Below are 72089 nucleotides of genomic sequence, written 5' to 3'. Positions count from 1 at the left end.
ACATTTTTTAACTAAATTAACCATCCTAACCAAAAAATAATTTAGAACTCCAATTGTCATTATGGGGAACTTTTGACCTCACTTGTCTTTCTCAGAACTAAATTAGAAAGCTGCAGCTCCAAACTTTGCTTAATTCTAAAGTTGTCTCTTTACAAAATGCCATTTCTAAACTAAACAATTGAAAAAAATAAGAAAGCTTCTGAGGCCCCTTTCTCCTCTCCTTTATCCTCTATGTCTCAGTGCCATCTTGCTTGTCTTTTGTTTCTGTTTTGTCTCTATTGTCTCCAGGTGTGTGGCAGCCATTTTATGCCAAGGCTTCACCACTGGCACCATCTTCCCCTTTGCCTTCTATGTTGATCCACTTCCTCTATAACCTCTGCTTCCTCATTCTAACCCTCATTAAATCCCCCATTTTCTCTGAATTTCTCCCTACTCTCTCTTCCCTTGAACCTCTTAAAATCTGCCTCTTTAAAGTCAGACCCTTTGAGGATCCTAATGTTAATCCCCTAATTTCTTATATGTCCTGGACGAAAGCTGAACCAGGATCTATAGGTAAATATTTTTCCAAATAATCAAAGATTCCCTACAGATTTGCTGAGGAATTTAATATAGCCATTAAAACTTAGCCTGGTTTCTCTGACATATCAGCTAGTTCATATATTTTAGTGAAGATTAGGCCCAGCACTGAATGAATGAAGGCTGCCGATTGGGATAATCCTAAAAAATCTCTAGAGCTATGTTTAGACCCAGATAGACTTAATGACATTCTAAACTTCCCCAAACCCAAAACTAAATGTCAGTTATAAGGTTTTTTCAGACCAGCAGATACTGCTGAAATTAGATTCCAGACTTCTCTTATGGCCCGACACCTATATGTTTTACTTAAAAAACTGACTTTATATTTGGGAAGATCAGGATGACCTAGCCTTTAAGGCCTTAAATGAAAACTTAAGAAATCTCCCTGCCCTTGGAAATTCCAATAATCAACTTCTCATTTTCCTTTTTGTATATGAGAAAGGATATGCCCTTGTAGTACTCATCAAAAAACATGGGGACTATCATCACCTCCATAGGGTATTATAGCCAAAAGCTAGACCCTGTGGCACAAAGATACCTCCCTTGCCTCAGAACCATTCTTTCCACTGTCCTTTTGGTTAAGGCCACCAAGAGAGTAGTCATTGGATCTCTTTGAACAATCATTGTTCCTCATACAGAAGCTCTACTGAATTCTTGTCATACTCAACATCTTTTAGACAGCCACCTCATCTCCTATTAAATGCTTCTGGTAACTGTCTCTCATATAACTCTTTCTCACTGTGATAATCTTAACCATGCCATACTTCTTCCTTCCTTTATAGGTGACACCCCTTATGCCTGTTGACTTTGACAGTTCACCTTTTGGCTAACTCCCCATGATGACTTACAGGAAACTCACTTGGATAATACTGACTTCACATGGCTTACTAATGGTTCTTATTTAAGGGGTGAAAGTGGTAACTATCATGCCAGGTATGCTATGCTATTGTAACTCCTCATGACATTGTTGAGGTTGTACCTTTGTCTTTGGCTGACTCAGTCCAACATACTGTTATATGCACTCACTCAGCTTGTACTCTAGCTAAGGACAAAATCACAAACATTTATACTAAGACTTTGAAGTAGCTCATGACTTTAGAATACTATATAAATATCAACGCTTCTTTACTTCCACTGGGGGGAAGGTGACTAAAAATGGCTCTTACCTGCAAAATTTATTAGATGTCATACTCCTACCAGCCACTTTGGCTATTTTTAAGGTTCCTGGAAATTCCAAGCTTGACTCCCTAAAGACTGAAGGTAACCAAACTTACTGATATTTTTGCCAAGAATGATGCTTTGAAAGAAACCAAGACCAAATTTCTGTCATAGTCCATAGGGATTTTCCCCCAAATGATAATCTAGAAATACTGACTATAAATGCCCAACAATTGGCCACAGAAAAGGAAAAACATTAAAAATGTAATAATTGTCAGTATGATCAAAAGAGAGAACTCTGGTTTGGGCCAAATAACAATCCAGTCCTGCCAGATTTTGAAATTCCCATTAATGATTCCCATATATGCATTGAATCATTGGCCTATTCACAAAATAAGCTTTATGAATCAATACTGGTGGTTAAATATCAATAGGACCACAAAGAGTGTCTACTTTGCTTGCTCTATCTGCCGAAAATAAAATTCAGTAAAACTTGTCTGTACTATTCCAAATTACTTTAAATTGCCCAATGGAACATTTGAGGTTTGAGAAATGGATTCCATACAGCAACCCCCATCTCATGGATATAAACATGTTTTGGTGATGGTTTACATGTTTTCTCATTGTACTGGATCTTTCCCTTGTAGACAAGTTGCTGTCTCTTCTGTAGCAAAAATTCTGTTAGAAAAAACTATCCCTACCTGGGTAAACCCCTTTAAATTTCATAGTGACTGGGAAATTCACTTCACTAGTCATGTGCTTTGATATATATGTGCTGTTGGTTCTACAACACTTTCATTATGCTTAGTACCTACCCTCAATTCTAAGGGGTGGTCAAATTCACTAATAATATCATTAAGATTCAATTGGTGGGAATGCAAACTGGGGCAGTCACTCTGGAAAACAGGATGGAGTTTCCTCAAATAATTAAAAATAGAGCTACTCTATGATCCAGCAATTGCACTACTAGATATTCATCCGTTGTATCCAAAGGATACAAAAATGCTGATTCATAGGGGCACATGCACCCCAATGTTTATAGTAGCACTATCAACAATAGCCAAAATATGAAAAGAGCCCAAATGTCCATTGGCTGATGAATATATAAAGAAGATGTGGTATATACATACAATGGAATATTACTCAGAGATAAGAATGAAATCTTGCCATTTGCAACAACGTGGATGGAAAGAGTGTATTATGCTAAGCGAAATAAGTCAGTCAAAGAAAGACAAATATCATATGATTTCATTCATGTGGAATTTAAGAAACAAAACCGATGAAAATAGGGAAAAGGAAGGAAAAATAAGACAAAAACAGAGTGAGGCAAACCATAAGAGAGTCTTAAAGACAGGGAGCAAACTGAGGGTTGCTGGGATGGGCTAAATGGATGATAGGCATTAAGGAGGGCACTTGGAATGGGTACTGGATGTTATATGTAAGTGATGAATTACTAAGTTCTCCCCCTGAAACCAATACTACACTGTATGTTAACTAACTTTAATTTAGATAAATAAATTTAAAAAGAAAAAAAAATTCAATTGTCAAAATTTGTAGAATTTTTGCCCAAACCACTGCCATTACCTCTTCTAAATCTCAGGTCTACCCATTTTGAAACCCATAAAATCTCAGCCTTTGAAGGAATTACTGGGTCTGATGCATCTAGCCCCAGCTTCTTTTGATTCACAGCTGGTAAAAGGAGATATACTTCAAATTACAAAGGTCTAATAATGTCTATTAAAAATCACCATGCTTTAGTAGAGCAATCTTTCCACAGTCTGCTCCTGAGAGATGAAGGCCTTAAGCCTCACTCCTTGCAAACCAGAGATACCAACTATTGGAAAAGACCTCTTAAAATGATTTTCTTCAACCTCACTGGAAAGGCCCCATCAGGTAGCCAATGCTTGTGTTTCCAAAATCTACAGACTATACTCCGATTTCATGTGTTACATCTAAAGAAAGCACTAGACCCTGACTGGACCTGCATCCTAACTGGTGACCTGAAAGTAAAGATTTCCAGGAGTTGAAGCAGACAACAGCTGGAGGAGACAGCTTTCCTAGGATGACTGGATCAGACCTATATGCCTTTTTCTTGCTGTTGTTTCTTACCTTATTTTCTCCCTCTTTTTCTTTTTTTTTTTTAAAATTTTTTTTTCAACGTTTATTTATTTTTGGGACAGAGAGAGACAGAGCATGAACAGGGGAGGGGCAGAGAGAGAGGGAGACACAGAATCGGAAACAGGCTCCAGGCTCCGAGCCATCAGCCCAGAGCCTGACGCGGGGCTCGAACTCACAGACCGCAAGATCGTGACCTGGCTGAAGTCGGACGCTTAACCGACTGCGCCACCCAGGCGCCCCTCTCCCTCTTTTTCTTGGAAAGACAATGTTCTTAACAAAATTTTGCAATTTATTTCAAACAGGGGAAACCTTTATAACTGCTGGGTCTGTCACCAGAAACTCTGATCTGTTCACAGTGTTGAAGACCTCTTGGTTTTACCTGTAACCAATTCTCCTTAATCCCAAATGGCACTGTTGATCATGCCTGTAAGTTGATGAATGTTACCTACTCTGTTAGGATATTATGGTAAGATGTCCTTCTACCTTGTTTTAACCTTTACCAAATCATAACCATACCAACTCAGCTAAACATTTCCAACTGTGCTAATCATACAATTTTTTCTCCCTTATGATTCTTTTCTAAATGTGATCTGTCTCCCTGCACTCAAGGAAAATACAAACGGGCTAACTCCTGTCTATAAGGTGTTTAGACAAGATCCCTTTAGAATAAGATGGTCTCTCACAGAATGGTTGAGCCCTGGCTTGAAAGGGTCATTTGGGAAATTACAGCTAATCAATCAATAACCAGAACTTAGCTGGAGTCCTCTGCTCTCCATCTGGTTTAATTTTTGTCTTCAGTATGCAGAATCTCCCATGGGCATATGAATATGAAAATGTCTGGTGAATTAGATGTTAATGTTTATTGGGACATTTACTGTCCCTGTTAACGTCCATAACAAATTAGAAGCCACCCATTGGTCTACACCATTAAACTTCCATGACCACTTGTAGAGGAATACATGATTTTGGGTTTGCCTCCACAAAGAGACTTTCTCCCGTGGGTTGTTGTAAGTGCCAATATATCTATGATCAGGAATTTCTCCCAACATTAGGAAAGCTAGCTGATACCACAGTCAAGGCATTACAACCTACAATAATCACTTGACTCATTGACTACAGTAGTTTTGGACAATTGCATAGCCTCTGGTTACCTACTTGTTGAGTAAGCAGAAATTTGTGCAATAGCCAATACCACCTCTTGAACATGGATAAATTCCTCTAGGGAAGTAGAAACCCAGTTACATAAGATTAGGGAATGAGCATATTGGCTATAACAAATTTCATCTAACAATCCATGTCCTTTGATTTCTTTAGCTGGTTACCTTCAGGTATGGGCTCTGGTTTAGAACCATTGTACAAGCTGTATTTCTTATATTGCTTTTGATTCTGCTTTGCATAATTATTTTTAAATGTTGTAGCTATTTCCTGCCAAATCTCTGCATAAGTGATGTGCCCAATAGGGAGATGCTAGCTCAGTGCTTCAAAACCTCCAATGCTTACAACTCTGTTAAGATACAGACTGTAGGTGGGAAATGCCTGGCAGTTCTCCCTCCTCCATTTCCATAACCAAATGTGGCCTCCATGGTTTCCAGTCTGTGCATTTTCCCTCTCACCTGGGACATGACAACCAGGAAAAGTCCTTCCTAACATCAAGGGACGAAACCACTAAATGTAGAAAACTTGACTTTTGATCAGTGGTGCTTTGGGGGGGAAATGTGAAAGTGAATAAAACACACCTCATTTAAAATGGAGTCAAGAAGCTCTGAAGAGGGAGCTGTCACATATTAATTACCACTCACTGTCATTTGCAGACCCTGGTAGCAAGAAGTGTACCCTGTATTTCCCAACAGGAAGAAGCTTAATTTTTGTTTTGTTTTCACCCCAGCAAGAGGAAGGTCTTTTTGTTTGTTTTTTGTTTTTTATTCTTTGCCCAGTAACAACCCAGACAATGAGAACCACTGCAATTCAGCCAATGAGAAGTTGCCACAACCCTGAACTCTTGCTCTCCTCCAATTCACTTTCTTTTGCAAGTATCCCCCAGTTCCCTTCTTTCCACTCTAAATCAAGCCCCTCTCCTTTGTTGTCCAGGCTTGTCTGTGGTTCACTGTAGTTTGCATCTCTCCAATTGCTATTCATCTGCTATTTCCAAATAAACTCATTCTGCTGATTAACTGGCTATTTTATTTTGAAGTATATAGTAACTTTGAAGGTTGTGGGATACAAAGTAAATACACAAAAATAAATATTGTTTTTGTGTATTAATTTAAATGATTGGAAACTGAAATTAAACTGAACCACTTATAACACAATGCCTGAAATGACTAAGTATAAATATAACAAGATATGTTCAAGTTCTCAATATTGAAAAATGTAACACAGTGAGAAAACAAAGCAGATAAAAATAAATGGAAAGATATACCCCGTTTGTGCTTTGGAAGATTCAGTATTATTAATTTCCCAGGTTTTTTTTTATGGATTCAATGCAATCCTAATCAGAATGTCAGCATTAATTTTGTAGATATCAATAAGCTAATTCTAAAATTTATATGGAGAAATAGAACTATTATAGCCAAAAACAATTCTGAAGAAGTAAAATGTTCAAGAAGGCACAGTGCCAATTTCAAGAATTGCTATAAATTTACAATAATCAAGATGACATGGGATTGCTGAAAGGATAGAAATAGAAAACAATAGAGAGTGCAGAAAGACCCATATAAATGTAATTAAAGTTTGATAAAGAAAAGGCAATTCAGTGTAGCAATATCTTTCAATAAATGGTGCTAAAACAATTGGATAGCTGTATGTAAAAACAAACAGAACATCTTCATAAAAAATAACTGAAATTAATAGATCTAACTGTAAAATTTAAGTTTTTAATCTCAATTACAGTATAGTTAGCATACAATGTTATATTAGTTTCAGGTGTAAAATATAGTGATTCAACAATTATGTACATTACTTAGTGCTCATCATATTAAGTGCACTCTTTAAACCCCATCATCTATTTCACTCAACCCTTTGCCACTTCTCCTCTGATAACCATCAGTTTGTTCTCTATAATTAAGAGTTTGTTTCTGGGTTTCTCTCTTTTTTTTCCCTTTGTTCATTCATTTTATTTCTTAAATTATACATGAGTGAAATAATATGATATTTGTCTTTTTCTTTCTGACCTATATCACTTAGCATTGTACTCTCTAGCTCTATCCATGATGTTGTTGCAAATGGGAAATTTCGTTCTTTTTTATGGCTGAATAATACTCCATTATACATATATATGACATCTTCTTTATATATATATGTATATATATATATATACATATATATGACATCTTCTTTATATATATGTATATATATACATATATATGACATCTTTATGTAAAGATGCATATACTACATACATATATACATAATACACACTATATCTTCTTTATCCATTCATCTATCAGTGGACACTGAGATGCTTCCATAATTTGGTTATTGTAAATAATGCTGCTATAAACAAAGGGATACATGGATCCCTTTGAATTACTGTTTTTTTTTTTATTCTTTGTAAATAGTACTGTAATTCTGGATTCTAGGGTAGTTCTATTTTTTTTTTTTTGGAAACTTCATACTGTCTTCCACAGTGGCTCCACCAGTTTGCATTCCCACCCAAAATGCATGAGATTTCCTTAATTTAAAAGCATAAAAATTCTAGAAGAAAATATAGGACAAATCTGTAGGACTTTGAGGTTGGCAATACATTTTTAAATATGACATCAAAAACATAATTGATAAAGTAAATAATAATTATAGATTGAGCTTTTTCAAAATTAAAAGGTTCTGGTCTACAAAACACACTGTTAAGAGAATAAAAAGACAAGCCACGCACTGACAAGAATATTAAGGATTTGTCTCTAGAATATATGAGGAATAATCAAATTTTAATAACAAAATGATAAAGGGAGAGAGATCTGAGCAGATACTTTAAGAAATATATATGAATGTAAAAGAAACATAAAAAGATGCTCAGTATTTAGTCATTAGGCAAATTCAAATTACAACCACAATGAGAAACCACTATGTATCTGGTAAAATAGACAGACAAAAGCTGTCAATACCAAACAGTAAGAATACACAGCAACAGGAACTCTTTTTTCATTGCTAGTGTCGAGAGAAATGGTGTAGCCACTTTGGAAAACCTTTTACCAGTTTCTTACAAGTTAAAGATACACTTACATAGGACTCAGTAATGATACCTCTAGATGTTTGCCTAAGGGAATCGAATACTTGTGCTCATGAAAAAACTTGTATGTAAATGTTTAAAGCACTTAAATTATAAACTCTCCAAACTAGAAACTGCCAAGATGTTCTTCAAAGGTGAATGGATAAACTGTGGCATATCCATAGTATAGAAAAGGGGAAACTATTGACATAGCAAACAAATCAGTAGTTGCCAAATATTAGGAAAAGTTGACTACAAAGAGGCTACACAGGAAACTTTTATAGTGATAAAAATAGTCTCTATGTTAATATGATTTGAATATATGACTATACATTTATCAAAACCCACATACCATCTACACCCCATAGAGTGAACTTTACTGTTAGAACAGCAGCCCCTAGAATGCTATGGGAATTCCAGGATGGATATGTACACTGTGACAAAATCTATCTTTATTATCAATGGATGACATAACCTAACTGAAAGGGTAAACAAAAAGGAGCTGATATTTTACTAGAAACTGGCTAGAGACCGAAATGACTGAACATATGCACATTATATCCTAATTGACAAATGTGTTTCTCACTAGGGTACAGATTAAAATATCCAAAGCTGTAGCTTTAGATATTTTAATATATAATATATTAATATATTTAATTACTTAATAATTAATATATTTAATATAATAATTAAATATAATCCATTCAATATAATATTTAATATATTGTTAATATATTTTTTATATATATATATATATATACACACACACTAATGTTGAAATATAATTAAATTACAGATGATAAGAGTCAGGGCTCTGTCAGAGAAAGAAGTTACAAATAAGCAAGGGGTAAAAAAAACAGAATGAAGTTTGCAGTGCTGGAATAGAATCAGAGACATCAGCATAAATTCATGAACACAAATACCAACACATACACACAGACAGCCACACACACATATATACAGGAAGCTGAATGAAGAGTATAGGGCAACTGTACTATCTTTGCAATTCTTTTGTAAATCTTAGTATGACAAAGAAAAGATAACAGAAAGACTGGTTGCAAATGACTTCAGCAGGAAAGAAAAAGATTCACACTCTCCAATATCTTTTATCTTGGGTGAGTTTTTGGAATAAGTACCTGTTTCTCTTTTGGTGTGTCCTTGAATATTCAGGGTGCCAGCTCTCCACTCAGGTCAGTGACTATATGTTTGAGTGGCAGAGATGTGTGTTAGAATGTCTTCTCTTAAAGTCTGTGTTAAAACTTTTTGGGTCCCTACGGTAGCGCTGCTTGTGGCAGAACTTTACAATCTTTTACAATCATAGCTATTGCTATCATCCTTCTTGCCATAAGAACTCAAAGTCACTCAGACTGAGAAGAGGAACAGATGCCACGTGTTCCTTGCCATTCTCTTTATTGTTTCTATCTCCCCTCCAAAAAGTCCACGCACTCAGCCCCTTCCATCTCCAGCCAACAGGGGAAAAGTCTCCATTTGCTTAAACTCTAGGCACCAGAAGATGCCGTAAAGTTCCAGAACTATCCAGGATATCATATCTATTTAAATTTATCTAGAGCCCCTTTACAAGAATATACAAGAACAAGGACATTTAATTAGTCAGTTACTTGTATTATTACAGGCATATGACCAGTTCAATATTTCAAGTTAAAAAGAACAAACATTGCAGCATCTTGCAGCCAATCAGAAAATTACATTTAAGAAGATAAAATTTGGGGCGCCTGGGTGGCGCAGTCGGTTAAGCGTCCGACTTCAGCCAGGTCACGATCTCACTGTGCGTGAGTTCGAGCCCCGCGTCGGGCTCTGGGCTGATGGCTCAGAGCCTGGAGCCTGTTTCAGATTCTGTGTCTCCCTCTCTCTCTGCCCCTCCCCCGTTCATGCTCTGTCTCTCTCTGTCCCAAAAATAAATAAACGTTGAAAAAAAAAATTAAAAAAAAAAAAGAAGATAAAATTTTAAGAGCAAAAGAAAGATGTGTTAACTCATCTAGTGGTTTTTCACTTCTGTATGTCATCTTCAAGTAGAATAGATAGAAGCAAAGGTATGTAGAATAAACCACTACTGTGCAAACATCAAAGAATTCCGGGAGATGAAATAGCCTCTAGTAGCATGAACAGATGAAGACAGAAGAGAAGTTTGGAAAGTTGATTTCTCAGATCTGATTTCTCAGAGCAGAATAGACACCCAAGGCTAAGACTGGGCACATCTGGAGAGAGCTTTCCAGTCAGCAGGGTTTCAAGGAAAATCTTAGAGAAGGATTAGTTGGTGAGGACAGAGCTATCAAGGAACTAGTTTTGAAGGACCTGTGACAATATAACAAAGCCTCCTTTGTGAACACCCATGCATTTTGCGATTACAAAAGTCCCCCTGGGGCTGGGAGGACTGTAAAATTGAGTGTGAAACATTGTTCTAAATGCTTTATAGATGTATCCAGTTATTCTATGATTATACTGTTGAGGAAAGGGAGGCCTTGAGAAGATACACAACTGGTAAGTGGCTAAGCCAGAATTTGAACCCAAATGGTAATACTCAGGACCCATCCCCTAGTTCTTCATGTGACCTACTTTCCAAATAGATTTTTAGATTTCCCTCACAGTCATACACAAAAGGCATTTTCTATTCTGAATCAATATTGTTCATATAAGGGTCTCAATTTTCAAATTGCTCTTTGCCTCAGTAGCTTATTGAGAAAGATGCTTTTCCTGTAATAGATACTTGCTTTGTATCATAGGGTTGAGAGAATATTAAGAGAGTAAAATTGAAACAAGATATTTCAAAGTGCTTTGTAAATTCTAAAGTCCCAAGCATTATTAAGATGTAATTTTGGTGTAACAAGGGAGCTACCTTGAACATCTAGAGGGAGGGGTTCCTTGTGAGTAATCAGGTCCCTGAGACTAAGCCAATCTTTTAGAGAAGAGCAGGGACCTTTAGACTAAAGGAATCACAATTACTTAATAAGTGAAATAAATAGGAATCCCATGACATTGGAGGAGATTGTTCCTGATACACATTAAGAGGAATTTATTCATCTGAAAAATCTAATCTACTAGGGAAAATTGCTTTGCTTCTCTTACAAAAAGTAAGTGAAGATGCTATATAATAGAAAGGTTGATTTTTATTTCTACTGAATGTGCTATTAGAAATTAGAATTCCTTTATGAGCTAGAGAAACTTTAAAAACCTTGCATTAGTACCAACTAATTAAAATATACAACTAACCCTAAATCATATGAGCCAAGAAGAATTGGAATCAATGTCTTTTTTGATTAATCAGAGCAGCTCAAGAACAATCTAATGAATACACTGACTGTAGAGTGCCACTAACAGCTGATTATAGTGATGATTTTGCAATTTAGCACTCAAAGACCTCGAATCTCAATATCCATAGGGCCAATAATTTTTGTTATTTTTCAGAAGAGTTTCTGGTCTATCTTTCTGGAGGAAATGCTTTGGAGATATAAAGTTGATAGGCAAATAAATTTCACCCATCAGCACACCTTATTAAGCCCCAAAAGGAAGAAGGAATGTTAAAAGACTGTCATCATTGATGCCACATTTTGCGGCAGAATAAAGAGAAAATATGCCTTAAGATATCTTTGAATTATTTCTTTAAAATATGCACTTGCAAATGTATTAAAATGCATGAGAGCAGCTATTTTATGAATCAACCAATCAAATGAATGGGCTTTAGTTCACTAAGAGTGGATTTTCTCTCCTAAGTAGTAACAACTGCTAATTTCTAACCATAGACTCCATCCTCTTCAGGTCAATTTTCACCCTTGGTTTCTGTATCCAGGCAATTACTGAACCTTATTAATTTTACTCCTGAAATAGCTCAAAAATATATTACCTTTGATTCCCCTATTACCATCATCTCTTACCAGTCATTTATCACTAACCTGATCTCTTCACCACCTTCTGCTCTGACAATCTCCCCTCTCATGCCACCAGTCTATTCTCTTCTGTAAAGCATTCAATGGCTCTGTTCACTGATAAAATACACACACCTTAGGAGGATATAAAGTACCTTGCCAAGAGTGGTCCTGGCTTCTCTAGCACCATGCAATACCACTACCCTTTTCCACACTCTGAATCCATTGCATTCCTGAATATCCTTTAATCCTCCAATATGCGGTGGTGATATTTTTGTATTTTATATATCTGGTTCTTACTAACTGGAATTACTTTAATCCACTTGCTAAATGTTTCAGGACTCAGATTCCATAATTTCAGCTATCAGTGTTTTGATCTTCATCTTTAGCCACTCTCTAACAATGCACACCATGAGCCAACCACTTATTCTTCTGTGACATTCACATCCTCTTTTCCATTTGTACAACTAGAAGTGATCTCTTCCTTGCTATTTCCTGTTCACAACAGTTTGTGTCTCATGGTACTTGATACATCTCCTTTCTCATTATAGTAATATTTTGTACAAGTTTTATCTCAGTTGTAAAATATTAAGAAGAACTGTGGCTCATCACTCATTGCATCTATAAAGTGACCATTCATGTCTTACAAATAGAAGATGCCCTGTAAATATGCATTGAATTGAAATGACTTCAATTGAGAAAAAAAAAAAAAAGGATGTCATCCTTTTGGCATCATTCCTTATGCTATAATAAGGATTCCTTCTGTTTACACATAAAATAGAAGACTTTAATCACCCCAGTAATCTTTAACTTGGTAATGAAGGCTGTAAATTAATTTTTAAACAAAATTAAAGAAGATGGGATGAAATATAAAACAAAAAACATCATCAGAATCTTCCCAGGAAACAATATTCTTGACAGCAAATCATGACATTATGGGGCTCAGTTGTTTATTTCTTTCTAGGGCAGCCCCTTGTTTTATGTCCCGAATAGCATTTCCCTAAATAAAACTGCATGAAACAAAATGCCATTATGATTTCTAACATTCATTTCCAGTGAAGTTCCTGTTAGGTTGCAGCTATAACTATGATGGAAGGGGTGTGAGTAAAGCCCGCTGCAGTAATAACTGTGTCTTCATACATCAAACCAAAGGATTATAGGAGAAACATCTACATAGCACAGGAAACTAACTGGAGGGGTAATACCAGGCTGGCTTTAAGATGTGACAGAAAATAATCAGAATAGGCCTGTACTGAAGTTTGAAAGTTAGGTAGAAAGCTTCTTATACATGTGAGCAATTATTCTAACTTTTTCTTCTGTATAACTGCTTCTAATAGGTACAACAGTAATCACTCTGTGTTAGCTGCTGCTAAACCCCAGAATATTAATTTACTCTAAAATAATGCAAAAATCATTAGACTCTTAAACACATATAAATATTGAGGCTTAAGGACACGATATGAAGATGTGAGAAGAGAAATCTCTAAGGGTAACTCCTAAATGGAATTCCATTGTCCCCTCTCTTTAAACTCTTATTCAATAACTAAATAATAAAAATTCAAGTTTTTAAATGGCTCTAAAGTTAGTCTCTGATTCTTCTGCCACATTGCTTCTTCTAAACTCCTTTAATCCCTTCTTATCACTTTTCTAGATTACTGCATTCACTTTCTAACTTATCTCTTTGCCTCTGATACTGATACATAAAACACAAAGATATCACTGTCATGTTTCAAAGTGCCCAGAGAAACATTTCATATCCCGACTTAAAAATCTGTATGTGATTCCCACTGCTTAAAGAAGTCCAAATTCTTTGGCACAGCACCCAAGATTCATCAAAATCAAGACTTTCAATGGTTCTTCCCTCATTGCCTTTGTCCTGTTGCCTTTGTTTTTCCACACACACCATGGGTTTTTTTCTTTTCTTCTTTTTTTTTTGTATTTCCTTGCCTAATTGAACTCTCCATTATATTTTTATCTCTGCTAAAGCCTTTACTCAGATTGACAATAAGAGAGGTCAATTTGAATATAATGCACAATATATAATCACATCTTCCCATTTATCTCACCATAGAGCCAATTTTCTTACAAAGGTCTAAACTGTGATATAAGAACTTGCCCCTGGCTGCCATCCTGGATCTCCTCTCCATTTTCCAATCATTCTCTCCTACTTATTTGCTGTTGCTTGAAAATGATTATAGTGAGGGGGATTAGGATGACAGAGTAGGAAGATCCTAAGCTTGCCTCCTCACATAGACACACCAAAATCTGCAACTACACATAGAATTAACTGTCTCTGAGAATGAAGACTTAGCAGAACCAATCTTACACAACTAAGGATATAAAAAAGCCACATCAAGATGATTAGGAGAGACAAAACACAGTCTAGTCAGGACCTACATCCAGTGTGGCAACCCATGATGGGAAGATATTATGAACATGAAGGTCCTCTCTGAGGAGCAAAGAGTTCAAGTCCCATGTTGGGCACACCCACCCTGGGGACCTGCACTGAGAAAATAAGCCTCCATAACATCTGGCTTTAAAAAGCAGTGGGGCTTAACTCCAGGAGGTACAGAGGGCTATAAGAAACTGAGAGTCTGCTCTTGAAGGGCTTGCACACAAACTCACCTGCTCTGAGACTCAACAGAGAAGGCAGTTTGAAATGTGCCTGGGCCATCCATGAAGGAGATTTATTGACTAAATTTAGGGCATGTCCAGAGAGGCAGGGATCTTTAGAAACCTTCTTGGGGAATAGATATGCTGGCTGATGCAATTTCTTTTACGCTCTACCTAGCTGGCTGGTGCTGGTGGGAGCAATTTTTGACAGTCTCCATCTACCTTACTAGCACCGCTCACACCTACCAAGTGTTTCCCTGTGGACTCACCCAACACAACCCACCCGCCCCAGCCAGGTATCCTTCCCAAGTGGCACCCTGCCCTGCCACATCCATTGGGCAGCCTCAGCTGGCACCAGTAACCCCTCAAGTGGCCCCTACCATAGGGATATAGCCTCAAATACTAGAGTATCTGCAGTAGTCATAATAGATCTCACAGCCAGCCACACCAGAGGTGCCCACTCGCCAGCATGCTTATAGCTGTGGCAGCCAAGCCTTTCAGCCAGACAGGTTGGGGGCCAGTCCCACTCACCAGTACACACATAGTAGTCATGGCCTGTCCTCATGGCCACATGGGAGCAGCCCTGCACACCAACGAGTTGACACTGATCATGGCCCAAACATAATGGAAGGTTGCATCTGTCCTACAGGGGACACCCTTGAGGCACCTGGCTCAGGTGACTAGGGAAGATTGCACTACTAGGCCTCACAGAACACCTTCAGCATAAGCACCTCCTTCAAGATCAGGACACATAACTGATCTACCCAACACACAGAAACAAACAGAAAAGTCAATACCTATCCTTATCAAAATATTACAAACATTTAAAAAAGAAGAGGAAAAAATGTTTCCAAACTCATTTTATGAGGCCAACATTACCCTGATATCAAAACCAGATAAAGACATCATGCACATATAAAAACTATAGGCCAATATTCCTGATAAACAAAGACGGGAAAATCCTCAACAAAACATTGGCAAACTAAATTCAACAATGCTTTAAAAGGATCGTACATCATAATCAAGTGGTATTCATTTGGGATGCAGGGATGATTCAATACCTGCAAATCAATTAATGTGATACAAAGATGTGAAAGAAGAATAAAAATCATATGATCATCTCAGTAGATGTAGAAAAAGCATGTGATAGAATTCAACATCAATTTTTAATAAAACAACTTTCAACAAGGTGAGTATAGAGGAAACAAACCTCAATATAATAAAGAACATATAAGAAAAACCCACAGCTAACATTATACTCAAAGGTGAAATTCCAATAGCTTCTCCTTTCAGATCAGAAACAACATTGCCTACTCTTACCAATTTTATTCAAAATAGTATTAGATGTCACAGCTACAGCAATCAAAGAATAAAAAAAATATCCAAATTGGAAAAGAAGAAAAACTCTTGTTATTTTCAGATATTGTATGTAGAAAAACCTAAAGAATCCACCCAAATATTATAGTAAACTAATTCAGTAAAGTTGTAGGATATAAAATCAATACACATAAGTATGTTGCATTTTTTATACACAAATAATGAACTATCAGAAAGAGAAATTAAGACAATAATCCATTTACAATTTCATCAAAGAGAATAAAATACTTAGGAATAAATTTAAACAAGGAGATAAAGACTTGTACTCTAAAAACTATAAAACGATTTAAAAAAAAGGGGGGGGTGCCTGGGTGGCTCAGTCGGTTGAGCGTCCAACTTCAGCTCAGGTCATGATCTCATGGTTTGTGAGTTTGAGCCCCGCATTGGGCTCTGTGCTGACAGCTCGGAGCCTGGAGCCTGCTTCAGATTCTGTGTCTCCCTCTCTCTGGCCCTTCCCCATTCATGCTCTGTCTCTCTGTCTCTCTGTCTCTCTCTCTCTGTCTCTCTCTGTCTCTCTCTCTCAAAAATAAGTAAAACATTTAAAAAAATAAAAACTATAAAACGCTAATGAAAGAAATTGAAGATGACATAAATAAATGTAAAGGTATACCTACCTCATGGATTGGAAATATTTATATTGTTAAAACGTCCGTAGTACCCAAAATGATGTACAGATTCAATGCAATCCCTGTCAAAATACTAATAGAATTTTTCACAGAACTAGAACAAATAACCCTAAAATTTGTATGGAACCACAAAGACCCTGAATAGCCAAAACAATCTAAAGTTTCCTGATTTCAAACTACACTACAAAGCTATAGTAATCAAAACAGTATGGCACTAAAACAAAAATAGACACATAGATCAATGGAACTAAGTAGAATCCAGAAATAAACCCATCCTTATATAATCAATTAATCTTCAATGAAGGAAACAAGACTATACGGTGGGGGAAAGACAGTTTTTTAATAAATGGTGTTGGTAAAACTAGACAACTACATGCAAAAGAATGAAACTGGATTACTTTCTTACACCATCTACAAAAATAAACTCAAAACGGGTTACACTTAAATGTAAGGTCATAAACCATAAAACTTGTAGAAAATAGGCAGTACGCCCTTAGTGATCAGTCTTAGCAACATTATCTGGATGTTTCCTCAGGCAGGGGCAACACAAACAGAGGTAAACAAATAGGACTGCATGAAACAAAAAAAAATATGCATTTTTCATAGCAATGGAAACCATCATCAAAATGAAAAGACAATCTACTGAATGGGAGAAAATATTTGCAAATGATACAACCAATAAGGAATTAATATACAAAATACATAAAGAATGCACACAATTCAGTATCAAAAAACAATACAATTCTTTAAAAAATGAGCAGAAAATCTGAACAAATATTTCTCCAGAGAAAACACACAGATGGCCAATGGACCCATGAAAAATGTTGAACATCACTAATCATCAGGGAAATGTAAATCAAAACTACAAAGAGATATTACTTCATACCAGTTAGAATTGTTAGTGTCAAAAATACAAGAAATAATAAATGTTGATAAGGATATGAAGAAAAAGGAACCTTTATGCACCGTTGCTGAGAATGTAAATTGGAATAGCCACTCTGGAAAATATTGTGGAGTTCTTTTAAAAAAATTAAAAATAGAAGTACCATACAATTTAATATTCCACTTCTGGATGTTTATTAGAAGAAAACAAAAACATTAATTTGAAAAGATATATGAACCCCTATGTTTATTGCAGCACTGTTTATAATAAACACAATATGGAAGCATCCTCAGTGTCCATTGATAGCTGAATGTGGTGTGTGTGCGTGTGTGTGTGTGTGTGTGTGTGTGTGTATCAAATGTATGTGTATGTTTTTAGATAAAACATTAGTCATCCATAAAAAAAGAACAAAATCTTGCCATTTATATCAACATGAATGGACCTAGGAGTTATTTTACTAAGTTGGACAGAAAAATATAAACACCATATGATTTCACTTATGTGGAATCTAAGAAACAAAACAAATGAACAAACAAAACAGAAAAAGACTCATAGATACAGAAAATAATCTGGGGGTTGCTACAAGCAATTCGGGTGAGGGGGTTTAAAATGGACAGACTTCCAGTTATAAAATAAGACATGGGGATGCAATGTACAGCATAGAGAATATAGTTAATAATATTGTATTGTGTGGTGAGAGATGTGTGGTGAGAGATGAGGGCTGGTGTGGTGTGGTGAGAGGTGGTAGCTACATTTATGGTGGTGATCACTTCTCAATGTACATAAAAGTTGAATTAGTATGTTGTACATCTGAAGCAAATATAATACTGTATGCCAATTATACTTCAATAAAAAAGAGACATTATTACTGTATTGTTATATGTGTTGGATGTGTGCATCATTTCTAGTATTGCACATAACACTTATTAATAGGTTCAGTTTTGATATTTTTTCTATGCAGATATATTATAATGTGTTTGAGTTTTTATGAAGATATAATATGCATAGACATTATTTACCTAGAGATACTTATATAAATAATAATTAGGTAGAAATTTTTATTATTTAATCAAAATGTAATTAAATTATTTTTCTGTTAAAAAAATGAACGACTGATAGGTTTACTTTTAGGTATTTGCCCTTGCTGTTCCTTCTACCTGGTTGGTTCTTCTATATACCCTAGTTGGCTTACTCCCATTGCCTGCTCTAAAGACATCCTATCATAGACCTTTGCTGGCACCACTGTTATCCCTGGTGTAAAATATATTTGTGTTTATTTTCTGTTTCTTTCCCACAAGAATACATATTTCATCTGGATGATGACCTTGTGTTGTTCACACTGTCATATCCCCAATACAAAGGCAAGTTTCTGACATATAACATGGGCTGCAAAATTTTTTTGAGCAATTTTGTCAAAGAACAAATGCCTTTGTGCTTGCTCTTTTCCATAATGTCTACCTTGTTACCTATTTATTCCACATAGCACAACCTATACCTCACTCCCATGTGAAACATTCTCTAACAGTTAACTATTCTTCCCTTGTGTCTATTCTTTCTAACTATATCCATACTACCTATATGTCTATGTGAGTGTGCATGTGTATTGCTTTTAATTTGTTATTTGCCTTTGGGCCTCTGTTAAAAGCTGGAAATCCTTGGAGGATAGATGCTGTGCTTTATTTATCTCTTTTACCAGATACAAAGCATTTAGTGTCTATTTCTATTCTTTAATCACATACAGTAATTTGTGGATATGGTTAAGCAGGAGTCAGATTATCACAAACACCCAAGTGTGTAACTATTATGATTCCTTCCCTTTCTGTGAAACATGTGAAATCACAGAACAAAAAAGAATGTGGAAACTGTTTTCTGTCAGCAACTTGTATTCATACCACTTTCTGACTGCTATCATAAAGACTTCCAACAACCCAAAATAGTACCTCATGTGGAAAGGTTAGGGACAGGGCTTTTAAGAATCTCTAAGGCACCCTTTCACCCAGAAATTACACTACTAGGTATTTATCCAAAGGATACATAGATGCCGATTCGAAGAGGCACGTGCACTCCAATGGTTATAGCAGCACTATCAACAATAGTCAAATTATGGAATACTACTCAGTGATCAAAAAGAATGAAACCTTGCCATTTGCAACAACATGGATGGAACAAGAGGGAATTATGCTAAGTGAAATAAGTCAGAAAAAGACAAATATAATATGATTTCACTCATGTGAAATTTAAGAAACAAAACAGATGAACATAGGGGAAGGGAAGGAAAGATAAGATAAAAACAGAGGGAGAGGCAAACCATAAGAGACTCTTAAAGACAGAGAACAAACTGAGGGTTGCTGGAGGGAAGTGGGTGGGCGATGGGCCAAATGGGAAATGGACATTAAGGAGGGCACTTGTTGGGATGAGTGCTGGTAGGTCTTGTATGTAAGTGATGAATCGCTGGATTCTACTCCTGAAACCAATACTACACTGTATATTAACTAACTTGAATTTAAATAACTACATTTAAAAAAAAGAATCTCTAAGGCAAACACCTGCCTGCAAGGTGTTGCCCATTTACACATGAACCTAAAGAAAATATCTTCCAGTCCTTAAGGTTTAAGCTCCCTCCTTCAGTGAACAGTCTTCCTCAGCAGCCTCAATTTTTGGAGAATTAGGGGACTGAATGTCTGTGCCACATAGTTTGGCACTCAGTGACATTTGGTTATTTGTTATTTTCAATGTGCAGTATGTCTGCACTGAGTAAACATAACAGAGTCTTATTTGCATAATATCAACATTTAATGTATTAATGGAAGTCTTTGATTCTATTTATCCTCCCTAATCATAAATCCTATATTCTCATGCACAAATAGGTTTGATTTGATTCAATGTAGACACACTCTTAGAACTCTGGTGTAGAGTTATGATGATGAAGAAAGTAAAATAGTATGCTATGCAGCTTTGCTTATAATCTCATTCCAGAGCTGGGACAAATACACAATGAACAATGTAATGTGATACTGTTAACAAACTTGATATAAAATTTAAGCAAAATAGTATTTCAGAATACCCAAAATTTTAATGAAGCCTGTTGTGACCAGCAGAGTCTCAGTAGAAGAAATTGAAATTGTCATCAACTGTGAGAGATGGGGGTGGTATAGCTAGACAGTTATAAAAGGTTAGGACATTAGGGGAAATGAGGAAATAAAACCTTAGGAACAAGGAGATATGAGGGAGCTCTTTAGCATAAGCGGTAGATAACACAGATAATATATAAAAGCAATACAAATAATAACTTATAATCTTCAAAGATTATATTTTATCACTATAACCTATTAAGTTGGTGGCAGGGACACAAGCAAGTGCCTGTTTCACAAACGGAGGCAGCATGTGGACCTGGATGATGACCTTGTCCTACACAGGAGCCACTGTCCTTTCCTTCATTTTTGTTTTTCCTGCCCTGAAATCTAAAGAGAAATAAGTGTTTTGTGAGTCTCTGCTAAAAAGAACATTCTGGGGGCACCTGGGTGGCTCAGTTGGTTGGGTTTCTGACTTTGACTCAAGTCATGATCTCACAGTTTGTGGGTTCAAGCATCTCAGGCTCTATGCTGACAGCTCAGAGCCTGGATCCTGCTTTGGATTCTGTGTGTGTGTCTCTCTCTCTTCCCATCCCCTTCTCATGCTCTCTTTTTCTCTCTCTCAAAAATGAATAAACATTAAAAAATTTAAAAATAAAATAAAAATAACATTCTGACCCCAGCCCTTCATGACCCTGTCAATGCAAAGATAAAAGTCTTGAGCGCCGTTGCCTCTTAAATTTTGTGAATTTGTAGGGTGTAGATAGAGCAGACAGAAGAAAGACAGCTTGGAGGCTACAAAAACCTAAAAAGAACGCATGTCCAGTTTTCAGAGACTGAAGCATACTTGATTCTTACAAAAGCTAAGAGCTGGACATAAGCACTCACTCCCCAGATTCCTGAAAACACCAAAGTGGAGACTCTTGGTATTAGGGCAAGAAACACATTTGAATTCTGTGTGTCTGTATGTGCACATGTGAAATATATATGTATATGTATACATACATATACACACATTTATATGTGTGTATATATATATTCAGTTACATATTTAACTGAATACCCTGCTTTTAAATAAAAGGTACTCATCCTAAAATATATTTGGTACAAAATAGAAAATAATTGCTCACTCGAGCACAGGAACTTGTTTAAAAATTTAACTTTATCGGAAATAGTAACGTATACCTCTGATACCTTACATAGAAAATACTAAGAACACGTACATTTCTATTGGTAACCCAGGATTATCCTCAGAAACCTTCATGGCTATAATGAGAAGGACACTGAACTGGCCTTGAGGGATACTGAGGCATAGATGTGTGAATACCTGTTTACTAAATGACACAGACCAAAGATAAAATAGCAACAATGAGTGGCTGCTCTAAATCATCTGCCTTTCTTTCACCCAAGAGTGATGGTAAGCTGGTGGAGTGATGCAGCAGTGGTTTGAAGACTGGCTTATAGAGAGACATTTTGAGCTCTCTTCAAAGACCATGTCCATTGTCAGGTGGTTTGTGTTGTTCTTCATTCGAACCTCCACATGAATGGAGACTGAAGGATCGTTTAATTACACTGGCAGGAAAAGTACAAAAGGAACTCCCAGGAAGCATCAAGACTATCCCCATGCTTGGAGACAGAAGCGCTCCTCAACTGTCCTACAGTGTGTACAAAGGAGGAATTGTTACCTCCATTTTCACAATCCTATCATTACAAATCTGCAGTTAGGTTGTTCCTACTTTTGACTGGACTCATGTTTCTTATTGTCTTTTGCTCAGAACTTAAGAGGCAAGAAAAAATAAATAAAACATTTGAATAAAACCTAAACATTAAAAGTAATCTATCCTAGCCCTCCTCTCTCCAGGCATCCTAGTGAGAGTGACATCGTCTTTAAACCCTGCATGGCAATCCCTGACGCACGGCTGTGATGCCCAGGGAAGACAGGGCGACCTGAAAGTCCAACTACTTCCTTAAGATCATTCAACTTGTGGATGATTATCCAAAATGCTTCACTGTGGGAGCAGACAACGTGGGTTCCAAGCAGATGCAGCAGATCCGCATGTCCCTCCGCGGGAAGGCTGTCGTGCTGATGGGCAAGAACACCATGATGCACAAGGCCATCCACAGAACAACCCAGGTCTGGAGAAACTGTTGCCTCACATCCGGGGAAATGTGGGCTTTGTGTTCACCAAGGAGGACCCCGCTGAGATCAGGGACATGCTGCTGGCTAAAAAGGTGCCAGCTGCCCCCCGTTCTGGTGCCATAGCCCCATGTGAAGTCACTGTGCCAGCCAAGAACACTGGTCTGGGGCCTGAGAAGACTTCCTTCTTCCAGGATTTAGGCATCGCCATTAAGATCTCCAGGGGCACCATTGAGATCCTGAGTGATGTGCAGCTGATTAAGACTGGAGACAAAGTGGGAGCCAGCGAAGCCACACTGTTGAACATGCTGAACCTCTCCCCCTTCTCCTTTGGGCTGATCATCCAGCAGGTGTTTGACAATGGCAGCATCTACAACCCTGAAGTGCTTGACATCACAGAGGAGACTCTGCATTCTCCCTTCCTGGAGGTTGTCCGCAATGTTGCCCGCCTATGCCCTCAGATAGGTTACCTGACTGTTGCATCAGTGCCCCATTCTATCATCAATGGATACAAGCGGGTCCTGGCTTTGTCTGTGGAGACTGATCATACCTTCCCACTTGCTGAAAAGGTCAAGGCCTTCTTGGCTGATGCATCTGCATTTGTGGCTGCTGCCCCGTGGCCACTGCCACCAGTGGTGCACCTGCTGCTACCGCAGCCCCAGCCAAGGTTGAAGCAAAGGAAGAGTCAGAGGAATCAGATGAGGATATGGGATTTTGTCTCTTTGACTTATCACCAAAAGCAACCAATTCAGCCAACTTTATTTGTGAAACAAGGAAATAAAGGCTTACTTCTCTTTAAAAAAAGTAATCTATCCTTTTTGAAAATTTTTTTTTGAGAGAGAGAGAGAGTGAGAAAGCGAGCATGAGCTGGGAAGGGTCAGAGAGAGAGAGGAAGACATAGAATCCGAAGCAAGCTCCAGGCTCTGATCTGTCAGCACAGAGCCTGACGTGGGGCTCGAACCCATGGACCGCGAGATCATGACCTGAGCTGAAGTCAGACACTTAACCACCTAGGCCACCCCAGGCACCCCATCTTCATTTTTTATATCATACTGACATAAGACACTATGTTTTCCCATTGTACAAATAATTCAAGGACAACCAATGAGCAGCTAATCCATTCACATACTTAAGCACTCCATTAGAAGTTGGTGCCTGGGAACAGGGCCAGCCCCTATCTTACAGGCTTTTCCCATTTTTGAATGTATTATGTTACCAAACTGAGAGACTCATGTTAGGGTTTGGGGAACCATGAAAAACAAACGGAAGGTGGCTAGAAACTTTGGACTTGAAATAACTATGGACTTACACACACACACACACACACACACACACACACACACACACACACTTAAAGTGGTTGGCCTTTGTAGCCTCTATAGACGACTTTTCTAGGATATAAGAAAGATCAGCAATTAAGAAAGAATTAGATAGCATGTTTCCCTTAGAAAAGATACATAAGAAAGTTATTTGTGTACATAGAGAACACCCTTGCATGCTGCTGTCCCAGAAAGAACACAGAGAAGTAACATATTTCAAAATATCTGAGTTTTAGTTGGGTGGAGGGGGACAGAAGAGAGGGAAAGGTCTCCAAGCAAAGAAAAAAAAAACAAGTTGCATTTATAGTAATACCCTGTTCTGTTTCATTCTTGATAAAACAAATGCTAATTTTGTTTTTAAACTGCCAGTACACAGGGAAGTGATCCGCATCCTCTATACCTTTGAGAGATTTTCATCCTTTACATATTCCAATTCAACTTAAAATATTGTGCAATTGCCAAACCTCATATTTAAAATATGTGCTTATCATTCAACTCAGGGTAACATTAGCACACTGAAAACTGCATTCTAATTAATAAATCAGAACCTTAACCACTGAAACATCATTCACACATATGAGATGGCAATAGAGAGAGCCATTAAAAATAGTAGCATGCTGTCACCCTTCCAGGAAATATGGAAATATGCCTTTTTGGGGGTTATTGGCCTACATTATTTATCAATGTTTGGCTTTAATATATGGATTTACTCAACATTGAATGAATATCATATTTCTCCTAGAAGATACAGCATTAATTTGTGATCTTGGACAAACTGTCAATTGGATAACAAGCCCACTAGGGGGGCATGCAATCAATAATTTGTATCCAGTGATTTCTTCCCTTAGGTTGTTTTAGGAAAATATTGCTTTTCCACTTTCACTCTCACTCATACACACAAAACAAGCAAACACACAAATTACATTAAAAAAAACACTTTTGGTCTAGCTTTAGGAGATTTTAAAAAGCAAACTACAACTTTTAGCAATGTGTTAGAACCTGGCAGTCAACTCTTGCTCTGTCTCAAAAAAAAAAAAAACACCTAATAAAAGAAAAAGAGAACAAAAAAAAGTTGGTGCTAAGAAAGAGAAATCATCGCAAATATGAAACCAAATTTAAGCCACTACTGAACAGCAAGAAAAAAATGGTCATGTGGGCTTCATTCTTGAATCTTGCCTCTTCTCCACACCCCATTGCTCCCCACACCTCTAGGCTGTCACTTAACATTTATGCTGTCTTAAGCTTTAGCCGCAGCCACAATTCTTTAAAATTCATGTTTCTCAGGCAACTCATGCTCTTGATGCCAGAACTGAGCTGCCATTCCCTGGACACCCAGCCTAGATTTCCAGTCTCCAGTCTGGTACTACTCATATCATTTGCCTTGTGCTTGTTCATTTTTCCTTACTTGAACCTATGTGCTTGGACTCAAGCTACCTCTCCACATGGCTTCTTTCTAGCTTAACTCTCAATATTTGCCAGCCCAAATTCTACCAGTGCAATAGTCTGCCCGCATCTCTCAGATGGGGTTTTTAGTAAGATTATTTTTTTCCAGCTGTACCTAGAACAAATTGAGACATATGCACCAGAAAAAAAGGTCACAATGATTATAGAGTCTTTGTTTATAAAACCAGACTGCAGAGCATGGTTTGATCCGAGTCACAACATAGGGACTTTCTCCAACCCCACACTCCTAGTGTAGCTATTAGGAGTCACAAGAGGGAGAGTTGCCTTTGCAGAGTCAAGCAACTTCTTGCTGCCCCTGCCCCTAAACATGAGCAGAATGCAAGATCCACAACCTCTGCTAACTGATGCAGAGAAATACAGAACATTGATTATCAGCCTCAGGTTCTCATCAGCTCTGCAGTTCAAAATTTGACTCTCTTCATGTGAATGAGTAACAGCAGCACTTTTCCCTACAAATTACCCCAGAGGGTAGGAAGTGTTGGAGAAATTTCTATTTTATAGGCTTAGGGCTGAATGAAGACAGAGATTAAGAATTATTTTTCTCAAACTCTCCAGACAAATTTACTTGACCCTTCTGCCTTCTTACTGCCTTGACATAAATGTATTTGTTACTACCGAATTACTTCCAACTTGAATTTGACCCCAGAGATTGGAGAAAAGAGACTCTCAAAGAGCCAGCAACATTTCTTCCCAGAAGATTATAAACCTAAACAGGATTGAGTAATAAACTCCATAACAGCACATACCCTGTCTCTAACCACACAACACACACAGTAGGTATTTTATAAGTGAAATGCCTTCAAAAAAAAGAAAAAGAATTCAACATCTTTTGGACTTTAGTCAGTTTTGGGGAAAAGCAAGAGAGACTTACTGAAGTTTATTCTAGTGAAAACCCATGTGAGATTCCCAGGAAAAGCTAAATACCTGTACTAACAAAGAGCAGGAACCACCACACTGGAGCTACAGGAACAGCAGGAATTATAGAGGAACACGATGTAGGTCTTCACCCCAGTGCAGTGGTTTCAGTGTATAGTCCCGATATCAGCAGCATTAGCGTCCATCACCTGTGACCTTTCTGTACAAATGATACTGATGCCATGCCCACTAAGGTTTGAAAATCATTAGTCTAGTATACCACTATTTTAGTATTTTAGTATGTCTTGGCTATTTTCTATAGGTTTTCTTCTCTCCATGTTAATAGGTGTATTTTTATGTTGACCAGGTCTATATAAGAACGGGGAGGGGGTGACTGAATATATTTTGATCTAAACCAGAGAGATTGACATTTCCAAGATCACAAAGGTGTAGTACAAATATTTTGTTAAAAATGCTTTATAGAAAGTGATGCTTTTTGGACTGTTCTCTTTGTGTGTCCTCTCCCCAAATGGATAATTATGACTGTACAATAATTGAACACTGTGAGCCTTATAATGGAAGGTCTCACTTCTCCCACTGCAGAGAGCTGTCTCTGGGAGAGGAGCTGCCTTTGATGTGTTGGAAGGACTATCCCTGGGGGGAAAGAATATTTGACAGGCACATATTTTAGAAATGTTTTGCAGGTAAAATTTTCATCCATAAAATTGTATTAACATTTCAAACATGCGACCCTCCAGAATTCAAAGACGTAGTCTCCAGAGAGCTTCTCCCTCCTCCTAGAGAGCTATATTTTTCTAGGGCAGAGAGAACGTGATTTTCTCCAAATGCTTTAACCATGCCCCGACCTCCATTTCAAAAGCAAACCTTTAACAAGCTGAAGGGGCCAGATATAGGGTGATGATAAAGGGAGGGCAAAGGCAGACAAAAAAAATATGCCCTCAGAATTATGACTTCTATCTGGATGGCAAAAAATAAAGTGCCTGCATCAAGATCTGCATGGAATCATTCAGAAAGCTTGGAAGTAAATCATGATTATTATGATGCAGAAGATAAGACTCCTAGCAAAAGTTCAGCCATACACAGCCCTGCTTTGATGCTCCTCAACATTCAAAATTGCCCATTTCATTTCCTTTGAGCAGCCTATAAATAACACACCCATCCAGCATAACGCTGGCTTTGTAATGAATGTGAAGCAACTGAAAAAAAATGTAGTTATCAGCATCTAATAAGCAGAAAGTCAATGGAATAAGGAAGGAACACAGTTCAGATATGGGCAACCTAGGCCTAATGGGCGGGGCCCCGAGCACATGACATGAAGCACAACTGCTCTGCTGTTGTGACTTTGTTGTATATCTCAATGCCAGCATTCAGTCATTAGTCCTCTGTGCATTATTTTTTTGCTTACTTAATATTTTTGATATCTATTATGATGAGCCTATGTTTTTGTTAGTCTGACTGAATTCAGGAGAAGAAAAGTGAACATATTTGAGTTTAGTTAAATAAAGATGAAATAATAAGATATAATTTTGTTATTGGTAAAAGACAACACTATCTCCTTCTGACCAAATATTCCCTTTAAGTGGCTGGTGTGATGCTTTACAAGTGCTGCTGAGAAGACAAAACTATTCAGTTATCACATATTAGTGGAAATGATAATTTTGGCTATCATTCACAGAGTGTCTACTATGTGCCAAATACTGCCAAGAAATTTGCATGTATTTCTAGTAGCCCTCATAAATGTGTAGTGTAGGTATTACTACCCCTGGTAATACCTGTTAGTCTATGGGCTTAAATGTCCTCTGGCTTGATTGCTTCCAGCAGCTCTCATTTACTGCATATTTATATTCAACACCTACCAGGTGTCAAACAGGTTGAGGTCCTGCTCTCATTCAGCTTATCACAAATAATAAACAAATAAGATAATATCTGCTAGTGATAATGGTATCTAGAAAATTATAGTATGGTAATGAGCTTTCTCCCAAACTGATTTTCCTTCTGTCTACACAATTCAGAGGTAGCACCCATCCTACACATCAAAGGCAATTCCTCTTCCAGGTGCTTATGAAACTAACAGTTGTTACCTCTTTCCTCAGCTCCCATAGCTAATGCACTGTCAAGTCCTGAAATTCTAAAACATACCTAAAGTTCACCTCTCTCCATTTGCACTAAAGTACTATCACGTTGTCCATAATATATCAGAATCAGAAACAATCTAGGTGTCTTTCAGTAGGTGATTGGCTAAACAAATTGTGACTCATCCATTTCATGGAACACTACTCAGCAGCAAAAAGGAACAAACTACTGATACATGCAACAACTTAGATGGATCTCTACAAAATTATGCTGAGTGAAAAAAACCAATCCCCAGTGATTATATACTGTATAATTCTAATTACCTACATTCTTGAAATAATAAAATTATTGAAGGGCAGAACACATTAATGATTGCCAGAAGTTTAGAATGAGAAGTAGGGGCAGGAGGGAAGTATGTGTGGCTATATAAAGGTAATAGGAGAGGTCGTTGTGGTCACGGAAATGTTCTGTGTTTTGAATATATTAATGTCAATATACTAAATGTGATATTGTAATGTAGTTTTCGGTGTGTTAGCATCAGATTAATCTTTCTGTATTATATCTTACAGTATCTTTCTGTATTATATCTTACAACTGATGTGAAATGAAAATCATCTCAATATAAAGACAATTCTTTCTATGTTATTTAGAGTATCATCTTCAACATAAATCAAGTGACCATGTATGTATGGGTTTGTTTCCAGGATCTTTATTCTGCATAATTAGTCTTTTGGTCTTGCTCTAATACCAGACTATTAATTAGTTTTTTAAAAGACCTATGTCTGATATACATATTTCAATATCATTATTCTTTAGTATGGTGTTGACCATCCTTGGTGCTCTGCATTTCCCCATGTATTTTAGAATCAGACTTTAAATTTTCACAAATAAAAGCATTTGGACAATTTTAAGATTGTATTGAGTCTATAGATCATTTGAAATCATTGACAATATCAAGTCTTTCAATTCATAAAAATTGACCTTACTAATGTAATTTTTCTCTAAAAGCACCATGAACATCTTTTATTAAATTCAACACTACATATTCAGTTTTTACAACAATTAGAAATTATATAAATTTTATTTTGTTATAATTTGTTGCTGGTATGAAAGATGAATGATTTTACATAATGACCATATATTGAGTGGCTTTGCTAAATTTACATCCACAAACCAATAACTGACTGTAGAATATTCAAAATTATCTACATTTCAATACTATTTTAAATGTATAGTGCTAGTTTTTTTTATTTTCTAAATATTTTGTGTTTATTTTTCTTGCTGTATTGCACTGTCTAGGAAATTTCATTTCTGCTATACTAACAATGAATAAACAACCTGAGGTCAAGGATAGATCATTCCCCTCACTCTACTAATATAGATAGGACACCTGACTCTGCCAACTGTGGCAGTGTGTAGGCAGAAGATACAGTCTCCATTTAAGAGGGTAAGAAAAAAAATCAGCTAAAATGTTAACAAATGGCTACAGATGAGTGTGGGGATTTATATTCACTTCCCGACTCTTTTCAAAAGAACCTCCACCTAGTGTTCATGAGAAAGATTCAGAGCACAGCAAGAGACTAGAGAAAGACTCCCTAAGTCATGCAGGTGTGAAGGAGAAAATTGGTTGCCACTGTGGGAAATAGATGAAGGTCCACCGCCTGATCTTCTTTCAAAAGACTTAAGCTACTGCAGTCAGGGAAAAAAAAAAAAACTTTTTGCTCCCAGGATAGGTAAAGACCCATGGCTTCCAGGGAAAAATAGAAGTGAGAAAAAGGGTCATTGAATCCAGCCCACATGCCAAGTCCAAAGAATCTCTGGAGGAACTTGAAGCATATCAACATCTGAGTATAAATATTTACCTCAATCTCTCCTGTCAGACACAAGATGTCTTGCATTCAATTTAAAACTGGGACCATACAAACAAGTGGGAGAAAAAAAGTCATATCAAGAGACATAGCAATCAATAAAACCAGAATCAGAGATGACTCATGTTGGAATTATAAAACAGGGACTGCAAAAATGTTAAAGATCTAATTGAAAAGGAGGGTAAAATATATAAACAGAGGAGAAATTCTGGCCAAAATACAAAAGTTATAATAAAGAGACAAATAGAAAGTTTGCAACTAGAAAATATAGTAGTAGAGATGATGAGCTCATCAGTAGACCCAGCCAAGTTTAGGAAAGAATTGAGTAAACTTGAGCATACTTGAATACAACTTACACAAATGGAGACAAAGTAAAAAAAAATGGAACATAACATTCAAGAACAGAACTGGCTTGTCAGTGCCCAAAATCTCTCTACTCCATGTAAACTCTGAGAATTTCTCAGATATAACTTTGTTTCTACTTCACCTGGATGTTTGAAATTTCACTCTGTAAATGTGGAGCATAGTGCAAGCAAGGCAACCTTATGTGAATTTCTGGACTTTTTATTCCCCTTCTTCTCAAAACTCTGATCTGCAATTTCCAGATGCCCCAGCCTCCCTCATCATTGATCTCCATCTCTTTGGCTTTATGAGCCATTAGGGCTCTATTCTGATTCCCAGCACTTTCAGAGAAGTGGGGCTTATACTGTTTCTTCTCTTGGGGTTTACAGTTCTGAACTTCTGGCTGTCCAATCTCTCAAAACAATTGTTTTATATATTTTGTCTGGTTTTCAATTTGTTTATGGTAGGAGGTCAAGGCCAGTCTTTGTTACTTCAAGATTTTCAGAAATAGAAGATCATATTGTACTTTTTTGTTTGGAGTTATGTAATTAGATTCTTAAATTTCTAGTAAGGTCAAATAATACACTGAGGATAAAGAGCACTGGGAGAGAAATGAGGAGTTCTGGGGTATAGTCACAGCTTCCCACATATTCCTAGCTCCATGGCTTTGAGAAAATGTGATACCACCTCTACAACTCACTCCCCTCATCAGTATGTTGAGAGAATTGTACTTAATTGCTTCCACCTCTCTTTCTAGCATAAACATCCTGAATCTATGGTAGAAAACCATTTGCCAAATCTTTAGATGGTTACGTTGACCTTTTTACAGTTTGCCTGAAAACCTATTTTCAACATCAGTCTTTAGAGCAGGACAGGAGACTATAGTCTCAAATTTCTGTGCTGCTGCAAGTCCTGCTCACACTAATAGGAATTACACACAGGCACCTCAGAGATAATGGAGATGTCAATCTCTTTTATGAACCATGACAAGCATCCAAGGAATGGTGGATTTCAAAGTAAATATCCAGTATTTCAGCATAGAGTCAGCAGGGATCAGTTCCAAACCTTTTCCACTTCCTCCATCCCCCTCCAGAATCAAAACATCCATGAAATTCACCTGTTGGCTGATTTCGTTGAGATGCAGTTAACAGTCGAACAAGACTGTTATGCAGCAGTTAGGCTGCAAATAAAATCCAAATGGTTGATAATCTTTCCTTTGGTTTCAGATTACTGCTAATCATATAATTGCAGATTAAAGGACTCAATCTATCTTTTTGAAGTCACAGCAAAGGCATTAAAGTGTTTCTGCTGATCCTCTGAGCAGAAGCTTAAGAGGAAATCTCTAATGTGAGCTGTTCTCCTGAGATATTGTTTTCTGATGCTCTGGAAAACCCAGCATTTTTAGATTCTTGTGACCTTCTACATCTCAGCTGACCCATGTCTGAACTTTTGCCCAGTACTATGTTGTCATCCTAGCTGCAGAGAAACTAGTTAAGGTATTATTTTAAACAAACTATTATGGAAGCATTGTTTATAATGAGCATGGTTCTGTAGAGCACATGTTGGGGTCCCTCTCACCCCTATTAGGTTATCCAGTGATGTCAGATTCACAGCATATTAAAATGGAAAGGACTTGGGAGATAATCTTCTCCTACCCTATCACTTTACAAAAAATCAAAGTGAGTTGTTGGGTAATATTACAAGTCCTAAGGAGGAAAGCATGCTCATACATTTAAACAAAAGATTAAAAACAAAAATGTCTTCTACTTAACCCTCTGCTAAAGCAGAAAATTCAATTAACCAGGATCTTTCCTTTCCTTCCTAGGTTATTCCATCTATATTTAATTTAATATGAAATCATAGAACAAATCACAGGAGAATTTTTTTTTGGCAAATGATAGTACTGTTGAAATGCATTACAGGTTGAGATGAGTGAATGGTAGCTCGCTGGTATGTGTAGGAATGGGCCCAAGAACATGCCAAACCTACATGTTGAATGGGCTATTGGGGAATTATGTGACTCTACATCACCAGCCTTCTATCCTTATGGCACGAGAGATCAGATTTGTCATTTTTTTACACAGGATACCTTCCTATTCTTGCCCTTTCTGGATATCTGAACAATTAACTTGTTTCAATTTCAAGTAAGTTTGGTTACTCTGGATACTTTTATACCCCTGAAATAAAGAGCTCCAGGAAAGAAGTAGACAAGATTTTATCTCTTCTATATAAGCACAACTTACAGTTTAGGATAATTTCGGATATAATGTCAAGAGGAATTTATTATTTATATGCATCCTAAACGTTAGAATTAGTTTGCATATACTTGTTTGGAAATATGTTTATTCTTCATGCTCCAGAAAAATATATTTTATTTTAGTATATTTTATTGATTAGCTAAAATTCTTTATAGATACCTATCTTTAGGTAGCAAAGTAGAAGAAGAGAAAGAACCTTGCAAATTGGAGGTTGTAATTTTATATAACCCTAAGTTCACTACAGGCTGAAAAAGCAACATTATAAATAATAATAATGGAGATAATCACAACAGGTATTATTAAGTGCTTATGTGCCAGATACTTTACCGATTGCCTTATATGTGTTACCTAATTAAATCCTCATAAAAATTGAAGGAGATAGAAATTAGGATTATCTTATTTGACCAACAAGTTAAGTGATAGGTCCTGGGTCAAAAATTCTCAAATGGCTGAGCAGGGATTTGAACCCAAGTCTGGCAGATCACAGAAACTTAAGGAGACACTGATGCTTTGATAATTTAAGGTGAGAGAAGTAGGTAGAGTTTTATTGAAAGCCAGAGTAAAGCAGCTCTGTCAGCAACACCATAATTTCACGTGTACTCTGATTTTAGTGAGGGTTTGCTCACATAGTTGTATAACATGTCAGTGTCCATAGGTTGTAAAGCTCAGAAAGTAAGAACATCTCAGAAAGCAGACCTCCAAAGTCAAGATTTGACATTTGGAATTTCTGACCAAACTACAGGATGTTTCATATCTCCCTGCCAGACAACTCCCTTTTGACTGCACAGACTCTAGAGCATAAATTAGTTCAGTAAGTGTCTGCATTAAATTACCCTGAACAGTTTGTCACTCCCAATTGCCTTGGTGTAATAGATGCAGGGAAGAAATTCTATGTAGTTGGTGATATATCCTTAATTCTGGCTTAACAAGTGCTTTACTGGCACTCTTTGAGAGTAGGTAATTCAAACCCAGTATCCAGCTCTGGTGTCTCAGAACACCAGGGTTGTTCTCTCTACACAGAATTGTTCAAAATGCCCATCTGTGAGGAATTTCTATTGCACTCTTGGAGGCACAGGTAGCCTTGACTACCTCTGTGCTTGCTCATTTCTTCTCTTGAATATTTATGCTTATCTTGCCCATTGATTTTGAAACAAGGTTATGGAAATTGATTGGCAGCACCAGCAAATAGCTGATGGGAGAATCTGGCCTCTGAATGAGAATGAGTCACTAATGACAGAACTGTGTCCAGTGTGACTAATACATATGGAATAAGGAAGCTCTGGGATTTCCTCTATGCATGCAATCTTCTGTAGTGGTGAGGTAAGCAGGCAGGGAGAAGTACTTTCTTCACTGTGAGGACTCAAGGATGTGCATCATTCTTCGTATCCAGTTGAATGTACTTTGTCAAACCTTTAATTTCAAGATGGAGTGGCTCTATGGAACTCTCAGAAGCATTGATTCATTGGAGGCATTTCCAGCCTTGAGGTAGATAGAAGTGTGGATTAGAAGACTTAGCATGGCAATGCTGTGATTACAGGGCTTTATTTTCCATGAGGAACAAAGTGATCATTTCCTTTACTGAAAACCCAGCTGCTATGCACCTACTTCCCCTTCACTCTCTATCATTTTCTGTAGGTTTGGGAAACACAAAGAACAATTATTCTTGCTTATTATGTTCTGAATGTAATATATACAATGGGTGAAAAGTGAAATATTCAGTCTATTAGTAGCTTGTTTCATGTTGGGACAAAACAACAACAAAAAAGCTGGTGCGATAGATTCCCACCCAGCCACCCCTAACACATATATACAGCCTGACACTAAATTGTAGAATCACAATATTCATAGAGTATTTTTTTCTACTTTCAAATCATTTTCACATGGTAAGAACTCCATACATGTTTGGTGAATGGATGAATAAAAACACACGTGTGCACTGATATATAAATTTGGATTCTCTGAGTCTCCCAGGAGGTAAATTGAGTTAGGCAAGGTAAGCATTACTTTCTCTACATATTGGCGAGGAGTAAAGCATAGGTGGAGATGTCCACATAGGACTACAGAGGACAATAACATAGCTGAGTATCAGCTCTACAATAACACACTGTAAATGAAAGGGTTCAGGTATTTTTTAGCAGCACAGAGGAGCAGCCTAAGTGCTCTTAGGGGAAACTTCACAATACTTAGAACTCCTATCTCTAAAAGCAGCACTGTAAGAAAGGAGAAACAGGAGGGGAGAGACAGACACCAAATGAACAGGAAGGAGGTACAGAGCAATAGGAAAGGCAAGTCCCAGAGAAGAAAGGACAGAATGAGACTGCAGAGCTGCTGAAATGTAATGACTCTGTGGGGCCAATCTGCTCCCATCTCAACCCAATGATGGGAATGCTCTTCTAGAACAATCAGCTTCACCAGCAGCCTATTTTATTAATCTCTGGTCTTGGGGCAGATCTACCTCTCTTTTCCTTTATTTTGCCAAAGGATAGGATTCCAGGAAGTTCTGTGACACAAAAATGTGACAATGCTATTATTTGTACTTTTTTCCCTTTAGGTAACTATTTTTGTTTTTAATCTGGAAGTTTAGCAAACTTATCTTGTGTTTCAACAACTAGTTGTCTATTTCCTTTCACCTCATGGCTACCTGGTATCATTTCCATGCCTTACAGTCTTACTCTACTTTTCAGGAGAAATAAAGAATTCGATAATGAGAATACTTACTTTTAGAGACTTCCACAGTCTTAAATTTGCACCTTGAAACCCATATCCTCAATACATATATACAATCTTGAATTCCAGCATACTCTCTGTCTACTGCTAAATAAACCCATGTGAAAACTCACACATCTGGTCAATAACAGGAATGAATTTATGAAAATTAGTTTCTGGTCACCAGCCTCTCCAATATCATAATCTCAGCCCCCATTTCTGTGGCATTCATAATGGAGATATGTAACTTGCCCTTCCTTCAGTTCCAGGGACATATCTCTCACAGTGCGCTTTGTGGTTATGGCCATGCTGGAATATATGTTTACAATCTCTAATAGGACTAGAACTGACAACTTAAACACCATGTTAAATGTCCAAAAGTGTCCTTGGAAAATAATACCTGGAAATAGAATTTAAGTCTCCAAGTTCACAGAGCATAGATTCTAAGGAAAAAATAAAATAAAATAAAATCCCTCCTGTTGAAGACTGTACTTTAATCATAAGTAGAGTTCATACACAAGGTCAAACCCTGAGAATAATTTTGAAGTAGGAAAAACTAGTCCTTAACCCAAAAAATGGAAAAGGACATTTGCCTTTATGCTCATATCATAGACTGTTAATTTCAAAGCCTGAGCCTAATTCTAGTTAAGACAAAACAATCAGGGACACCTGGGTGGCTCAGTGGGTTAAGCGGCCGACTTCAGCTCAGATCATGATCTCGCGGTCAGTGAATTCAAGCCCCGCATCCAGCTCTGTGCTGACAGTTCAGAGCCTGGAGCCTGTTTCAGATTCTGTGTCTCCCTCTCTCTGACCCTCCCCCGTTCATGCTCTCTCTCTGTCTCAAAAATAAATAAACGTTAAAAAAAATTAAAAAAAAATAAAAAAAGACAAAACAATCAAACATAGCTGGACAAGCAGATCTGGATTAGAAGATGGTTTGTGGGAAGAGTTTACTGAATAGTGTACAGTTGGAACTAAGTTTCAGGGGCATTGGGGCTGATTAGGTCCATGGATCATACCTTGCCTTTCTCAGCTACCTGGTCTTCCAGGAAGGCTATATTAATACTTTCCGGACAGCCTCTTACAGATTTCTGCCATTGTTTTCATAAGCATGATATGGTCTAAAGAGGAGTGTCCTTAATTTTGAACTCTCCTGTTTAAATCCTAGTTACAATACATTCTACCTGTGTCACTTTGTACAAAATGCTCTACTGAAGTCTCAATTTTCTCATTTTTAACCTGAAGACAATACTAGCTTCTTGTTGGATGGTTATGGGTATTACTATTACACATCAAGAATTTAAAGTACAGTAGTGGTTATTAGTAATCATGGTCATTATCATTGTTGTTTTAGTCCAGTTCTACAGACAAACCAGAAAATTTCCTGGAAACCAGTTCTTGGCAATCTCCTTCTAAAGAAATATTCTGATAGTAGAACTTTTTGGTTTTTAAGTTCTCCTTTCTCCTTCCTATAGTAATATGTCCAGGAACCAGCCTTTATCACTAAAAAATGTTTGTCTCCTGTAGTCATAGGTGATAGCCTCATTGTTTTGAATGTAAAGTAAGAAGATACAAGTTGGTTAACAGTCTGTGGCATTGTGAGTTGAGTATGTGTTTCATTCCATGAGATACAAACATTTATTGAGATGTTTATCGCTGCTTTTAAATCTTAAGAATGATTTCTTAGTATTTAGGTGTGATCCAAATACTGTAAGTCAGGTTTCCAATTAAATGGGATTATAATCCCTTTCATATATTAGGTTTTTTTTTTATCCATTTGTGGACAGCACCACTCCTCTCATCCCTCTTTAATGAAATCTAGTTATAGAATCCCCCTGATCTCATTCTCTGAGGGCAATTGTTTTTTGGAGGCAATACAATTAATTTTACTCAGATATACTTTTTCATTGTCCTCACATTGTTAGATGTTCTCATCTTGTCATCTTTCATTAATCCTGGCCTTGGCTCCTTATCCTAAAGAGCATAGTGTGAATCCAAAAATGGTCAAGATAAGTGAATCCAACACACAGCATAGATTCTAGTGTGGAGTTTAATGTGGTCTTGCTTTTGTTCTTGTTGTTATCCTAGCACTTTATTATTATCAGCTGCCCTGTATTGAGCACTGACTAGGCACCAGTCATTGTAATATGTGCTCTAATTATCCTCACAACTGCCTTAAAGTTAGGATTTGCTCTAAGAAATCTGAATATCAGGGAGGACATGAGGATGATATTCTCAGTCACATAGATAAGTAACAAAGCTTAGATCTGAACCATGGCCTGAAAAAAAAAAGCTCTTAAACAACTCTAAGGTCTCAAACTGAGAAATTCTTAAATGAAAATTCAGTAATGTTCTTTACATTTCTAACACTGATTTTTCCCATCTTGTCCCCTCAGTTTTGTTCAGCACCCTCATGGTCTTGAGTTCTAGAGAGAGAATGGGTTGCATGAAGGACTGTACTGGGGACAGAGGTGAGAGGAAGGAAGAGGAACAGAAGGGCATGTAACACAAAGACAGTTCCAAACTTCGGGGGGGGGGAGGGGGGAAAGTGGGAAAATTTGATATCCTCCAATGATACCTTCTATGCTATTCTCTTCCTTGTGGACTTTTCCTTTTCGCCTGAAACATTTTGTGTGTCCTTCAATTCTGGAAGATTTTTAATCTCAATTTTTATAAACCAACTACCCACTATGAGTTTAACTGATAATAGCTTAAAAGGTTCTCTCTCCCTCAAGGGACATTTTCATTTTAATAGGAGACATTTTGCAGACTAAAAATACTTTAGGATCAAAAGCAATGAATATTTTATGGTGGGTTTCTGGCACCAAGATAATTTGCAAGGAGGATATCTCTGGACTGATGGCCAGGATACACAGCTCTTTTTCTTATTATGTTCTTGGCCATATGGTTTAAAGACCAGATCTTAACCAAAGGAATAACATTTGAAGAAAAAATAAAGAAAAAAGGAAGAATGGAAAAGAAGGGTGGGGTCTGACAAGATTTAGATTGAGTGGTCTGGCTGCTTTCCCCAGAGGTTCTCTAATATCCACAGTGTAACCACCCTATCCCCATGGTCAAGCTGGGCCCTGTACAAATATCTCAGACCAATCATACTTTTGACCAATCCTGGAATCCTGGGCTTGCCTGAAGCTCTGTGTTCAGCACATCACAGGGGACATGCTGCTTGACCTTGGGTTCTGGCCTCTCAGCGTGTTGCATGCATGCATGTATGTTTTATCTTTGGGAGCCAGGTATATTCTACTCCCAGCTGAACCACTTACTAGTTGAGTGGACATTATTCTTTTCAGCTTCAACTTTTTTATTACCATAATATGGGCAATAGTCTAGGTGTTACAAGGTTAAGGAGAAAAATCAAGAACAATGGTAGCAATTAGCATTACTGTCCCTAACTCCATACCAAGTATGATGCCAGCCATTTTATAAACAGCAGCTCCCTTAAAGAGGAGAAAACCTGGTTGCAGATAAATTGAAAAGCTTTCCTCAGGTCACATAGCTAGGAGGGAGCTTCACTGTGACATGCCCAGATCTGTAAACTCCATAACCTATGCTATTAGCTCAGAGCCTGGCATATGATACAGACTTGATCAATAACAACTACTCTTCACTACCAAAGCCCCAGATTATTCCTTCAACCATGTCTGTATATCTGGACCTGTACTGAACTTATGCAATATTCATGTGCTATCCATGATGAAGCTCTGTGCTGCAAATCGTCTGCCATTTCAAATCTCTGCCTACTATTGTTGCCAGACATTAGACATTCTTCATACCCTTCCTGCCTATCTATGCCTCCTCTTGCCACTAATTGCTTGGGACTTCTGTCACTCCCAACTGCTGTGATTCATCTTGGGTTTAGATAATCATGCTATTATATATACTTTTTACTAAGCACATTCACCTAGCAGCTTCTATACCACCTTTATTGACAAACACTAAGAGTCAAGCTCTGTGGAAAGCACAGAGCCAGGAATTAAAGATGCACAAGTATGCAAAGCATGATCCCCAGCCTCTAAGTCAAGATGGCAAGAAAACTAGAAGTCTCAATGAAAACCCAAATGATCACAGAGACTGTCACAGAGGAGATGGGAAATTATTTTGGATATGAAGATGAATTTTTAGGCAAATGTAAAAGAAGGCATTGACTATAAAACTCATTTTCCCAAGGGTTTCAGTGGGAAAGGTTAGCAACCACCTGAGAACATTATTGCCCAGCAAAGAAAGCTTTTCTCCCAAAAGTTCTTTCCTGGAAAAGAAAACAAGTCGGTCAAATTCCCAAAGCCAAGTTTGGAGACAAGTACATAGGCTTGGAAACAAGACAGTTTTCAGAAGTTCCAAGAAGTTTTCATAGAAATGAATCTGTTTTCTTTGAAACATAACACAATCAACTATTTTTTTTCAACGTGTACACAATATTCCAGATCTTGTAAATACTCTTGGATAATTAAATGAGTTAACTAAACTAGTATTTAGACAAACAATATATTTTAATGAAAGCACTCAAAGTAAAATTAAGCCAATGCATGGTTTCTTTGAATGAGCATGTATTAAGCTAAGCCAACACGTATTTGCCTTTGCAGAAACTGATACTGGAGCAGATACAGTTATAATCAAAGCCAGAGCGTTTGCTTGATTTTTTTTTATCCCAACCCATGCATCCTAATTAAAGCCATATGAATGAACTTCAGCTATTAATTTTACATAACCTGATATACATGCACTGCTGAATAAATCTAGGGTCCTTTAACCAAATTAGGGAAGTTAACTGTAACGGATATATTTGTTGGCTGAGGACTAACATATAATTTACTTAAACCAATACTAGAACTGAAACCAATGTATCTGTATTTCAACCACATACATTTTCCCAGCATATGTGATTGTTACATAAATAGATACATATTCCTCTAGACCACTTCATATTCATGAAGCCAATAAATTAACTGCATTCAGCAGATGTGATAGAATAATCACCTCTCCTTTCATTTCCGTTTCCCCCCCCCTTTTTTTTAAACATAAACTTTTAAAAATACTTTTGTGAAACAGGTCAGCTAGGGAAACATAAGAGAATGTATTATGAAGCAAAATTAATGAGGGCACTAATATCTGTTGGGAGGAACAAAATTAATGAGGGCACTAATATCTGCTGGGAGGAATGCAGGGCTGGGAGTTAGTGGTTACAGATTTTGTTCCAATTTTGCAACTAACTTGTGTGTTCTTGGATAAATCACTTAACTCATCTGGGCCTCATTTTTCTCATTTGTAAAAATGGAGATAATACTTCCTTAATCACACAAGACTGTTATAAAAATGAAGACGAGATAAATGTGTAAAATTACTTTGAAGTGGTCTTTTAATCATTACAGAAATAATAGATATTATTGTTACTGATAATTCTCATGTCCTCAGTTTCAACACATGGTTGTCAGTGGCCAAAGGCCAAATAAAGTCATAACTTAGAAGCAGTCATACAAAATTCCACTGAATGCTTTTCCTTTTCCTGTGACAGTCTCAGACTAGAACAATATTCTGAATGGCCAGCGAAGTGCATTGGTATTTATTCCATATATTAAGCCTCATTACATTTCTCCTCGGCCCCTTCAACAAGCAAGAGTCTCACAGCCAAGAAAGAAGAACTGATTCTTGTTATCTATTATCAGTCACCCTTTATGTGATCCAAATGGGGAAAGAAAATGCAGAAGGATTTTTTTTTCCTGAGCAAGTAAGAAAATAAAGAGCATATATCTCAGCAAGTTCTGAATAAATGATGAGTATGTTCTTCAAGGGAGAGATAATGAGAAATGCCTCATCCATTTTGGACAATGCACGATGAAAAAGGAAATCGATGTTGATCCTGCAAGTACAGAATAACACTAGAAAAATCTAATAGGAGCTTAATTGAAGACCCTGTTTCTCACAGATGATTGCTGATCACTGTCTGCAGATTTTAACCTAACTCTGCTACAGGAACTTTTCTGCATTTCAATGGTTTTATAAGTTGAAAAATGAAAAGAGCTATTAAAAACAGTCAATGAAACTTGAAAACCTGACAAATTTTACTGTAGTTTTGCTCTTCTTTTCCTTTATGGGCCTATTTCAGAGATAAGTTCTCAATAACAGTTGCCTTGGGCAACATTCCCATTGCCTAGCCCAGTAACTTTCAAACTTTTGTTTTTCATGCACAAAAAATATGTTAAAAATAAATTTCATATTCTGAAAATATACATGTTCATATGTACATGTCTATGCAATAGAAAAAATATTTCTAGAAAAATTCTTATATGTGATGCCCCATCAATTTTTTATTTGCTTCTACATCATTGTGTAAAATTAAATATTATTGGTAGATACCCAAATGATGCCATTCACTAATGAGAAGAAATACACAATTTAAAGAACATTAGCTTAGACAAGAGTTCTCTCTTTAATGCACCTCTCAAGATTCCTGAAGGATGAGAGGTTTATGTATTCACATGAGCATGCCGAATGATAAGAGTTCTCTTTCTGTATTCCCAGGAATATTTGTTTTCAAACTTGTATTCTAAAAGAGTTGAAGGATTATGGTCTTTAGGGCCAGATTTAACCAGGTTTCAAACCCATCTATTTGAGAAATGATTCATAAAATTTCTGAGTTTCAGTTTCTTCATTTCCAAGCAAGGAAAAAATCGCGCCTACCTCATTGGTTATTGTGAGAATGCAATCATACGTTTGTAAATGTGCAGGATAGATTATAGGTGTTGAGCAAATACTGGTTTCCTTCTTTCTATCTCATCCCTTTCCCTTTTCTTCTTCCTTTCCTTCTTTAGAAAGCAGTGTTGTAGTTAAAGAACTGAACATAGAATGATTAGAATGGAAGGTATAATGCTCATATAGATGGTGATTTCATCTGCCAAGAAGTAAATCCAACTCTTCATGAAGGAGACTGTCAATTAAAGATGAAAAGAAATAAAGGAAAATATTCTCGGCCACTGACCCAAGAAAAATCTTACTGGCAACTCTGGCAGAGAAAAGAGCAAATGATATATGTGGCTTTGGACAACTACAATGCTGAGAAGTTATAGGATCTCCTGTTTGCTTTATATTTCATACTTGCTACTCTTTCTAGCCTAGTGGGGCCTCAAATTGAGGATAAGTCCTGAGAACAATTATCTTGAAACCATACTAATCCAAGCAGCATGATTCCCAGAGACTCTTAGCATGGGTTAGACCTAGGAAAACATGAGATATTTGTTTTCCAGAATCCATTTTTCTTCCTCCACTCTGCTTTCGTCTCTTCCAAGACTCCAGTGTTCTCTTGATGCCTGGAATCCCTTTTTATTCTTTTTCAATGCCTGGAATCTTTAATCAGATTTTTCTCACCCTTTATAGCAGGGTTCAAATTCATCTCTCTCTCATGCCTCTAATCAAAATGACAATTTTCTCAAGATTCTTCTTGGTATAAAAAGCACCAGATAGGCTAATTCAGTAAACTGAAAAGTGGGCTGAGCATTTGCCATATATATTTTTTAACAAGCTCTTCCAGGTTATTTTAATTTTGTCTTTGACCAATACACTGATAATTTCTACCTTATTCAGAGGGGTGCTTTACACATGAAAAGATGGAAAAATATTTAGGTCTATGAGTTTCCTTTCTTAAAATTGAATCAGAGAAAGGACTGTTCAAAATTAGTGCCTGAATTCCTCCCTACCTTTGAATTACCACCATTCCAATGTGAATGATGAAATTAGGTTGGCACATTGTATATGTTTTAAGAAAGTCCCCAGTAAGTATTTAAACAGGAATTGTTCCATTGTGAGAACCTCACAATATCTGTGGGACAGGACATGAAACTTGAATTTGATTCTCCAATAACAACATAAACCAATAACAATATTCCAGGCATTTTGAGCCATCTTGATCCTTGAATTTTTCCAAATGAGAAAACCCAAGTCCAAGGAATTCAAAGCAATTTCATTTTTATTTTCTCATTTATTACAAAACCATCAAAGTAGAAAGGGTATGCAACATATCTGTCTACAGGTACAGAAATTGAAACTCAGAATGTATTTGATGTTTTTATAGTAATACCTCCAGTCAGTGGCAGTTAGGAATTAGATAACTTGATGCTAATTTAAGGCTCTTGACTGCATTGTGCTTTGTATAGAAGGCTAAAATGTGAACTTTTTTTTTTAAAGAAAATTTTTGTGAGAGCAGTAAGATTGATTTGTCAAATATCTGTTTAATTCAATAAAATCTATTTAGCCTATGATTTTGTTGGTCAGCAATTTAGATTGGTCTCAGTTGGGCTGTTTTCCAGTCATGGCTTGGCTCACTTGTATTATAATCAGCTACTGGTCATCTAGTGGCTCTGCTTCTGGGTATTGGCTGTCAGTCAGCTCCAACAAAACAAGTAGGTCACGTATCTCTTAGCAAATTTACTGGTCCAGGACTGTTTATATGGAAGCTTAACATGGTTTCCAGCAAGAGAGAAGCTATAATACCTCTTGAGGCACATTCTCAGAACTGGCACACATTCCTTTGGTCACATAAGTCACAAGGTAAGACTTGTGACAAGGAGTGGAGAAATAGATTCCACCTCTTGTTGGAAGGAACAAGTTACATGGCAAAATAGTATAAAAGGAAGGATTGCGGCTATCTGTACAACCTACCTTAGTTGACTTAAAAAGGTTAAATTACTGTTTTTTAAAGTCTATTTTCATTTATGTTTCTCTATTTTCCTAAGTTTTTACATTGGAAAGAGACAAAATGCCCTTAAAAATTTAGAGTAGACAATCTTTCGGGATAACATAAGTAGTGGGAATCAATAAAGTCTAAGAAAACTCTGGAGTGTGACTAGATCTTCCCAATTATGAAGATGTTTATTATCCTTCATGTCCACATGATGGGCTGACACTAAATAGACATTTGTGCACCAAAGAGTATTAAAGGTAGTGTGGATATTCTGAAGCTGAGGGTTGTGAAATTCCTACTTTGATTATGTATAAAATAGGTGGGTAAGAATTGGTAGGTCTGTATTATCAGAATTATTTTAATCTCTTTGAACAATTAGAGATGTGGGGGGAAAATCCTCTAAAATAGACTTGGATTTGATGCTTCTGCTCCTCACAAGTTGGGTAATTTGCCCAAGTTACTTTGTAAGTGTTAGCCTTAGTTTTTGCATCTATGAAACAGTATAAAAAGGCAATATTTTTCTATAAATCTTTGAGATCATGGTAGAATTATAGACTCAGGGTGGCAACTTTTAAGTTGTTATTTTGGGGGCATCTGTGTAACTCAGTAGGTTAAGCATCTGACTTCAGCTCATGTCATGATCTTACAGTTCATGGGTTTGTCCCCGTGTTGGGCTCTATGCTGATAGCTCAGAGCCTGGAGCCTGCTTTCGATTCTGTGTCTCCCTCTCTCTTTGCTCCTCCCCTGCTTGTGCACGCTCATGCTTGCTCTCTCTCTCTCTCTCTCTCTCTCTCTCTCAAAAGTAAATAAAAATTAAAAAGTTTTTAATTGTTATGTTTTTACATTTTTGTTGATGACCATATCAGTTTGTCAGCTTCCTGAAAATGGGTGTTTCATTTTCTTTGAACTCATTTTTGAACCTAATGTCCCAACCTAAAGACTGCTTGTACCTCTTTAATCACAATCTATTTATAATTAAACCATACTCTTCAAGGCAGAGTTCTAAAACATTTCCCCTTGTAGATAGCTTTCTCCAATTTTAGTCCCACAAGGAAAGTATAGAGGAATTAATTGGTCTGGGAGAGGAGTCCCAGCAGAGTCTTCAGATCAGAATCCCTCTTAAATTCCTCCTCTTAACAAATGTTAAAGCTCACAATCACTCTTGGTAACCACAATTAAGTAGACAAGACATCTAAGTTCAGGGAACCGAGCTTTATCATGCTGGCTTCTGCAACATACAGAAGAGTTTCCTGAGGAATAGGAACCCCAGTTTAAGTTTTACCCCAGTATTTTTTCATTGGCTTACATATTTCTCCAAAAGTTAATTTGGTGATTGGTAGATAAGAGGTAGGCTTGAGAGTAAATAAGTCAATACTAACAGCATAATCTGACTCCTAGTTCTCTCATTTAATGTTTTACCACTGAAATTCCCCAGTAATTTTTCTTTAATCCTAATTCTCAGTTGAGCACTACAATGGTGCAGTTTCCACTCTTATGGCATTGGATTTGACAATAGTTTAATTGATAACAGCCTCCCTCCCTCCCCTTACTTCTTCCCTCCCTTCCCCTTAACCGCCATTCATGAATATTAAGGGTCTTCAATGTGCCAGGTGTCAGAGTAGGTGAAGAAATATTGGTGACTGACAAAGTAACTGGATTTCAGGGCTTAGCATGTGGGATGTTGACCAATATTTAAAAAGTTATTTCAATCTATGATTTAAAAAATAAGGGAAGTGAAGGAAAGGCACATTGGACTATGAAAGAATATATTATGGGGAGCTAATATAAATGGGAAATGAGGTAAGCTAAGACTTTTCTGAGGAAGGGATCTGTGAGAAAAACCTAGAGAATGAGTAGGAGCTGGTTGGTAAATGGTTGATGTTAAGTGGTTAATCAGAGGGAAGAGCATGTCGGGAGAAGCAGCTGAGAAAAGAGAAGCCATGTGCTACAGGAGTGTAGAAGGCAAGGAGCAAGAAGGTTGACACAGCACTCTCTTTATGAACAAGATGGAACAATTGACAGAATGAGGAGATTGGAACAGATTCTGATTTTGAAATATTATTCCTGGCTAATATTAGGAAATGGTTTGGAGGAGGACAAGAATGGATTCAGAGACCAGTATTATGTTAGTCTGAGCAAGTGATGAAGTGATGATGGTGGCTTATATTTTTGAGGGGTGGCTTTGAAGTACGAGGGAACTGGATGAACTAAAATTCTACTTTAAATAGGAAACTGACATGACTTTTTGAAGTATTAGAATCCTAAAGTGATTTTTCTTCAAGCCCTTTCTCTATCCATGATCCACAGTTTTAAGTTTTCTAGAGTTCGTCTAATCCCACTGCTGTTACATAAAATCACAATCACCTGCATTGGTCTCTTTTCTCATCCCCCAGTGTCCTAAAGAAGAAGATCTAAGAATCTCCATGGGAGTGACTAATCTCTTAGCATTATACAACCCACATAAGATTTTTAAATTAGCAGTGATAACACCAAGACAATTCAATATTCAAAAAGGCAAGTGTCTTTTTTAAATTATATTTTCTATCCTTGAGAGTGCTTAAAAATACAACTCCCAAGCTCTAAAACTTATCTCCTGTCAGTAGCAAAATTAGATTACATTAAAAATGTTTAACCTTCCTACCATCCTCCCAGCTTTTAAAACCATGTGTTTATATAAGACTAAACATAAAAAAAATAATTCCTCCTTGCGTATGGATTTAGTTTCCTCTTAGTCTACTTTAAAAATCAAGGAAAGGCTTTCCACACCAGGTTCCATTACCAATAATAGCCATCTTCTGAAACACTATGTCCTTTACCCTGGGGTTTCCTTCTTACCATTGCAACCCAACTTCCCAGTAAAACTAGCCTTCTTTGAACATACAACCTCACATGAACATATACACCCACCCACACTTTCATGAATAGCCACAGCTGGAATTATTAAGAAATAATACATTTCCAGTTTGATCAATGTGTCCAATATTTTCCAGAGGAAATTTCATGGGATAATTTCCTCAAATACATTAATATAGCAATACATTTACCTCGATTAGAGGTGGGATGATGTACTGAAAGCTTCCTTCAGCTCTGCTTTGTAATATGTATGCTTTCCCCCTACTCAAATAAGATGTCCTCTAATTTTCTTTTGATCATCTGTATGAATTATAACCCTTCTTTAAGTGTCAACCTATCTCAATTCTCCCACATGGTTTCTCCCCTAGTTTTTCTCTATTGGTCAAATAATCTTCAATAATTGTTTAATGTGCTTGGGGCGCCTGGGTGTTTCAGTCAGGTAAGCGTTCAACTCTTGATTTCAGCTCAGGTCATGATCTCACAGTTTGTGAGATCGAGCCCTGTGTCTTGCTTGGCTCTGTGCTGACAGTGCAGAGTCTGCTTGGAATTCTTTCTCTCTCCCTCTCTCTTTTCCCCTCCCTCCCTCTCTCTTTCTCTCAAAATAAGTAAACTTAAAAATTTGTTCAATGTGCTTTTAGTCCTCTTTCCAGTCAAAAAAAAATTCCCTAAAGACAAATCTGTATCCTCACTATGTCTACATCCAGTACTATATTCATCTATGCTCCTAGACAGAGTAGGAAGTCTAACACTTAAGTGTTCTGACACTTAATTTTTAAAAATTTTGCCAGGCACTTCCATATCCTTATTCAAAAAATAACTTCCTAGTGAAACAAGATATTAGTTTTATATTGCTGCTTTAAAAAATTACCATAAATTCAGAGGGTTAAAAGAACACAGATTTATTACCTCACAGTCTGGGTTGGTTCAGTTGAGTTCAGTGCACTGAGTTTCATCAGGCTGAAATCAAAGTTGTGGCTGGCTGGGCTCTGATGGGGAGACTCTGGGAAAAATCCAATTCCAAACTCATTTAGGCTGTTGGGAGAATTCAGTTCACAGTGGTTATAGGACAGAGGCCCTCGTTCCTTTGCTGACTGTGAGAGGCCATTGCCAGTTTCTAGAAGTTGTCTACTTTCCTTGATTCCTTATCTCCTGGGCTTTCCATCTTCCAAGCCAGAAATAGCACATCAAATCTTTTGCTTCCAATCTCTCTGACTTTCCTTTCTGCTGCTTTTCTCTTCTGCTTTTCCTCTTCTGTTGCATCTTTTTGGTCCTCCTCTCCCCCTCTTTAAAAGTGATAAGATTATATTGAGCCCACATGGATAATCTAGGCTTCATTCTATTTTAGGGTCAGCTGATTATGCTTGTAGAGATTCCATCAGGTAATTTTGATAACGAGCCTGGTCTGGGAACCAACTTAGCCCATAACTGGTGAGAGCAGTAGTTAACTGGAGATGTATAGAAATAGATGGTGAAAAGCTATAGTCATAAGTAATGGAAAGAGTGGAAAACTTTAAATTGATTTCACTAAGTCAGTTTGAATTGGCCATAAATACATTCACTCCCTGTTCACATACTAAAAATAAAATAAAGTAAAAAATTAAACCTAAGAGAATTAAAGCAATGTGCTTTTCTTTCTTTTCTTTCCAATGCAATTGTCTGAGGTTTCAGTCAGTGGGATATAAGTTTCTATATACCTGGCCCCTAACTTTATCCAACTAACCTCAACACTGTAATTCTAGTCATTATATTTGCTGAAAAATCACTGCACACAATCCTTATTTTGAAGCCTTCACAGTGGCTTCTTTGATGCACTTGATTGGAGTTCGTATTTCAGCTGTTGACTTATACTTCCTCATTACTCTCCTGTTTATTTTTATATTTCTACAATATTCTCAATTTCTACCCTTCTTTGTTTAGACCTCTAAACCAGTTCTACAGTAACCAAGATATGAGGAGAACTTAGATAACAGATCGAAAAGCCATCTGTGTATATTGGGGTTCTCCAGAGAAACAGAACCAATAGGGTGTGAGTGTGTCTGTGTGTGTGTGTGTGTCTGTGTGTGTGTCTACACACACACACAGACACACACACACACACACTATACAGAATGCATGAGGCTATGAAGACTGAGAAGTCCCAAGATCTGCCATCAGCAATCTGGGTAGAATAAATGGTGTAAGTTCTTGTTTAGTTTCTCGATCTGAGACCCAGGGTAGCTGATAGTGTAGTTCCAGTCTAAATGTTGGCAGACTGGAGGCCTGAGAAGAGTTTGAGTTTGAAAGTAGGAAAAAATTTAAATCCCCACTCAAAGCAGTCAGGCAAGAGAAATTTTTCCCTTACTCAGTGGAGGGTCAGTCTTTTTGTTTTACTCAGGTCTTCAACTGATTGGATAGGGCCCACCTGCATTAGGGAGGGCAATGTGTTTTATTCTGTTTACCCACTCAAATGTTATCATCCAGAAACACAGACATATTCAAAATACTGTTTTACCAAATGTTTGGGCAAACAAAGTTGACACACTAACCATCACACTGTGGTAAACTAAATAGAAGCCTCCAAAGATATTTACAACTTAATCCTTGGGGCTTGTGAGTAATATCCTATATAGCAAAGGAAACCTTGAAGATAAGATTAAGGAGTTGGGATGGACAAATTATCCTGGATTATCTGGATGGGCCCTAAATGTAATCCCTAATCTTCTTATTAGAAGAAGACAGGGGGAGATTTTACTAGAGAAGAAGGTAATATGACCACTGAACCAAGATATTGAGCCACTAGCTTTGAAGTTAGAGAAAGGGGCCATGAGCCAAGAAATATAATGAATGCAGCTCTAGAAGCTGGGAAAGGAAAATAAATGGGATTCTCCCCTCAGAGCCAATGGAGGGAGCATAGCCCTGCCAATACTTTGATTTCAGCCCAATGAAATTGATTTTGGACTTCTGTATTCCAGAAATATATACGAGAATAAATGTATGTTGTTTTCAGCTGCCATGTTTGTGCTAATTTATTTTAGCAGGGATGGGAAACTACTATACCATCTTATAGAGAGGTATCAGAAAATCATATTCTAAATATTCTTTATTTTATGGAAATATCTTGTGTCACAGTCACTGCTCTACCCTATCTTGTTCCAACTAATTCCTTCCCATCACATGTCAATCTGGATGCCAGAAAGAGGAAGGGAAGAGGCTATTTCTCCTGGTGCTCAGTGATGATGAATAGTGATGATGTCTTATCTACCCCAACCAAATAATTTATGTCACAGTATTTTCATTGTTTTTCCCTTAAAATATACTCAATATTCTTTCATTATATATTAATATATAACCAGTGGAGCTTACAACAGGAAACAATTTCAACCTAGAAGGTTTATGCAACTATATCAAAGGAACTATTTACAGAATGTAAGTAGAGTTAAGGGAATTTACAAGTAATATTGTGGCACCCAGGGATTAGCAAAAACATGGGAAGTTGTTGTCAAGCTTGGGCCTGAAGGAACAATAGGGGAAGCTAGTGATAACATCACTCTGTGAGAGGTAGAGATGAGGAAGATCTGCTGCCTGACAGGAGTTGTATATTATGTAGGGACATGGCTGCTACCAGAACACATGGTCCAGGGGAGGCAGAGGGAAGGGAATACATATTACTACCTATCTCTTTTCTTTCGTCTGAGCCCCTGCTGAGTACTTTCATTGACCAAACCGTACCAAAATCTAAAAGGCAAGGCAGACAAGGTGATGGTTAATAACCTTCTGTTTCTTGGGTCTCAAAGAGCGAAGGATTTAAATATGTACTTGGTGCAGTGAATGTAAGAGAACAAAATTGTCATCATACCATAGAAATACAGAATGGTATAATTAAACAAGTAAAATTGGGCCTAATTCCTGTTTTTATAGATGAGGACCCAGAAGTTCATAGAGGTCTTGCCAAAGGCTCTGATTGGAATTTATGCTGCACAGATGCCATGTAATTCTCTTCCTAGTGAACCAGACATGCTGAATTACATTTATATGTGAAGTTGTCATGGCATCAATCTGATTTCTTACCACAAGTAGTTAAAACCTACCCTCATTTGTCTCTTGGTCAATTATTCTTCTGAGACTACCAGAGACTTTGAGGTTTCTGAGGTATTTGGAATCAATGGGATGGTGTTTTGAATTATGCTAGGGGCTCTCAAGCTGGGATCTAAATTCTTCACTAAGACTCTGAAGAGAGAAGGACAGTCCATGCAGGGTTTTGTAGATTGTTAATTGGAGACCAAACCACTTTGCTCACTAAGGATTGTACCAAAACACAGAGATACAAGGTATGGTGTGTTAGAAACTCAGATTTAACCTAACCCTCCATGGACTGGGGTGATTTGAAAAGTTTTGCTTTATACTGATGCCTAAAGCATTAAGATTTCTGAAAGTTTAGTATGTCATAGCTGCATTTGTCTGAAATATATTCAGATGCCCTGGCAGAAAAATAATAGGAAGTTGTAACCAGTGGACATGAGGATTCAGGCTAACTAATCCCTTCTCATAAATGCAGATACTTTGGGGTCCACATCAGAGTCAGGTATAATCACCTTAGTAGCTCATTACCTTTCCTTCCTTGAAATGAGGGAAACCAGGTATTTCAGAAGACACTAAGAGGCCTTCTGCTGTCTGTTCATTGTTGTTATAGTTTGAAGAGTATGCAGATAGTACATAAGTCAAGGCCACCCCTTGGAGCACTCATCAATTCAACATGGCATAATGACATTTTGATACCAGTGCTTTAGCTTCTGTGCCTGTAAGGACAGTCCCAAGAATGGAAAGCTTTAGAGTCATCAGCAGCTTTAAGATAGAGTAAATTTTTGCATTGTTTTAGAAGCTGCATAAAGCTTGAGAAGCCAGAGTGAATGAGAGGACATTAAGAGGGTGAGGAAAGGTGTGGAGTGAGAGAGCAGGCAGGTCTGTGACTTCAGAGGTGAGAAGCAATGGACAGATGACCAGGAGGGAAAGACCCAATAAGTCTAGCAAGAATTTTTAGAAGTGAAATGGTAGGAAATAAGGCCAAATGAAAATTGGACAGTGCCATGACAAAAGACCTATTAATGGAGATGTGTCCACCAACAATTTGCTGAAATGACTCTAGAAGACAGTGCCAGAAGGGAGGGATGCCAACTGAGAGCCTGTTTCAGTAAACTACCACCTCCAGATTTACATACACACAAAAGGGAACTGTAAACATTTAAGAGTATGTATGTTTCTACCATTCATTTTATATCACACATGATCTCACTTTGTTTAAAGGGCAGCGGAAGGCTGAATGAATGGTAAGCCCACCATATTTAACATACACACTCACTCTTCTCCAATATTTGATCAAGGAACAACTTAGGTAAACAAGAGAGTCTTAATAAATGGTCCCCAGCCTCCTCTTTGGTTCCCTCTTCTCCTTGGTGTTTCCACAGTATGATCTCTGCTGTCACCTTCTAGAACATTCTTCAGGAAGACATTGCTCCTGCTTTAAAACTGCAGATAGAGCAGGCACATGAACCCCTTCCATGTTTCTGTGATTACAATCAAAATGAGCTCCAATATTAGAAAGGTGGGGGAAAACATAAATATAAGCTTGACCAATCGGTAAGTTGTCAAATAAAAAGTAATAAAGAAATTGGTCCCCTATTTCTTGGCTGTAACAATTCGTCAATACCATGTTGGTCTACTCAATACCAAAGAATAACAGAAAACAGACAATTACCCACAGGCAGTAAAGTTTGCAAAGTGCAGATTTCTAATACTAAGATAACTGAAACCTTGGATCAGGAATTGGTATAATGTCTTGGCATCTCTAGCTCCTTGCTTGTCAGCCTTTCTCTGACTGTGTATCTTCATATTGTGAGGACTATCTTATATTTCTCTAACAAACCAGAGACCTCTCTAGGTTCAAAACTCACAGGTCACTGATATACTTACTTGGTCTGGTATTTTAGCTAAAGGTCAGTGTTACACTTTTTCATCATCACTTACCAGAACTGTGTTAACTGATACAAGAGATGCTTTCCTTGAACCCTCTTGCACTGTTTGTGGGAATGCAATCTGATGGAGCCACTCTGGAGAACAGTATGGAGATTCCTGAAAAAACTGAAAGTAGAACTACCCTATGTTCCAGCAATTACACTAGTAGGTATTTACCCAAAGGATACAAAAATACAGATTTGAAGGGGTACTTGCACCCCAATGTTTATACCAGCATTATCAACAACAGTCAAACTATGGAGAAAGCACAAATGTCTATCAACTGATGAATGCGTAAAGAAGGGATATATATATCACATATATATATCATATATATATACAATATATGACATATGATACATATGACATATATGATATATATATGACAGAATATTACTAAGCCATCAGAAAGAATGAGATCTTGCCATTTGCAACAACATGGATGGAGCTAGAATGTATTACGCTAAGCAAAACAAGTCAATCAAAGAAAGACAAATACCATGATTTCATTCACATGTGGAATTTAAGAAACAAAACAGATGAACATATGGGAAGGGGGAAAAAGAGGAGAGAGAGAAACAAACCACAAGAGACTCTTAATGGTAGAGAACAGACTTAAGTATTGATGGAGGGAGGTGGGTGGGTCATGGGCTGGATGGATGATAGGTATTAAAAAGGGCACTTGTTACGATGAGCACTGGGCATCGTATGTAAGTGATGAATCACTGAATATCCACTCCTGAAACCAATATTGTATTGTATGTTAACTAACTAAAATATAAATAAAAAGTAATAAAAAAATTGGTCCCATATTTTTTGGCTCTAACAATTAATTCATGGGAATCTCCTCTCATCACATACAAGAAAGAAACCATGATCATGGAATACCTGATGAATCTATGCTTTCAAAAACTTAGCAAACATAACATACATGGAAATAAAATTAATATTTAGAGAGTAAGGCAAAGGTTTTTTATATCACTGACTTCAGTTATTATATTGAGAAATCCAGAGTCTACCAGAGTTGATGGAACCACTGGTCAACTGGTCCTGCCTGCATAACACTGTAAGTTTCTTAATGTGGTTGTAGATATGGGCAATTAAAACAAAAATGTTAAAGGAAGCATCATCAATGCAATTTGGATGTCTCTTCTAGAAATAGGTAAAGATAAATAAATTGTCATGTATTGGGCCCAATATTATGAAAGGTGGGGAGGGGAAGACGGACAGCAAAGGAAATTGGGTTTTTGAAGAGTTTGCTAGCTAGAGAGAGTAATAAATATTCATGGAATAATTCAAACAAATACATAACAACACAGCTTAATGGATGACATGGTAGGAATCTGGAAAAAAGAGTAATTATCAGAGAGAAAGAGAATATTAAATGTTTTTGAAAGATACTTTTTTGTTTAGAGAGAGAGCATATGAGTTGCGGAGAGGGGCAGAGGGAGACAGAGAGAAAGAGAGAGAGAGAGAGAGAGAGAGAGAGAGAGAGAGAAAATTCTTAAGCAGGTTCCATGCTCAGCACAGAGCCTCAACCCTGGGATCATGACCTGAGCTAAAATCAAGAGTCGGACACTCAACCTACTGAGCCACCTAGGTGCCCATCGAAATATACTTTTAAGGGAAGAAGAATCTCTACCATTTCATTTATCTCTGGGCATTATATCATATCAACTTAAGAGACCTCAGATTGTTCACACTATTAAGCATTTAGCATAGTGCTTTGAAATGAATTAGAAAGATATCTATTGATCCATTCTTCCAGACTAGTAGTGGGTATAGATAATATACTCAGCTAGTAGTGGGTATAGATAATGAGTCCATATCAAGCATCTCTTAGGTACTGTACATATTGAAGTGTAAAGAAAAAGAAAGGACACAGCTTCTATTTTCAATGACTAAGGAGTCTATTCACAGGGTATATTTAGAAAAAACACACAGATAGTGTATGATTAAGACATGACATATGAATGCAATTTACAAATGTAAAATGCTACACAAACGCTAGAATTATAAATCTTAAATGGGATTTTGGAGACTCTGAGTGCCATGGCAGGTCTGGAAAAGAAACTCACTCTTTGTAGGTCAGCAGGTGAGGGAACTCCCTAGACCTTACAATTTCATTACTAGGAGGAAAGGAGCAATTTTATTCTCATTTGCCTGGCATACACCAGGAGTTCAATATATGTTTGATGAAGTTCTTTGCATTGAAGTTCACTGATATTGGTGAGAAAGGTTTCTTGAAAGTCTTTTAACATTGACGTTAGCAGGCCTTGGGGGATGTGCAGCAGTTAGATATGTGGGAGTTGGAGGTGGGACAGTGTGGGAAAGAACACAGCATGGTGTGTGAATTGCATGCAACAGTTACATAGGGAAGACAGTTTGTCCTAGAGAGTAACAAAGACACTAATTAAACGTTTACAGAAATATTTATTACATTAACTTAGGATGGGTCTAGAGAAATAGAATATCAAATGGCAAAGTGATTAGAGATTAGTGTTGTCTACTCTCCCTGACCCAATTTGTTCAATGTTTGGCTTTTTCATGCTCCATACCTTCTCCTGTCTCCGTTTTATTTTTGGCAAGCCACTATGGAGAAGGGTCATCCCTGCCAGTGGGTTGGTCCCAAGCTGAGATCCTTCAGTCTTATTTCCAATGACTCTGTCATTCTCTCCAGCCAATTTTCCTTTTTTATTTTAAAGTTGCTGGTTTCCTTCTCAGGACTTCCCACATCTTAGCTGAAGGGCTCTGGCAACTTGATTTGGATTCAGCCTTGAATTCCTCCCCTCTTTTCTCACAGTGGGTTTACTGCCAGAGATGTGCTGGGAGTGAGCCAAGTCCTCTTGGGCTGGAGCATTGCCTTGCTGCCAAAGAAACCTGCTCAAAGTCATCTCCTCCTGCAGGCAACTGGCCCTCTCCTGGAAGGGTGTTATGTTCTGTTCATGCTCCCTGCTTTATCCAGCTGTCACACATCCAGACACTTCCATTCAGACAGGTACACTTTTCTAAGGAAGTCCTGAGTGGAGAACAGGAAGCCTCGTAAGTGAGTCATTTGTTCTATGTGTCTCTCCCAGGCACATAGGTGCCTGCTTTGCATAGCTTGGACCACAAGAATGTAACCTTCATCTCACCGGTGAGTGGGCAGGATTTGTTACATATATAAATATGAACTGCTTCTGTTCCTAAATTGGGGCCCTGCAAACTACCTAGGACTGGATTTTTCTGTCATTAGGACTTCTTTTCTCTCTGAACCCTACCATTTTCTAGTTATCCAAAACTGAATGAGCCATTTCACCTCAATATGACAGTTTGTCAATGCAGATAAAATTTGCACCCTCTTCTTCAGAGGGTTGTTAAGAGCATGAAATGTGTTACCAGAGGCTAACGTGCTCGGCAAACTATGAAAAGCTGTATGTTGATAGTTTTTTCAATGTAAATGCTCTCCTAGATAAAACAACAAAAGCTATTATATGTAGAGTTGGTAATGTAATACATACATTGCATCACTTATTTGACATCAAAAACTTCAACTGTAGAATAATGTTAGTTTACAAGATCCCTGGGATTTTTTTTCCCTCTAGCTCCAATATTTGATAATTGTCTGAGTGTTCTTTCTTCCATAGGGAAAGAGCATGTTCATAATTAATTATATAATTCAGAATTTGCCTCGATTATCCTGATTTCTCCACCTCAACACTGACTTTATGGAAAGCCCAGAAAAGATTCACATTTGTTGAATACCCACTCTGTGAAGCATTATGTTCATGGTAAGAGCACCATTGTGAACCAGGCACATGTAGCCCCTTCCTTCAAACATCAATGGGACTGATTGTAGGAAATCCTGCTGTAACCTTCTAAATGCACTCTTTTACCTGTATTACCTCCAGCATCTAGCAAGGTTCTAGATGCAAAGCAGATATAAGTGAACAATGAATCAGTTAAATGATCTGACATCTCTTTGCACATGTCAAACTCTCCACAGCAGGCCAGGTTTCTCAGACATATGAACCTGGGGAGAAGATGGGTAGACGTGAGTACAGATTGTATGTAGATTGAGTAGTGGCTTAATTGTGTTATGGCAAGTTTGAATGTGGAGCTAATTAGTTTGTATGACTGTAGAATATAGAAACTATATTATAGCTTCACATTTATTTTTATGAAATGAGTTAGCAGCCAAGGAAGCCCACTGAAATGAATAGAAACTAATTGAAAGTAATAGGGAATTACCTGAACATATATTGCCAGTAAATTAAATTAATTGAAGGTAATTGATAGTGACTGAAATTAATAAAAGTAATGGAAACAAATTGTACTTAATTGAAATTTATTGAAATTGAATTAAACTCAATAACTCAAAGTCTATTAAATTTAATAGATTCTAATTGATATTAATTATAGACAATGCTTAATAATAACAGACCATTCTTAAAGGCTTCCAACTGCACTTGCACCATACTATTGTCTTCAACATGTAAGAGTAAATTTTAAGGAGGAAAAAAAAGGCATTCACAGGAAAAAAAAATACTGCTTTGGAATTTTAGATTTCTCTATGGAGTAGCTGAATTAGAAGAATTTGATGCTGGTAACAGAGCTTCCCCTGAAGACTTGGGAAGATAAAAATGGGTTTACTTCTTTCAGGGAGGAGACTTTTATTAGAGTTTAATGAGAACATTTTACCTGTTAAAACATTAGTTTTGATTTGATTAATATTCATGCAGTCCAGGTTGTATTGAACATCTGCCATCTTTATACCTGTTTTGTCAGAATCCTTTATGGTTTTTTTTTTCTTTCTCTCTCGCCCTCAGTTACAAGAGATTCAAAACCCGTAGGGTTCTTCATAAACATGTATTGGAGGATATAAGGACTTGCATTTTCAGCTATTTCTTCCTCAGCTTTGGACTCTTGAGGAAAAGATCCCATGCTGGAATTCCTGTTGTGGGATTGTGCTAGCTGGGGTCCTTCTACTCAGTGACAGTGACAGTGCATACATTTAGTTATGTTTCCGTAGTTCATGCTTTTATCAACCTTGCTGCTTAACTGAGCAGCACTGTTTTGAGAAAAAGTAATTTTCTTTCAAAAGAAATGAATAAAATTTATTTTACATGAAATATTTATTAAAATGGTTAGAAGACTATAGAGAAGGTTTACTGTGTGTGGTTTGGAAACAAATGCCAAATCATTGGGCTTACATCAGGAGAAGCCCAGGAATCGGTATGTAAATTAGTTATTCTCATTCCAGCTGTGTCTCAGAAATATCTGTGTGACATACTAAAAAGGTTCTGCTCAGGGGAGAGGGCCCAGGCATCAGTATTTTTTTTTCTTTTTCAAATTGCCAAGTGTTTATGAGGCAGAGTCAGGGAGAACTGCTAGGCTAAATACAGATTTGTCTTCGGTTTCTGCCTTCTTTTCCTCTTGCCCATGATTGCTTCTCCTCAACCCTGAGCCCTCTGGCCAGTTCTTCATTCTTGTTTGCTTTAAAAATTGCTTGTAGACACTTGATTCATTTTAAAGGAAAAGAAGCTCATAAAAATCTAGAGTATGATTACTCTCAAAAGAAATTGAACACAGATCCAAATTTCATGAGAATTTTAGTTACAAGTAAGTAGGATGGGATAAAAGTCTCAGGACCCTCGAAATCTTTGATAGATTCCTGGTCAGACACACAGTGACTTTACTGGCTGTAGGATTCCTTCTCACCCACACTTCATTGCAACCCATGCTGCAATGAAAGAACCCATGCACGCAGGAAGTCATTCTAGCTCCTCAGTATGGCATTTGTAGTTCCATAAGCCTTTTTCTTCTGGTAGGGAAACACCAACATATATTTTAACAATATATGTGTATGATTTAACCAGTATCTCTGGGTTTTCTAAAAATCATAAGTGTTCAAAAACTTTAATTCTCCAGCACCAACATACACATTTTATATAAACAATTCATTAGGAAACTGGTACAGAGTCTTAACAGGAATTGTATCTGGGCATCTGTTTAAACATCCAGCCCAGGATATGTCTAATCTTTAGTTTGTACAATTGCAATGGAAACTTTACACTCCGTTACTAACATCCAATTTTGCATATATATGTAACAAAGCAAAATAATAAACCCCTTGGGCACCTGGTTGGCTCAGTAGGTTGAACATGAGACTCTTGATTTCTGCTCAGGTCATAATCCCAGAGTCGTGAGGTCGAGCCCCACATTGGGCTCTGTGCTGAGCATAGAGCTTGATTAAGATTCCTTCTCTCTCTCTCTCTTCCTCTCCCCTGCTTGTGCGCTCTCTCTCTTTCTCTTTCTAAATATTAAAAAAAAGGGGTGCCTGGGTGGCTCAATCGGTTAAGCGTCCGACTTTGGTTCAGGTGATGATCACACAGTTCGTGAGTTCGAGCCCTGCATCAGGCTTTAGCTGACAGCTGGGAGCCTGGACCCTGCTTCAGATTCTTTCTCCCTCTCTCTCTGTTCCTCCCCTGCTCACACTCCATCTCTCTCTCTCTCTCAAAAATAAATAAAAATTTTAAAAAAATTTAAGTAAAAAACAAATTAAAATGAATTTAATCAATAACCAAGCCAAATACTAATAAATGTAAAAAAAATATTGAAATGTTTAAAAACCACATGAATGGAGACCAGCAATCTGCCTTGATGTTCCTATCATGAAATTCCTGTACTTTCTCCTCTCTCTTATCATCTTTCAGGAGGTAAAGAGGAAGGATGATTGGCTGCATTTCCTCCCTCTTAGTAGAAATTCAGAAAATTCCTTCCTGGCTCCTGAGTCTTAAGGAGTATTGTCCAAGAGGGGACTAGTTTTTGGATTGTACTTTCAGAGCACTCTGGCTTCTGGAAGCATGGAATTGCCTAACTTCTTGTGCTCCTCTTTGTGGGGAAAAAGACTGAGCTGCCAGAGCAAGTGAGCTTTGGTCTTTGCTCCATGAGACACTGCAGGCAGAAGCAAAGTACAATGGGTGGGGATATAATAGAAGCTCCCTCATATTAAGCTGAGACCACCAATGGCCACACTTTCATTGTAAGGGTTAACAGGAAATAAATCTTAGAAGTAAGTAAACATCTTCATATTTCTCACAAAACTTTGTGCTTTGCCTTACAAATTATGAATACTTAATATGTATTGAATAATCATTTCTCTTTTAGAGCTTACCAGACGGTAGTTTTTTTTTCTCTAAATACAGCTTATTGAATATCCTAATGTACCTGGAAATGTGTACAGTCATGTAATCATGATAAAACATCTCTTACTGGGATCTGAAGAGAGGAAACAAATTTATCCCTCAGAATTCTCCTTTTAGAAATTAAGCTTGAAAAAAAAATATGATATAGATTTAAGTTACCCATTTATTTATTTAATAATCCAAGGAAGTCAAATCCAGGAGGATTTCTTTTTTCAACATTTTCCACAAAACCATTGCCCTGGGACAGCCCAACCTTCCCTGAGATACAGCCCCACTGCATCTATTAAGTATTATGACCTGGATTCTGTACCACAAATATCCTGGAAGTTTTTGTCTAGATTGTCAGTCACCATTAAATCACCACAGCCTATTTTGGATTTTCATTTCCCTTTCTTCAGCAAGTGACAATATGGACATTCCATTCTTTTTTGAAACATTCTTCTCATTTCAGCAGGGCAATCCCGGTTCTAATTACCCCTTCCAAAATATCCTCCAGCTCAACTCTGTACTCATTTCTTTTTTGGCCTCTAAAATGGGGAAGCAATAATTTTTAAGGCCCTCGTGGACCTTTATCCCAATTTCATTTATGGTATTTAGCATGATCTACATAGCAGCACATATTCTTCATTTAATGCATAAATGAAAAAAAGTACCTTTTATTGCCTCTAATATGAGTCCATAGTTAATTTTACATCATTTATTGACCTTTGCCTCTGACTCTATTGTGCAGAAATCCATCATTAAAAAATATAGTGCAAGTAATACAACCTATGGCACATTCCTCGGAGTTGTCTTGGTTGTAAATTCTCAGAATTTGTAGCTGGTTTGTGATTCCCTTTTTATACTAATCTTTAATGGAAAGGATTCTGATAGTCCACAGTGTCATCCACGTGTCAGGAAGGGGAGGCTTAGGACCATGACACACAACTATATTTACCTGTGTGATGATACTATTAACCTGTTTTAAATAAAGGTCATACTGAAGTCAAACTATATATTTTCCTATCCTCTATATACCAATTTTATAAGTTGTCATAAGAAGAAATCTCCTCTATAAAGTCTGGTTCTCCCTTCCCTCCCTATAAAATTGACTGTAGGTTCCCCTCCCCCATTGTGTCTTTTACATGCATTTATCACACCCCTGAAACCATTTAGTTCCCTTCTTAATTTTCACATATGTTCTCCAACTTGAAGCAGTGCAGGGCATACGTGTTTAAAATATGAGTTCCAGATCCACATGGGTTGGTTCAAAGTCCCATCCTTGACTTGTAGGTTGTGCAGCCTTGAACACGTTACTTCAACTCTCTCTACCTCAATTTCTTCACCTTTGACATGAAGATAATAATACTTATGGCATAGAGTAGTTGTGAAAACAAGATGCGGTTATTCATGTAAAGAATTTGGTATGCAGTGAGAACTCAAAAATAATAGAGTAATAAGCAGAATGTTGATCTCCTTGAGGGCAAGAACAATGTCTGATTTCCTACTGTGTTCTCATAACTTAGTTCAAGACCCTAATACACCAGAAAGGAGATCTTACACCCTGGAACTCTTCAATCACAGATATTTAATGAATCTCCCTTATTCATGATTCCTGGTGCTCCAATTTTTTTCTTACTTTTTTTTTCACTGCTCAAAGAACCCATACTTTATACATAATAGATAAGTATGATTTTGAGTGATATTGCATGATGCCAAATCCACATGATATCTGAATTTAGATGACACTAAAATAAGCCCTTTTAATAAAGCTACTGAATTTTTATGTGATTTTAGGCATTGAAATTTTATAAATGATTCACAACAAAAATAGTGCACTAAAACATTTACCTTCTTGTTAGGTGTGTTGGTGTCACAGAACATATCTCCAGAATAAAATAATTAGTCAACAGCTAGACATTTCTGTCTTTCCAGATGTTTTGGAATATTTGATTGAAAATCTATATAATTGGTGCACCTGAGTGGCTCAGTTGGTTAAGTGCCCTACTCTAAGTTTCAGCTCAGGTCATGATCTCAAGGTTCATGGGATTGAGCCCTGTGTTGGGCACTGTGCTGACAGCACAGAGCCTGCTTGGGATTCTCTCTCTCTCTATGTGCCCCTTCCCTGCTCGTGCTCTGTCTCTCTCTCTCTCAAAATAAATAAATTAACATTTTTTAGAAGAAATAAATTCTGTGTAATTAACAGAATTTCCTTTTTTTATCTTAATATTTTTTGTTACAAAAGTTTTTTGTTACAAAAGGTCTATTTTTTGGTGATTAAAATACTTTTGTGATAAGGTTTAAAATTTAATTCCAATAATTTATCTTAGGTTTTATTATCCTATCTTAAATCTCTCAAGAATATTCTTCAGAAAATAACCTTAGTGCAAATTTAGAAATATTTATTTTCAATTCTTGTAGATCAGAAAATTCTAAAATTGGTTTAGTTATAAAAAGATTTCGTTGAGTTCTCCTGGAGCATTCAAGAGGTAGATGTAACCCCAGGCTGGTTGACATTTGCTTTACTCATTGTTTACATTTCTTTCAGCCTGGAAATTCAATTTAACCACAACTAAAACACAGTTTCCTCAGATTTGGTGGGATAATTTAAAAGCATCTCTTTGTTTTCCATTTTGGTGCCAACAGGCAAGAAATGTCAATAGCAGCCTGAATGATGAGTCCACACCTTACCAGCTAGCCAGAGAATAGAAAGCTTGGTGCACTGAGCCAGCTAGAAATTAGTAGCTCCATCAAACCAATTTCTTAACACTTAAACCATGCTAAAATTCTAATGCATTTCTGAGCCCAATCTGGCTTTACAAAATGACTTAGAATGGCCTATTTGCTTTCTGAAGAGACAGGTTAACTTCTACGAATAGTTCAGCTCATTTGAAACTGCTGTTCAAATATTCTAAACTGCCACATCACATCCTCATATGAAATACACTTTTGCCCTTTCCTATAAATTTTGTAGAGCAGAGTACAACATTATTCATTGGGTTTCTCTCTTTCTCTCTCTCTCTCTCTCTTCTTGAGATAATCACATCCTTAGGGCATTATAAGGGAAGACATGTATCCAAGTTCCTATAATCCCCAGGAGTGTGATTGCCTTGTGGTAATTATACCCTCCTTCCAAGATGTCTTATACTATTATTATGGTGCCTTATTGCTCAAATACGACAGAGATATCTGATAATGTAATTACTTCACCTTATCATGCTTTAATAAATAATGTAGGAAGAATGGCTTCTGCAGTGAGCTTGTCGAAACAGGCTAAGCATCCAAAGGGAAAGGATCTGTGATATAGCTAATATTAATTTGAAGAGCTGAAGGTAAGCAACAGAAATATTAACATCAGATATTTTGCCATGAATGATTAAGTGAAACACATAATGTACGGTATATCAAAGCACAGCTCCCCTTTCAGCCACTTGGAGAACAGATTGCCCATCCAAGTATGAACATTTGGCATTTATGTGTCTTTTGAGGCGTGAAAAGATGCCTGAGATTTGTTGTTTCTCTATTCTCGGACTTGCCCCTGCCCCTGCCCCTAACATAATTGTTATAAAGATGAATCAATACGTGTTTGAAACATCAGCTATTATACAAAGAAGAGCTTCCCATGGTCATCGATTTAATAATATCTAATGATTATTTCTTTCATTCACTTTCTTGAAGATTTTCTACTTTTCCCTTTAGCTTTTTATATATCCAAGGACTATATTGATTAGTGCTTGGCAGACAATTCTGATTATAATTAAAAGACATCATTGCATACACACAGAGCTCTTTTAATGATAAAGTAACATGCTTATTACCTAATTAAGGAGTATTCTTCAGACTATAGCCATGATGAAGACTCCAATTAAATAAAGAATAATCTAAGAAGCCTTGAATTCTGTCTACCCAAAGACACAAAACCAAAAAGAATAGTACCTGGATCAGAAGCTTAGTGGGGGATAGTGGGAAATGAGTATGTCAATGAGTAATGGGACAGGGATCTTGCACTGAGCACTGTGTTAGGTGCTGTACTCCCCAAACTGAGGACAGCATCTGCCACAAAATCAGTATTCAAAAGCTGTGAAATAAATGGACTAATTAATTAAGGAGCCAAGTCAGCTAGAAAACTTTGAGGAAACTAAACACTAAGTCATTTGGAAAAGATTAAATGAATTAATTCAGAAAAAAACTGATAGTAAATGTTCAAAAATGTTAAATGGTTATTAGATTATTTCATTACTCACTCTGATATATTGTGATTGACTAAGCATATTCCCAATAGAAAATACAGATGAAATCCAAATTTATTGCAAGATGGAGTTGCAAGAGGGAGAGAACAGAAGGGAAAAAAGGAAGATGGAATAACTACTATATAATAAGGAATATCCATGAGCAACTTTGGCAGCCTATATCTTAAGGATGAAAATATTGAGCTATCCATTCTCTCATGCAGCCCAAGGCAGAATACAGTACTTGATAACCTACTATGTAACAGGCATAGTGCTAGATCTTGATCTATACAAAGAATAGAACACGATGCCTATTCTTAAAGCATAGACAGAAAGACAGATAGATAGATAGATAGATAGATAATAAATAGATAGATGTAGATATAGATAGATAATAAATGGATGTAAATATAGATGTTTATATATGTATATATACATATATATAGTTATTAATAACTTCTAAGTGAATAGTGCATTAGTTTTCTTTTGTTGCTTTAACAAATTACCACAAACATTGTGGCTTAAAACAACATATATTTATTATCTTATAGTTCTAGAGGTCAGAAGCATAACATGGATCTGAATAGGTTGAAGTGAAAGTTGTAGGCAGGGCTGCATTCCTTTTTGGAGGCTCGAAGATTATAATTTTCCTTTGCTTTTTCCAGCTTCTAGAAGTCCCTACATTCCTTTTCTCATTGCCTTTTTTTCTCCATGTTCAAAACAAGCAATAGTGAGATATTCTCAGATGGCATTCCTCTGGCCTTCTCTTCTACTTCCTTCTCCCACTTTTAAAGGGTTTTGTAATGGTGTGTGGATATATGGAAGGCAAATCCATGTCCAGAATCAGTGTCTATTCCATTAAGAGAGAAGCACTGCCAGAGTACAGTGCTTTCTAACTTCTTTAGGGAAAGGTGAAAGATAAGATTAACAGTATATATTTTTGTCAATGGAGCAGTGTCCATCCTTGAGAGGACCTTGCCTCCCCTTCCTTCTAGGGGTTCTGTTTGTTTAAACTTGCTCAAGTCTGAGAGTTGATTGAGGTGCAGTTGCTCTCTGCTTTGATGATTCAAGTTGAGTTTACAACCTAGAACCCTTTCTCTTATATAGATCAGATAGGAATAAATTGGCCATCTATTTCTTTTCTAGGGACACCATGATCAACCAGCCAAATGCTATAAGTTTCTAACAAGTCACATTATTCTGATTACTGCTTTGACTCTGCCATCCATTACAATAGCCATATATACCTTGCCTCAGGAATTATGCACTACCACTGGGCTCCTGCCACCCCAGGATCCAACTATCCCCATTCCATTTATGTAATTAGATGATATCATCTATTAGATCCCCTTTAGATGGTAGCAGTCCCACTATAATTTCTGACCTACAGAGAAATGCATTCACAGAGATCTTCAACAATATGGGGCCCCCTCCACAAATTCATTTCTCATAGTGGTGAAAGGTGTATCCCGTGAACTCTCCCAGGATTGCTAAGCAGATTTTACATGATAAATCCACTTTAATATTCCATTCTCCCAGGTTTTGGTTACCTTCCTCTACAACATAACAAGGAACTTCTGGCATTTCAATTTTATTTAGTGTAGGCTTCCTTCAGGTCCATATTTTAGCCAACCAAACTAATAGAGCCCTTTTAAAACCCATTAAACTAAAACGTTGAATCCAGAATCTCTGCTTAGACTCATACCAAAAAATTCAGTATGATGCAGCTTTATGTTCTTTCCACCATTAGCATCCTTATCATCCATCATTACACCCTTAACATCCATCTCCACACATATTCTTTATACTTCTGTCTATATACATTAGAACAATCATGCAGTTCTTTTCATATATTGTGCACTTTGTTGTGGGTCACACTTAGCAACTCAGCCTTTGGGGCCTCTGGGACTAAATCTAGATACAGATCTAGAAGCAAAGAGGAATGCCAGGGGTAGGCCTTGAGAAAAATTAGCAATATCCTACAAGGCATCTATCTCAGAGGAGGCCGTTACAGGTTCTTTAGGCAAAGGAAAGCTAAACTCCTGAGGCACGGATAAAAGGAGTGCATCTGTGGGCAAAGAGGACTCCACAGATTTACGGGTTTAAGATTTACAACTTCATTAGGGTATCCCCACCTGCTCCTATTTCAATGATCAAGACCTCATTCTTCCTCAGCAAATTACTTGCTTTAACAGAAGATGCTATGATAAACTGGGAATTCAATTTGGGTTGGAATTCCACCGCTTATAGGTTGGGACTTTGGGTTTGATTTTTAGAACCCCATCCATGAAGTTCCAGGGGATAATGATTTGGGTGAGGTGTTGTGAGTTTTTTGTTTTTGTTTTGGTTTTGGTTTGTTTTTGTTTTTTCAGATACAGAATTTTTCAGGTTACTTATGAAGATCTTGAACTGGGAATCTGAAGCCCTGGGCTCATTCTCTTCCTTTGCCTGTTTTCTGCAGCACAGTTAGGAGCAGGCATCCAATCCTATTGTACTCCTTAGTATGACTAACGTGTTCTCAAGTAGAGAGTCCATAGTTACGCAGAACCTTGCCTTCTGTAGGTATCTGGTTAAGAGAGTTGTGATTTTATCTTGTCCTATTACCTTTTAACAGTTTTGTAGGATTTCCACTGAGATATTCAATGGTTTTATTTACAAGAGACTGATAAACTTTGCTGCCAGCAAAGTGCAATTCATGGATTATTTAAACTCAGGTGCATCTTTCTTGGCTCCTTGAGATGAAATCAGAGTGACAACAGAACTCTGCTTTCTGTTTTTCTAGTTTTAATTTTGCTCTATAGTAGTTGTGCATGGGTTTGTATTCCATTTATTTACAGCTGACAAATTATTCCCCAGTGAGTTTTATGGTCTGACCATTTGGTTATCTCTATAAAGGGGTTAATGGTTTACAGAGATCTTATCTCTAGGTGAGAGATATCATAGAACCTGTTAGTCTTTCCTGTTTGTCTATTTTGAGATCAAATAAGAATTTCTATCCACTGGGAAGAGAAGAGATCTTTGATACCTACTGATGAGTTCTGTAATTTGTGTTTACTCTTAATCCATGGCTGAAATTTTAAAATCAAAATTTTCTCTATGTCTATATGTCTGTCTATGTGTCTATAATTCAGAAAGGCCTTTGTGTGTGTAATCTTTTTATACTCCTGGGTGATATTAATTATTAAGATTGTATACCCTCTTTAAGGAGTTCTGTTGAATTAAATTAACTAGAGTTTCCTCCCAATAAGGAAATTGACCTTCTAATACTTTTATGTGCTAGATTTTAAAAGTATTTTTTATAAAAATGAACTAAAATGTTTTAAGAATCCAAATTCACATAGTTTAGGTAAATCTTTGGCAAATGAGACTAGTTTATAAGAACAATTATATTTTTTCTGACTTCTAATTGTTAACTATAATACATTCCTATGTTTCTATTCTGTTGAGTATTTTCTTGTCAAACTCACACAGGTTTACTAATCAAATAAGTTAACATTACTTCTACTTAATGTTCAAAATTAGCAAAAAATTTAAATGTGTGTTCAACCAAATTGATTAACTAGTCTGATAAAATTTCAGTTCTACAATAGTTATGTTTTTAGTATTTCAAAGATAATTTTCAAGACCTTTAGGTAACTTGAAACTTTACCCTAGTATCAATTTGAGTTATTAATAGATATCCATTTAATATCTAGATAATTTCTCACTAAGAATACCGAAACATTGATTACTAAACAATACTTTTAAATTTGTAGGCTTTTGCTTTTTATTCTCATATAATATAGTGAGATTAGATATCTGAATGTCTTAATGAACATATTCATTGTTGCTATTTTGAGAAGTTGTATGAAGCATGGCTTTGCCATGTGTATCTATGAGCTCTGCTGGACTGTCAGGATGTTGATGTGTAACATTTGTGGTTATACATAGTTTTCTCTGTGACATAAAAGTTAACTTTGGTTAAAAGTTTCTGCTTAGGAGCAATAGTTCCAGCAAAACACAATTGTGTACATTTCTATTTTTCAAGGAGAGAGCAATTTTATCCTAAAGGAGTGGTTTGTGGGTTGTTGTTTAATCTCTAGATCCCTTCATGTTCTTTAACCTTATTGAGGACCCAAAGAGTGTTTTTGTGAGTTATAGTTATTGATATGTACCATTTTGAAAATTGAAACAGAGAACTTCTAAATATTTGTTTATTGGTTCATTTGAAGATAACCAGGATGATGCATTGCATGTAAACAGCTTGTAGTAAGAAATTAATTTTCAGGGGCCTGGGTGTCTCAGTCAGTTAAGTGTCGGTCAGGGTTCTGTGCTGACAGCATGGAGCCTGGTTTGTATTCTCTCTCTCCCTCTCTCTCTCTGTCCCTCCCCTGCTTGCACTCTCTCTGTTTCTCAAAAGTAAATAAATAAGCATTTTTTAAAAAAAGAAATTAATTTTCAACTTGTGAATACCCTGCAATTTATCCTATAGAAAAGAGTCTAATTCTTCCAGAATGTTAAAGAGCATAATGTAATACAAAATTTTAAAACGAAAGTAATACCTGAGTTTGAAAAGCTACAACATTTGTTAAAATTTTAGCAAAGTGTATTCAATTTTTGATGCACTCATTTTTCTTTTGCAATTGATGGCTTCCACCTACACTATGGAAAGGATTTTTCCTTCTTTCCTTCCTTCCTTCCTTCCTTCCTTTGATTTGTGTGTAATCTGTCTAGATAACAAAGACTCAATGTCTTACCAAAATAACTATGATTTTTTCTGACTTTACTATATCTCTGATTATGTATGAAAACTGTTTTCTAACTTAAAAAAAAGCTAAGATTCTTTACAATAATATTACCTTCCATGTTCATTTTTTAACATTTTGTTGTCACTTTGAAAGAGTCAGATATTGTTTCTTAGGCATCCACAGTCTGATTTCTATCTCAGGTGTTAAAATCTACTTACAATTTTTATTTTTGCCTTCCCCAAATGGAATCCTAAATGTAAAATGATATAAAATAAAATAAAACTTTCATGATATCTTTTGCATTTGTAACTATGAAATTTCACAAAGAGCCTCTGGAAAATCAAAAGTTGTGTCCTTTTAGCTTATAAAAATAGAGATATTAGAAATAATTCAGTTTACCTGATATGTTGCTATTGATGATTTGCATGGGAAGTGCTGTCGTGCCAAGAAATGCTTAATAGCAATGTAACAAGACAGATGGTAGCTACACATGTAGTCAACATATCATACTGTATAAACTTTTTGAACCACTAAGTTGTATACCTGAAACTAATGTAACATTTTATATCAACTATATTTAAATTAAAAAAATACTTCATAAAAAATAAAAGAAATGCTTAGTCTCCCCTAGGTTAAATTTGTAATGGTAAAATGTTATCAATACAAACATTTCATAAATTGCATGTTATAGTGGAAGTTTCTAAATAACTGTCGATGCTTTCACTCTCCCTGACGTGTTTCTATTTATCACAGTCCTGTTGCTACTTTGCATGATAGTAGACAAAAATGGTACAGGTTATTGGGCATAATTTCAGTTGTTTTTTTAAATGTTAATTTGTTTGCAACTTTACTTCTTTAATTTGAATCCAATATAATCCACGTCAGTGATTTTCAAGTGATTTCATATCGCTTACCTATGAGTGTTATTAAAAGCATAACAAATGTGAAATAATAAGAAACACATATATCGGTTCTGATCCCCATTCCCTACATAAAGCTCCTAAAACCCTTGTAATTTTATAAATGATAGGAGCGTCTGACACAAAATTCTTAAATCCCTTTAATTTCCTGGGTGATAAGAGCATCTCCTGTTCTGAGTCAACTCTTAGGGAGCTTCTGAGTGGGAAGTGGTCACTCATAGTATCAAGCCATGATTAGAAGCTTGGGACTTTCAGCCACACACCACCATTCTCTGGATGGAGGAGAAAGTCTGGAAATAGAGTTAATAATCAATCTTGCCTAGAAGATGAAGTCTCCATAAAAATTGCAAAAATATGTGGTTCAAGGAGCTTCCAGGTTGTCGAACATAGGGAGGTGCTGGGAAGATGGCACTCCTGTAGAGGGCATAGAAACTCCATGCCCCTTTCCCATACCCGACCCTATATATCTCTTCACCTGGCTGTTCATCTATATCATTTATTATATCCTTTATAATAGACCAGTAAATGTAGGCAAGTGTTTCCCTGAAGTCTGTGGGGGTATTCTAGCAAATTACCAATCCAAGAAGTGGTTCATGGAAACCCTGATTTATACTTGGTAGGTTAGAATTACAAGTAACACCCTGGGACTTGCAATTGGTGTTGGAAGTGGGAGTAGTCTAGTAGGACTGATTTCTTAACCTGTGGGGTCTGATGTTAACTCTAGATAGTACCAGAATTTAATTGAATTGTACGATACCCAGCTGGTGTCAGAGAATTGCTTGATGTGTGCAAAACCCACTCATCTAGTATCAGAAGTGAAATGTAAAGTAAAGGAAAACACAGGGTTTTCTCTAGACAATATAGCCCCTTAGAACTCACTCTAGATTTACTGAATTTCTTTACTCAATAAGTTTTATCTATTCTAGGTATAATCTTACTATATGCTTGCTATATTAATGGTGTATTATGTCAGGATTATTATATGTTATATCAATATATTTTATCTGCAATGTATATATTTCATTCTCTTTTTGATAGATGTAATGTTCACTGTCTTCTTTGAAATAAGGTTAATCATTATGTGTACAATTATTCTGTCCAAAACTATTTTGGAATTGACTTTATTATTTGTTTTGAATTCCATGGAAACAAATTCCCTTGTCACTTGCACTATTCTTGTAATGAACTCCCATCAGATCTTGCACATTTGAAAATTATCATCAATAAATTAGCTATAGCCATTTTAACATTTTTGTCATCTACAGATTTGTTTGTTTTATACTGATGCTTTCCTGAAAGCTTTCACAATCTGTTACAGACCAGATTGCTTTATCTTCAACAAATAAAATATCTCAGAAAATGTAAAGGGACTCTAAAAGGTACGTTTGAATACGGTCTTCTGATGGCACCACTTTAACAACTTTGGGACCTATCAGTGAACTGAGTTGAGATTTCCAGGATTCTAGTGGAGAAGTAGATGACTTCATGAGACTGGTGACAAAAAATTCAGGGGAACAAAAATTAATTACATAGAACTAAGTGAACTGAAGGATAATTACAGTTTTGTTTAGAATATTGATGACCTTGTTTTAATATTCTATTTTGGGGATATAAAAGTAAACCTTTTCTCTTTCTTCTTAAGCTACAGATAACTCATTACAATTTAGTAGACTCTGCTCTGTAAATTGAAATAAAACATTTGTAAATGATATTATATTCTCCCTGTATAGCCCATCTAGAATTTGTAAATACTAAATATTTTTATTTTCAAGGTAATGTCATCTTTTTGCACAGGTTCAATAAGTATCTCTCCTCCTTTTTACTAGGATATGACTGGAAATATTGTTATGTAACCTAGGGATGTCATATTTGAGAAACATGCTCATTTAATGAGACATGACCAAATACTTTTAAGGAACTAAGGTTTATTTACAAAACCATCAAAGGAAAACTGACCATTTGCCTGC

The 72089-nt window shown here is 36.8% G+C and overlaps 1 protein-coding gene across 1 annotated transcript; it reads left to right on the top strand.

The window, feature by feature from the left end:
• Positions 1 to 22372: 22372 nt before the first annotated feature.
• Positions 22373 to 37860, top strand: LOC125148666 (60S acidic ribosomal protein P0-like). The gene is made up of 4 exons (XM_047826668.1): positions 22373 to 23448; positions 24107 to 24109; positions 34082 to 34087; positions 37844 to 37860. The coding sequence occupies exons 1-4, from the start codon at positions 22509 to 22511 to the stop codon at positions 37858 to 37860; spliced, it is 966 nt and encodes a 321-aa protein (XP_047682624.1). The 5' UTR covers positions 22373 to 22508.
• The last annotated feature ends 34229 nt before the right edge of the window (positions 37861 to 72089 follow it).

The sequence above is a fragment of the Prionailurus viverrinus genome, chromosome D3 (genome assembly GCF_022837055.1).
Source record: "Prionailurus viverrinus isolate Anna chromosome D3, UM_Priviv_1.0, whole genome shotgun sequence".
Lineage (NCBI taxonomy): Eukaryota > Metazoa > Chordata > Mammalia > Carnivora > Felidae > Prionailurus > Prionailurus viverrinus.
Note: the sequence above shows the minus strand (reverse complement) of the source record. Positions and strands in the feature narration are given on the sequence as shown.

What these genes read in the sequence shown, in the direction of transcription:
- LOC125148666 (XM_047826668.1), top strand. Translation starts at nt 22,509, where the DNA reads ATGCTTCACTGTGGGAGCAGACAACGTGGGTTCCAAGCAGATGCAGCA.